The sequence below is a fragment of the Wyeomyia smithii genome, chromosome 1 (genome assembly GCF_029784165.1).
Source record: "Wyeomyia smithii strain HCP4-BCI-WySm-NY-G18 chromosome 1, ASM2978416v1, whole genome shotgun sequence".
NCBI classification, from domain to species: Eukaryota; Metazoa; Arthropoda; class Insecta; order Diptera; family Culicidae; genus Wyeomyia; species Wyeomyia smithii.
The window spans coordinates 134,842,868-134,914,956 of NC_073694.1; the positions used below are offsets into that span (position 1 = coordinate 134,842,868).

The 72,089-nt window shown below is 41.9% G+C and overlaps 4 protein-coding genes across 4 annotated transcripts in view; 2 read left to right on the plus strand and 2 right to left on the minus strand.

The window, feature by feature from the left end:
• Positions 1-437: 437 nt before the first annotated feature.
• Positions 438-1,775, minus strand: LOC129717209 (uncharacterized). Its single transcript, XM_055667062.1, has one exon. It carries the CDS (start codon positions 1,773-1,775, stop codon positions 438-440), a length of 1,338 nt encoding a protein of 445 aa, XP_055523037.1.
• Positions 1,776-30,195: 28,420 nt separating this feature from the next.
• Positions 30,196-60,466, minus strand: LOC129723246 (ras-related protein Rab-11B). The gene is made up of 5 exons (XM_055677342.1): positions 60,082-60,466; positions 59,584-59,698; positions 58,455-58,576; positions 58,052-58,400; positions 30,196-32,094 (listed from the first exon to the last, which is right to left on the minus strand). The coding sequence occupies exons 2-5, from the start codon at positions 59,621-59,623 to the stop codon at positions 31,958-31,960; spliced, it is 648 nt and encodes a 215-aa protein (XP_055533317.1). The 5' UTR covers positions 59,624-59,698; positions 60,082-60,466; the 3' UTR covers positions 30,196-31,957.
• A 7,518-nt stretch (positions 60,467-67,984) lies between these two features.
• LOC129717210 (uncharacterized) lies at positions 67,985-69,091 on the plus strand. The gene has a single exon (XM_055667063.1). The coding sequence runs from the start codon at positions 67,985-67,987 to the stop codon at positions 69,089-69,091; it is 1,107 nt and encodes a 368-aa protein (XP_055523038.1).
• A 2,960-nt stretch (positions 69,092-72,051) lies between these two features.
• The window catches only part of LOC129717211 (uncharacterized), a 1,311-nt gene continuing 1,273 nt past the window's right edge, over positions 72,052-72,089 (plus strand). The window contains exon 1 of the mRNA XM_055667064.1: positions 72,052-72,089. This exon is cut by the window's right edge and continues 1,273 nt beyond it. Within this exon, the coding sequence (XP_055523039.1) occupies positions 72,052-72,089 (38 nt within the window).

Genomic DNA, 72,089 nt, shown 5'->3' on the forward strand with positions numbered 1-72,089 from the left:
TTTACGTGGTTTATAGACAGTCCCTTGTCAGTACAAGACTTTTCTTATATGTCATAATTATCTGCAGTGGAAAACCAACAATTTGGCACAAAAAAATGAATTTTGGCCGGAAATTTCAATTTTCCGACCATTGTGGCTTGGTCAAAGAGTGTAATACAGGCTTTACAGTAGCTGAAAATCGGTTCCATCACGACCAACTCCACCCAACAATAGTTTCGAGACTGCACACAGAGCGGAGATGCCCCGGTAACTGTCGATGTTCCTCTTGTCCCCTTTCTTGTGAACCGGAAACATGAACGCGAACTTCCATAAAGATGGAAAGTTACCAGTCGAGAGTGAAAGGCGGAATAAATGACGAAGCGGGGTTAATACGCCAGTAGCACATCGCTTTAGTAGAACGGCGGGTATGCCGTCAGGGCCGGCCGAGGAAGAAAGCTTCAGGTTAGATAGTGCCGACCGTCGAAAACATTCAAAGACTGTCCATGCAGTGATACGTTGCTTGCGGCAGAAGATACTTCACTCAACGATAGTGGTTCATTGCAGAAAACACTGGAAAATTTTTGAGCAAATAGGTCACATATGTTCTGGAAGTCCGATTCCGTACGTTCATCGTAAAACATCGTTGAAGGTAGTCCCCGCTCTTTACGCTGCTCGTTGACATATTTCCAAAAACCCTTTGGATCCGATTTCAGTTTACTCTGTACGCTGCGTAGATGGTTGGAATGACATTCTCGGCTCATCCGTTTGTAGGTGTAGTTAACCTTTAGGTACTCGTCGCGCAGCGATAATCCTCCAAACTTAGAGTATCTTTTCAAAGCTGCTCGCTGTAAGCGTTTTAGGCGCTGCAATTCACTAGTCTGCCAAGGTAGACGTTTAGATTTAGATACAACTCGCTTGGGTACGTGGCGATCAATAACATAGCTCATGATGTTCGAAAATACTTGAACTGCTGTGTCGATATTGTCGTTGTCAAGTTCCTCATTCCAATTGATTTTCAACAGAATGTTGAGGATACTATCATAGTCCGCTTTATTAAAATCATAGCAGACAGTATCAACCGTGCAGCATAAATCCGAAAGAGTAGTCCTGGTCGTAAGATGTAGTGCGGGATGGTACGTCACGGTTTTTACTAGGGGAGATGCAGCAATGTTTATCCCCGGTGCGCAGTCAACATTGCTGACGAAACATAGATCCAAAATTCTGCCATTCTCGTTATTTATGTGATTGATCTTCCGTAACAGATTAGAGCTATAGCAGTCAAGCAAGTTATTGATCCCGTGGTGAAAAGACGACACCATTGGATCAGCAAATAGGAAACCATCCGGACTAGAGCGCCACTTCACACCAGAAAAATTAAAATCTCCAAACACAACTACCTCGTCATTGGGAAGAGCTTGCTCACAGATCGTATTTATCGAATTACAATGGGTGTTGGTAAGCGTCGCGTCACGTGCTCTGTCAGGTGGGATGTAGATGGGGCATAGAAAAAGCGAGTAACCAGAAAGCTTCAGTCGAATCCAAACTTGTTCAATACTCGCCCAAGACTTATTTTCGATTAATACTGCCTTGAATCGATGATTAACAGCAATAAGCACTCCTCCTCCAATGGGTTTTGTGCTGTTGAGGGGGCAACGATCTGTCCGAAAAACATCATAGTTGTCGCCGAAAATTTGACACGATAGTGTACGGTCGTTCAGCCATGTTTCGGTGAAAACAATAACGTCATAGCTTTCGTCCGAGCAAGCAAGCAAATATTCTTCGATGGAAGTGATCATGCCGCCCACGTTTTGGTAATAAATGTGGAGGTCAGAGGATCGAAATTTGTTAGAAGGAAGCTTTTTATCAGCGCGAGCAGACTGAGTTAAGCAGCGATACTTGCCTGCGGGCACGGTTTGCAAACCCTCTTCCAACACCCCGTCATCAGTTGAAGGTCGTGACCCTGTTGACGAGACTTGGCTGACGCGGGGGTGGAAGGGGCTTCCATAAGGCCATACATGGTGCGTTCCGGCGGTGATGAGACAGGAAGAATAGTGGAAGTTGCGGCGTATAAGCATTCACAAGCGACAGGAGTAGCGTCAGGTATGCTGAAACGTGTGATGAGCCGTTGGTTGTGATCAGGTACATTATATGGATGGTACTTAACTTGAGCGAGAATCCGATGACTCTCGCTGTCCAGTAACCGAGCATTCGATGTAGTTTCGCTAGTTAGCGCTCTAAGCGCACTTTCGTAAAAATGCTCGAAGAGACCGCTGCCACCAGACTGGTTTCCTCGAATCTTTTTGAGGTCTTGTCATCCGATGAGTCTGATTCTGACGATTCAGTTGGGGAACCTTCTTTTGTTGAACCCGGGAAATCTAGGAAGAGAAAAATATCCTTCCCTTAGGCTTCCTAGGTAGGGACAGAGAAGGTCTCCATCTGAAGTGGCTGATACTAAGAAACAAAAAAGTGCTGTAGAAAATCCGAAGCAAACTCCTCCGGGATTGGCTAAATTGAATTCAAGTAAGGAGTTTACGGCACTTCCAGGAACCTGGAAAAACTGTTCCTTCTTTTTCGTCCAAGATTAAGCCAGAATCTGGACTGCTGGAGTTTTCAGATATTGTGGACTGGATTTCTGAAAATTTCAACATAACTGATCCTCTTAAAAGTCTTCTGCTGACATTTCTACCAACAGTTAAAACGTTTTTGAAGCAGTTGACTGCTAAATGGCCCCTCCTTGCAGCGATCGTATTCATCGGCTGAGATGAAGGATTCTATCTCTATTTTACAGTGGAATTGTAGAAGTATCATCCCCAAAACTGATTCATTTAAAGTTTTGATTAATAAGCATAAATGTGATGCATTTTCCCTCTGTGAAACTTGGCTCACTTCAAATGTAGATCTTAACTTCCATGATTTTAATATAATTCGCCTTGACCGAAACACCCCTTACGGAGGAGTACTTCTAGGGATTAGGAAGTGCTATTCTTGCTATCGTATTAACCTTCCTTCGGTCCCAGGCGTCGAAGCTGTCGCATGTCAAATAACAATACAAGGTAAAGAGCTATGTATTGCCTCAATATATATTCTTCCCAGAGCACAGGTTGGGCAACGGCTGCTCTTTGATTTAATAGAACATCTCCCCTCCCACGTTTGATTTTGGGAGATTTTAACTCTCACGGCGTGGCTTGGGGTTCCCCTTCTAATGGTAACCGTTCCTCTTTGATCTATAACCTCTGTGACGTCAGTGCGTTTTGAACTGTCCTACAGATCAGACTGCCTATAGCTTCAAAGTTTGTGTTTTGTCAGTGTGTCTTTTAAAGACTACCTGAAAGTTATTTCCCATCAGTCTTTCTCAAGACTACCTACTTTTTAATTTAACATTTGTTATAACTTTCAATTTGTTTTAACTTTTTTCGTATCACCTGAAATGACAGGGCGAAAAAAGAAACCGCGCATCACTACGAGGATTCTCTCTCGGACAATTCGAGTGTCTGCAGCGATAACATGTTCGATATTTTGCCTGAGCAAGAAGCCGGTGAAATGGAAGTTATTAGTAATGATACTATGAAAAATGTAAATTCTTTAAAAAAGGAGAAAGTTCCACCTATTGTGGTAACTATTTATTCTGAATTTAATATTTTTTGAAAAGGAACTTTCAACGTTTGTTTCTGACGTTAAAGTTACCTATCAAATTGGCCGTAGAGGTCAATGCCGCTTATTAGCCGACTCAATAAAGGGTCGTGATCGTCTTGTTCAGTATTTAACTGACAAGATGTACAATTTTTTTACCTACGACACCAAGAACACCAAGCCATTCAAGGTTGTCTTGAAAGGTCTCACCAACGATCAAACCGTTGATGAGATCAAAATTACTCTGACAGAATTACTTGGCATAGCCCCGACCCAAGTAATTCTTTTGAAACAAAAATCACGAGGTGGAAACAGGTGGTGAAACAGACATTTTAACCGCAGTGAGGTTAACAACTTAAAATTTTTTCAAAAAGCACATGCTTTGTATAATGTGCGTGTAAAGTGGGGAATTTATAGCAAGTTTGGCGGAGGTGAAAAGCATATCACCCAATGCCGTACTTGCCAACGATATGGCCATGGATTTAAGTTCTGTATCATGGACCAAAAATGCTTTTATTGTGGAAACTCTCACAAAAAGGACACATGTCCTGTGAAAAAGAGTAAAAAATTTCAGTGCGCCAATTGTAACGGAAACCATATGTAGAATTTTTAAGAATGCCCTGTCCGTTTAGCCATTGTTGAGGCAAGGCAAGGTAAACAAAATTGAATTTCCCAATCAAAACAAACTTCAAAACATAATTCTCCAAGCACCGCTGTACCACACGCAAAACTTTTCCTTATTACTTTAGAAGCAATAGCGCAAAAGTCAAGTAACAACACATACTGTCATATATTTAACACGTGTTACGGGATTAAGACTACACGGAAAACGAAAAGTACCCAAATTTATGTCGATTTCACTCAACGGAGTCGTTCGGTGCAGGAAGCCAATTTTGATTTTAATTTAAGGGGTTATATACCTTTTTGGTCGAGAAAAATGAGGGAAGTTTGAATCTATTTTTAAGTGCATAGCACCATTTTCATTGCATCAAAAGGGTATTTTTCTGAAAGTAGAGTTTATCAACAACAACAAAATACGTTTGATTTTGAGATATACCAATTATTACTGGAGTAATGGCCGTTTCCTCGAAACGCTATTTTTTGCAGAGGCTTGCGGTGATCCTGATAGAGACTCAGCGGGTCAACCGAAATCGAAAAACTCATATTATTTTATTAGTTTAGGAGTGTGCCGGGTCCTTGAACGATCGCTTTTATGAGTATTTTGTTTTCAGTGCTAACGGGAACGTTTTTCCCAAAAAATGCACGTTTTTAGCGCTAAAAATTGCATTAAAAAATTTTTTGCGGCAAAATGTAACTGTATGTTTCAAAAAGCGATCGTTCAAGGACCGGCGAATTTAATAACGAAAATTTAAAAAAAAAGATGAAGGAAATCGATTCAGTAGCTTTTCCGCAATCAGGATCACGGCAAAGTCATTTTTCGAAAATCACTATTCCGAGATAATCGCGTGTAAAGTTTCAATTTAGTTTATGCGGCCGTGGCGAGGCGCGCTGCAAATCGCTCTAACTTTCTTCCTATTGCTCAGATCTTTATGAAAATTTGTGAAAATGTTCTCAAGATGTTGTATTTGAAGATAATACAATAAAAAAATTTTTGGTTTTTCGAAAACTAAAAAGGTATATAACCCCTTAATAGTAGGTGTATGTATAGCACTAAGTGTTATAATACGTCAAAAATGCTCAACGTTGAGTTCACTCTTTTAAACTTTATCTTGGGTGGTTTGATTCGATTGATTTATTATTATTTCAGTTAGCGTTCAACTTCTGAGCCGATCAGTCGATATTTTTGTGCGATCAGTTATCGGAAGTCGATCACGGGCTTTTTCTTATATACGTTTCCTATTGCCAGAGCAATCATTGCGTTCGCCTCTGCCGCGGCGTCAGACGTGATTTCTCGTGATGCCGCGTCGCGAAAATACGTTCCGTCTGGACTATTCCCAGTTTCCGAAGCAGCTTTCTCATGATGAGATTCATTAGTTTGTCGTAAAAAAAACTCGGTCTTACACGCGAAAATGTGCTCCAACTTCAACCCAGTAGACGGCTGGGATGTGCCTTTGTGAAGGTGAACAACCTCGAGCTCGCCGAGAAGATCGTGGAGCAACACGATGGTAAGCACGAGTTCATGTTTGACGGAAAGTCGTACAAGCTACGCATTAAGATGGAGGACGGGGCGGTAGAAGTGAGGTTCTTCGACCTTTCCGAAGGTATCTCCAACAATCAAATCGCCACTTTCCTCGCCGAATACGGCGAAGTCTTCTACGTTCGTGACTTGATCTGGGATGACGCATATGGTGAGCTAGGTGGCATCACAACCGGTGTTCGTGTTGCTCGGGTAGCGGTAACGAAAAACATACCTTCTCTCGTTAAGATTGAGGACGAAGAAACCACGGTAGCCTACAAGGGCCAAAGGCAAACCTGTTTGCACTGCCACGAATTTGCTCATATTGGTATTCCTTGTGTGCAAAACAGAAAATTACTGGTGCAAAAAGCCACTGCAGACCAATCGTATGCGAAAGTAGCGATGGGAAAACCGTCCGAACCTACAACGACTAAAACTTCCTCAAACCCGGTAGGTACACGAATACTAACACGGGCTATGGCCAGTAGTTCGGGGAAAATCGGTAGACCAAGCACTTCGGGTGGAGCCCTGAATCTCCAAGGAGTACACTCTGCTAACAAGCAAGTCAAAATCTCGATGCCGCCTCCTGCGGCCCCGATTTCAGCAAGACTATCCAGGCAAACGATCGCCAAACTCTCTCCGCTACCGATCTCACTCGGTACAGTTCCTACCAACCACCTCAACAAGGATGACTACGAAACCGACAGCAAACTCATATTATTTTATTAGTTTAGGAGTGTGCCGGGTCCTTGAACGATCGCTTTTATGAGTATTTTGTTTTCAGTGCTAACGGGAACGTTTTTCCCAAAAAATGCACGTTTTTAGCGCTAAAAATTGCATTAAAAAATTTTTTGCGGCAAAATGTAACTGTATGTTTCAAAAAGCGATCGTTCAAGGACCGGCGAATTTAATAACGAAAATTTAAAAAAAAAGATGAAGGAAATCGATTCAGTAGCTTTTCCGCAATCAGGATCACGGCAAAGTCATTTTTCGAAAATCACTATTCCGAGATAATCGCGTGTAAAGTTTCAATTTAGTTTATGCGGCCGTGGCGAGGCGCGCTGCAAATCGCTCTAACTTTCTTCCTATTGCTCAGATCTTTATGAAAATTTGTGAAAATGTTCTCAAGATGTTGTATTTGAAGATAATACAATAAAAAAATTTTTGGTTTTTCGAAAACTAAAAAGGTATATAACCCCTTAATAGTAGGTGTTCGTGTTGCTCGGGTAGCGGTAACGAAAAACATACCTTCTCTCGTTAAGATTGAGGACGAAGAAACCACGGTAGCCTACAAGGGCCAAAGGCAAACCTGTTTGCACTGCCACGAATTTGCTCATATTGGTATTCCTTGTGTGCAAAACAGAAAATTACTGGTGCAAAAAGCCACTGCAGACCAATCGTATGCGAAAGTAGCGATGGGAAAACCGTCCGAACCTACAACGACTAAAACTTCCTCAAACCCGGTAGGTACACGAATACTAACACGGGCTATGGCCAGTAGTTCGGGGAAAATCGGTAGACCAAGCACTTCGGGTGGAGCCCTGAATCTCCAAGGAGTACACTCTGCTAACAAGCAAGTCAAAATCTCGATGCCGCCTCCTGCGGCCCCGATTTCAGCAAGACTATCCAGGCAAACGATCGCCAAACTCTCTCCGCTACCGATCTCACTCGGTACAGTTCCTACCAACCACCTCAACAAGGATGACTACGAAACCGACAGCTCCCAATACTCGCTAACCTCGAACGGTAGCCGAAGACACAAGAAACCGGTGGTCAAAAAGATAAAACCCACTGAAGGAGACAACGATACCCCCACCGCCGAGCACGAACACGAACTAATTTCCGATGAGGAGATGCAGCAGTAATGGACCACGTCAGCTGTAACATCGGAACTATCAACATCAACACAATCACCAACCAAACAAAACTAAACGCTCTACGCACATTTATCCGCACCCAGGAGCTAGATATCGTTTTCCTGCAGGAGGTTGAGAACGATTAGCTTACTTTGCCCGGCTATAATGTCATCTGCAACGTCGATCACTCTAGGAGATGAAACAGCTATCGCCCTGAAAGAGCATCTTAAATTCTCTCATATCGAGAAAAGTCTGGACGGGAGATTGCTTGCTCTGCGTATAAATAACACGACACTTTGTAACGTGTATGCTCCGTCAGGAACCGCTCTGCGTGCCGAACGAGAGCGTTTTTTCAACAACACGATCGCATATTATCTTCGCCATCGCACTGACCACACCGTCCTAGGGGGCGATTTCAATTGTGTGCTACGGCAATGCGATGCGACGGGAAACAACTCGAGTCCTGCTCTGTTAGCCACCGTACAGCAACTGCGTCTGCTTGATGTCTGGCAACAACTACGTCCACGAGATACTGCATATACGTATATCACTCATAACTCCTCGTCCAGGCTCGATCGATTCTACGTGAGTGCTGGTCTCCGAGAGCAGCTAAGATCCGTCACTACCCATGTATGTTGTTTCTCTGACCACAAAGCCGTCACCGCTAGGGTATGTCTCCCTCTTCCTAACCAAGCACATGGGAACGGTTTTTGGTGTCTCCGCCCCCACCTCCTCACTACCGAACACATCGAAGAGTTCCAAACACAGTGGCAGTACTGGACTCGTCAACGCCGCAATCTCCAGTCATGGATGGAATGGTGGCTAGCAGTGGCGAAGCCGAAAATTAAATTGTTCTTTCGATGGAAGTCCAAAATAATGTACGATTGCTTTTATCGGGAACAACAACGTCTCTACGTACTACTCCGGCAAGCATATGACGACTACTACAACAACCGTGCCATACTCACCACCATCAACCGGATAAAAGCCGAAATGCTGCTACATCAACGCCGCTTCTCCGAAATGTTCGTGCAAATAAACGAAATGTTCGTCGCCGGAGAACCACTGTCTAGCTACCAACTAGGAGAACGAGCACGAAAGAGAACCACCATCGAACTATTGCAGACCGAAACGGACGAAATAATAGACAACGCTGATAATATACGTGATCATATGGTTCAATATTTTTCTGGTCTGTATGCACGAGAGAATGTGGAGGAAGTGGATGAAATATTCCAATGCGAGAGAGTCATCCCAGAAGAGGATGCGGCGAACGAAGGCTGTATGAATGAAATCACGACAGACGAAATACTATCTGCTATTCGATCCAGCTCATCAAAAAAATCTCCTGGCCCCGACGGCCTTCCAAAAGAGTTTTACTTAAAAACTTTCAATGTGACCGAGAACTAAACTTAATTTTGAATGAAGCCATCGGATCAAACATTCCAAACGAGTTCATGAACGGAGTGATCGTTCTGGTAAAAAAACGCGGTGCGGGAAAGCTTATTTCCTTTGATCTGGATCATGCGTTTGATCGCGTCGATCAACAATTTTTATTCAATACAATGCGATCCCTGGGCTTTAACACGGCATTAGTGAATTTACTCTCTCGTATATCGACTGCTTCCTCCTCCAGACTGCTCATCAACGGACACCTCTCCGCACCCTTTTCAATTCAGAGATCGGTTCGTCAGGGGGACCCACTTTCAATGCATTTGTTCGTGATATATCTGCACCCTCTCCTACGACAATAAGAACGCGTGTGTGGGACTGATTTGGTAGTTGCTTATGCAGATGACATTAGTGCCATCGTCACCAGTGTGGAGCAGCTCAATACAATGCGAGATCTGATCAGGCGGTTTGGAAATGCTTCCGGAGCCCGCTTGAATGAAGCAAAAACAACGGCAATCGACGTCGGTGAAACTAATCACCCTATGACAGTACCATGGCTGCGGACGGAGGAAACTATCAAAATACTTGGCGTAGTTTTTACAAACTCAGTACAGGAGATGGTTTCGTTCAACTGGAACACTCTGGTAACCAATTTCAGACGACAAATTTGGCATCATTCGTTGCGCAGTTTGACGCTACATCAGAAAGTTACGCTGTTAAACGTTTTCTTGACATCGAAAATCTGGTACATGGCAGCCAACTTAGCACCGACTCCAGCACACATAGCGAAACTAACGGCCACCATGCGTAGCTATCTCTTCCGTGGGTGTTATGCTACTATACCTATGCAGCAAATGTCACGCAACAGAGAGGATGGTGGCCTCAAACTGCATTTACCGGCGCTTAAATGTAAGGCTTTATTGATTAACCGACATATACACGAATTAGACTCCCTTCCTTTTTATAATTCCTTACTACAACAAGCAATTCCTCCCAACTCAAATTCCATCCGCGATCTTCCTTGTTTTAAAATCATCCTAAGCAATATTACACATCTTCTCCTTCAAATCCGTCTTCACCCCTCCGCCTGTTCGATCCATCGTTATTTCATCGAACAAACAGACAAACCAAAAGTGGAGATCAAAAATCCAAATACCAATTGGGTCCGTGTTTGGAAAAATATTTCTGGTCGAAGTCTGCTGTCTGCGGAAAAAAGTACTCTATACATGTACCTCAACAATAAGTTGCCACATCGTCAACTGCTGTTTAAAATGAGACGAACTGATGAGCCAGTGTGTATACACTGTAGAGCTGGTGAGGAGACCATCCAGCACAAATTTTTTGGCTGCACAAGAGTGCGCGCAGCGCACCAACTACTCCAACAAAAGCTGCTTGCTTGGACTGGCTATCAACGAACACTGACGATTGATGAATTCTTGCGGCCCTCGCTTGAAGGTATATCAGCGACACCAAGAAGGGAAATTTTGAAACTCTTGTTTAGATACATTACCTTCATTGATAATTGTAATGGTAGGATAAATGTAGAAGAATTGAACTTCAATTTAGAAGTCGGTGTTTGATACAATTATATAGATAATTTTAAATTAAACAATATAGCGATAAATAAACTTATACTTTTATTGAAAAAAAAAAAAAATATTTGAAAATGGAATTCAATTGAAAACCAATCTATAAAATCTATTTTAATATTTGTTCAAGTACCTTCCAATTTGGGATCACTGGCTTCATCAATTTTCCCTTTTAGTGCCTCCGCTCCAGCTCCATTCTCACGAATCATTATTAATCTTGTTTTTAATTGACGGCTTTTATTAACAAACAGATGCACATAAACCGTTCGTCACTTAAAATCACCAACTCAGTGCCAAAACTATCAATATTCACAAATCTTTGCCACTTTCACGAAATCAAGTTCATCACTCGGGTTGTTAATTTTTAAACCAGTTTGATTTTTTATCCAATGTTGGGTTCAAACTACTCAACGTTGGCTTTATATCAAAACACCGCCATTGAGTGAGAGCATGTTCAAAATCTATTGAGTTGAAATGACTCAGCGTTCGCATTGCAAAATTACCCAACACGTAAGTTGTATAATGTTTACATCATTTCAGGTAGTTTGTAACCACCGGTTGGGTAGATTTTGTTTTCCGTATATCTAATAATGGTTGTTTCAACCACATGCAAAAATTTCCATCTCAAGTCAAAAAAAAAAAAACAGGAAGGTTGTATGCAAAGCCACGACCGCAGGTTTAAAGTAGAATACTTTTACAAGAAAGATAACCCGGCTGCTTGCGTGTCAGTCATTTTGACGTAGAACTACGTTTTTCTTTAGCCTACCACATAGGGATGTAAATGGGAAAACTATTAACATGGGGACGAAATATGTCCCTTTCTAAATGCTTATAAATCGGTTTGTTTTCAACCGATTTCCTTCATTTTTGCAGCAATTGTTTGGAAAATTATACACGCATCCACCCAAATGTAGAAAATTGTTGATTGATTATGCAAACTATTGTACTATTGATAATTGTCAAGCCTTGTTTAAACGAAAATAACGTCCTCTGTTTGGTCGTTATATGATTGCTTCCCAAGCATGGTCGACAGAATCATATACCTTGCAATTGAAAATATGCTATTTGGCCTATATAAGAGCCTGTTTCAGCCGAAGCCGCTCATAATAGTTCTGGACAGCGACAAGTTGTCAACAGCAGTCGTACTTCCTTAGCAGCACTAGCCCTGCGGTTGGTCACCACGACTCAGGAGCAGCGCGGTTCTTCTCAGCGTGTGTCGCCAGACTGCCATTATTCTCCCGTGTTAGGGCAGCATGAAGATCGTCATCACCAAATCCAATTTTGAATAGCAAAATGCCTTTTTCCAAGGCAAATAAACAAGTCATTGAAAGTTAATAATTTTTGACAACGTAAGCAAGCATTCTGTGCGGATTCTAGCAGTTACATCTTTCGCGGCCGTCTAATTTACAGAAGGTGAAATAGCTTCCACAGTGCATGTTGTCCGTGTATCTTAACTCCCCCACTGTTGGGGCAGCACAAAGGTTGCGATCAGCAACCGATTTTGAACAGTAAAATGCCTTTTTTCAAGGCAAATAAACAAGTAATTGAAGGGTGCAAATTTCCTAGCATCAACACAAGCAAACATTCTTCGCGGGATCCTAGATATCAAATTCTGTTGTAGTTTATTTAGTTAATACCCCCACTGTTGGGACAGCACGAAGGCTGCGATCAACATAACGGATTTTGAATAACAAACTGCCCTGGTAGAACGCATTCACAGAGGCAGTTAATTCAAATATGCAGAGCTAATATGAAGTCGATTCAATCAATCAGCATTAACAGAATTGCGTCGTCTCTCAACTGCTCAGTTGCAACATGATGCAACACGCGAAAGCGACAAACGAAATCGCTTGCTTGATATTTTTTTTTTTTTTTTCTTCACATAACATTTATTTGACACGGCACAAATACAATTTAATGTTTAACGGCGCCAATTATATCTGATGACTTAAAAACTAAAGCAAATTTTTTATCCTCGCTGCCGACTACGAGCTGAAATTAAGTCTAACTTAAAACTAGCATGGGATTTCCAATCAGTGTTTTGTTGTTCAATGGTCGTCTGATAATCGTCGAATGGCATGTATGGATTCGTTCTGCTGAGCCACGATGTCGTGAGTTGGGACAGAGGCTCGTAGTCCTTGGGTCCTGGTTCTGTTGTGCGGGGTCTGGTTGCTGGTTTTGTGCTTAAGGTTCAAACGTGTTCTTGTCGTTTTGTTGGGTGTAGACGGAGGGGAACGGGACTAGACTGGGGCGTGGATGGATTTCAGGAAAACGTATATAAGGGACATGTAGGATAGGTCACGGCTCGCCAAGACATCACGAACAGGAACAGCCGGCTGTCTACCCTCGGCCTGCAGGGAAGCTATTAATTTAGACCTGGCGTCACGGTGTACAGGGCATGACCAAACCACATGCTCTATGTCGTGATAACCTTCACCACAGGCACAGATACCACTTTCTCCGAGCCCAACACGACGGAGGAGCGCGTCAAATCTATAGTGATTGGACATAAGCCGGGACATCACGCAAATGAAATCCCGACCTACATCCAACCCCTTGAACCACGGGTTCGTCGATACTTTGGGGATTATGTAATGTAACCACCTTCCCAATTCCCCTCTGGTCCAAGCATTTTGCCAACTGATGATCGTATTCTGACGTACAAGTGCGAAAAATTCATTAAAGGCAATTGGTCTTTCATAAATATCACCGTTTGTTGCGCCCACCTTAGCCAAAGAGTCCGCTTTCTCATTACCCGGTATCGAGCAGTGAGAAGGGACCCACGCTAAGGTAATCTGAGTAGATTTTTCGGATAAAGCACTCAGATGTTCCCGTATTTTCCCCAGGAAATACGGAGAGTGCTTAACATCTTTCATCGATCGGAGAGCCTCAATGGAACTGAGACTGTCCGTAAAGATGAAATAATGGTCCGTGGGCATTTTTTCGATAATCCCTAGGGTGTACTGAATTGCAGCTAATTCTGCGACGTAAACAGAAGCAGGATTATCGAGCTTATGGGAGACGGTTAAATTGTTATTGAAGATACCGAAGCCAGTGGACCCATCAAGAAGTGATCCGTCAGTGTAGTACATATTGTCGCAGTTGATGTTTCGATATTTATTGGAAAAAATTTTAGGGATCTGCTGCACGCGTAACTGATCCGGGATTCCACGAGTTTCTTCTATCATGGATGTATCGAAAAACACAGTAGAATCAGAAGTATTTGATAAGTCGACACGATTTGGAATATTCGAAGAAGGGTTAATATTTTGGGACATGTGATTGAAATACAATGTCATAAAACGGGTTTGAGAATTAAGTTCGATTAACCTTTCAAAATTTTCAATCACGGGACGGTTCAAGACCTCACATTTGATTAGAATACGAGAAGACAGGCTCCAGAAGCGGTTTTTCAATGGTAGTACTCCAGCTAAAACCTCCAAACTCATCGTATGGGTCGACTGCATGCAACCTAAGGCGATACGCAAACAACGATATTGTATTCGCTCCAGTTTGATCAAATGTGTGTTTGCTGCGGAGCGGAAGCAGAAACACCCGTATTCAATAACAGACAATATCGTTGTTTGGTAAAGCCTTATAAGGTCTCCTGGATGGGCTCCCCACCATTGTCCGGTTATTGTACGAAGAAAATTCACTCTTTGTTGACATTTTTTCATCAGATACCTCACGTGACAACCCCAGGTGCCTTTAGAGTCGAACCAGACACCAAGATATTTGTGTACCAAAACCTGAGAAATCGTTTTACCCATTAATTGTGTTTGAAGCTGAGCAGGTTCATGCTTCCTAGAAAAAACTACTATCTCAGTCTTCTCCGGAGAGAATTCGATACCTAGCTGTAAAGCCCAAGCAGACAAATTGTCCAAGGTATCTTGCAATGGTCCTTGCAAATCGGCAGCTTTGGCTCCTGTAACAGAGATTACACTGTCGTCTGCAAGTTGTCTTTTTTTTTTTTTCTTCACATAACATTTATTTGACACGGCACAAATACAATTTAATGTTTAACGGCGCCAATTATATCTGATGACTTAAAAACTAAAGCAAATTTTTTATCCTCGCTGCCGACTACGAGCTGAAATTAAGTCTAACTTAAAACTAGCATGGGATTTCCAATCAGTGTTTTGTTGTTCAATGGTCGTCTGATAATCGTCGAATGGCATGTATGGATTCGTTCTGCTGAGCCACGATGTCTTGAGTTGGGACAGAGGCTCGTAGTCCTTGGGTCCTGGTTCTGTTGTGCGGGGTCTGGTTGCTGGTTTTGTGCTTAAGGTTCAAACGTGTTCTTGTCGTTTTGTTGGGTGTAGACGGAGGGGAACGGGACTAGACTGGGGCGTGGATGGATTTCAGGAAAACGTATATAAGGGACATGTAGGATAGGTCACGGCTCGCCAAGACATCACGAACAGGAACAGCCGGCTGTCTACCCTCGGCCTGCAGGGAAGCTATTAATTTAGACCTGGCGTCACGGTGTACAGGGCATGACCAAACCACATGCTCTATGTCGTGATAACCTTCACCACAGGCACAGATACCACTTTCCCCGAGCCCAACACGACGGAGGAGCGCGTCAAATCTATAGTGATTGGACATAAGCCGGGACATCACGCAAATGAAATCCCGACCTACATCCAACCCCTTGAACCACGGGTTCGTCGATACTTTGGGGATTATGGAATGTAACCACCTTCCCAATTCCCCTCTGGTCCAAGCATTTTGCCAACTGATGATCGTATTCTGACGTACAAGTGCGAAAAATTCATTAAAGGCAATTGGTCTTTCATATATATCACCGTTTGTTGCGCCCACCTTAGCCAAAGAGTCCGCTTTCTCATTACCCGGTATCGAGCAGTGAGAAGGGACCCACGCTAAGGTAATCTGAGTAGATTTTTCGGATAAAGCACTCAGATGTTCCCGTATTTTCCCCAGGAAATACGGAGAGTGCTTAACATCTTTCATCGATCGGAGAGCCTCAATGGAACTGAGACTGTCCGTAAAGATGAAATAATGGTCCGTGGGCATTTTTTCGATAATCCCTAGGGTGTACTGAATTGCAGCTAATTCTGCGACGTAAACAGAAGCAGGATTATCGAGCTTATGGGAGACGGTTAAATTGTTATTGAAGATACCGAAGCCAGTGGACCCATCAAGAAGTGATCCGTCAGTGTAGTACATATTGTCGCAGTTGATGTTTCGATATTTATTGGAAAAAATTTTAGGGATCTGCTGCACGCGTAAATGATCCGGGATTCCACGAGTTTCTTCTATCATGGATGTATCGAAAAACACAGTAGAATCAGAAGTATTTGATAAGTCGACACGATTTGGAATATTCGAAGAAGGGTTAATATTTTGGGACATGTGATTGAAATACAATGTCATAAAACGGGTTTGAGAATTAAGTTCGATTAACCTTTCAAAATTTTCAATCACGGGACGGTTCAAGACCTCACATTTGATTAGAATACGAGAAGACAGGCTCCAGAAGCGGTTTTTCAATGGTAGTACTCCAGCTAAAACCTCCAAACTCATCGTATGGGTCGACTGCATGCAACCTAAGGCGATACGCAAACAACGATATTGTATTCGCTCCAGTTTGATCAAATGTGTGTTTGCTGCGGAGCGGAAGCAGAAACACCCGTATTCAATAACAGACAATATCGTTGTTTGGTAAAGCCTTATAAGGTCTCCTGGATGGGCTCCCCACCATTGTCCGGTTATTGTACGAAGAAAATTCACTCTTTGTTGACATTTTTTCATCAGATACCTCACGTGACAACCCCAGGTGCCTTTAGAGTCGAACCAGACACCAAGATATTTGTGTACCAAAACCTGAGAAATCGTTTTACCCATTAATTGTGTTTGAAGCTGAGCAGGTTCATGCTTCCTAGAAAAAACTACTATCTCAGTCTTCTCCGGAGAGAATTCGATACCTAGCTGTAAAGCCCAAGCAGACAAATTGTCCAAGGTATCTTGCAATGGTCCTTGCAAATCGGCAGCTTTGGCTCCTGTAACAGAGATTACACTGTCGTCTGCAAGTTGTCTTATCGTGCATGAATTTGCCAGACATTCGTCGATGTCATTTACATAAAAGTTGTAAAGAAGGGGGCTTAAACATGAGCCCTGGGGAAGACCCATGTAGCTAATGCGAAAAGTTGCCAAATCGCCATGCGTAAAATGCATGTGCTTTTCGGACAACAAGTTGTGCAAAAAATTGTTCAAAATTGGAGAAAATCCTTGTCGGTGAAGTTTACCCGAAAGAATGTCAATAGAAACGGAATCAAAAGCCCCCTTAATGTCCAAGAACGCAGACGCCATTTGTTCTTTACGAGCATACGCCAGCTGAATATCTGTTGAAAGCAACGCAAGACAATCATTCGTCCCTTTGGCACGGCGGAAGCCAAATTGAGTTTCTGATAGTAGACCATTTGATTCGACCCAGTGGTCTAAACGACGGAGTATCATTTTTTCCATCAATTTCCGGATACAGGATAGCATTGCAATCGGCCTATAAGAGTTGTGATTAGAAGCTGGTTTCCCTGGTTTTTGGATGGCGATCACCTTCACTTGCCTCCAATCCTGCGGTACAATGTTTTGCTCCAGGAACTTATTGAACAAGTTCAACAAGCGCCTCTTGGCATTGCCGGGTAGATTCTTCAACAAGTTGAATTTGATTCTATCTAATCCAGGCGCGTTATTGTTACAGGACAGGAGGGCAACTGAAAATTCTGCCATCGTAAAAGGTGATTCTATCGCGTCGTGGCCCGGAGACGCATCGCGAACAATATTTTGCTCAGGAACAGAGTCCGGACATACTTTCCTGGCAAAATCAAATATCCACCTACTTGAAGACTCCTCGCTTTCGTTGACCGTTACGCGATTCCGCATTCTTCGGGCTGTGTTCCAAAGAGTGCTCATCGATGTCTCCCTCGACGTCTCGTTCACGAACCGACGCCAATATCCACGTTTCTTTGCTTTAGCCAAGCTTTTAAGCTTGGTATCAAGCTCCGAATACCGTAAATAGTCGCCAGGTATACCTCCCGTCTGGTAGGCCTTAAACGCGTCGGATCTTTGCGTGTAGACATCGGAGCACTCTTGGTCCCACCACGGAGTGGGAGGCCGTTCTTTGATCGTTACGCCGGGATATTTCTTCGTTTGGGCTTGCAACGCGGCGTCGAGAATCAAGCCCGCGAGGAGGTTGTATTCTTCAAGTGGTGAATGATGATGAATCGACTCGACCGCTTTTGAAATCATTTCCTCGTATAACTTCCAATCGACATTTCGTGTGAGGTCATACGGAATGTCAATTGGTCGCATGCGAGTTGACCCGTTAGTAATTGAAATAAGAATAGGCAGATGGTCGCTACCGTGAGGATCGAGGATTACCTTCCATGTGCAATCCAACCGTAGCGACGTCGAACATAAGGATAGATCCAAAGCGCTTGGGCGCGCTGGAGGTTTCGGGATACGTGTCATTTCACCGTTGTTTAAAATAGTCATGTCGAAGTCATCGCAAAGGTTATAGATTAAAGAGGAGCGGTTATCATTGTATGGGGAACCCCAAGCCACGCCATGAGAGTTGAAGTCTCCCAAAATCAAACGTGGCGAGGGAAGAAGTTCTATTAAATCAAAGAGCAGCCGTTGCCCAACCTGTGCTCTGGGGGGAATATATATTGAGGCAGTACAAAGCTCTTTACCTTGTATTGTCATTTGACATGCGACAACTTCGATGCCTGGAATCGAGGGGAGGTTAATACGATAGAAAGAATAGCACTTTTTAATCCCTAAAAGTACTCCTCCATATGGGGTGTCTCGATCAAGGCGAATAATATTAAAATCATGGAAGTTGAGATCAATATTTGAAGTAAGCCAAGTTTCACAAAGGGAAAATGCATCGCATTTGTTTTTATTTATCAAAACTTTAAACGAATCAATTTTTGGTAAAATACTTCTACAATTCCACTGTAAGACAGAGATAGAATCCTTCATATACGCAGTTGAATTAGGCATCGAAGGATACAATCGCTGCAAGGAGAGGCCATTGGGCAGTCAACTGCTTCAAAAATGATCTAACTGTTGGGAGGAATGCTGTAAGAAAAATTTTAATTGGATCGGGTACATTGAAAGTTTCAAAAATCCAGTCCACAATGTCAGAAAATTTCACTAATCCAGAGTTTGTTTCATCAACTGGGAGTGTAAAAGGAGCAACTGGGGTTTTAGATGTTCCTGGCAGTGCTGGGAACTCCTTCTGGGACTTTAAATTTGCCAGCCCAGGAGGAGTTTGCTTCGGTTTTTCCGCAGCACTGTTTGGTTTGTTTGTAACCTTCATTTCACTTTGAGAAATCTTAGGACCTTTTCTGGGAAGTTTAGGAGAGGAAACACTTTTCCTCTTTCTAGACTCCCCAGGATTGGCGTAAGATGCTCCCGCTGGTGAATCGTCAGAATCGGTTTCCTCAGAGGGCAACAGATCGAAGGGGTTCGAAGTAACGGGAGAAGTGGTAACGGTCTTCTTCAGCATGTCAGCGTAGGAACGCTTTGAACGCTCTTTGAGAGACCGTTTTATTTTATCCCTGCGCTGCATGTACACCGCACATGTCGAGAGCTCATGCAGATTTTCTCCGCAGTGAATACACTTTTCAGCGTTAACACTGCAAGAATCTTCCGCATGAGACTCCCCACACTTGCCACAACGTGCCTTATTGCAGCAGTAGGCAGCTGTATGGCCTAACTGCTTGCAATTCAGGCAGTTCATGACGCGGGGCACGTAGAGCCTCACAGGGAGACGAACCCGGTGGATCGAGACGTGGCTTGGTAGTGCAGACCCGGCGAACGTAACTCGAAACGAGTCTGACGGAGTGTATACTGTTTTGCCACCGATGATCGATGCTGACCGCAATTGCTTGCAGTCGAGCACCTTTACTTCGGGACACGTTTTGTTCTTAAAGCACCCTTTGGCACTTTGCAGTATACACTCGACGGACAGACTCGAATCGGTTATGACACCGTCGATCTCCACGTCTCGTGCGGGTATGTAAACGCGATACTCGCGTGTGAAGAGCTCAGAGCAAGCTATATCGTTGGCCTCTTTCAGGTTACCGACCACGACACGGAGCTTGTTAGGCCGGACCTTGGAAATTTCGGTCACGCCCTTGTACTCCTTCGTCAGGTCTTTAGAAATCTGCAAGAGGTTCAACTTTTTCGATTTCGGTCCTGCCTTTGGCCGAAAATAAACAGTATAGCTGCCCTGGGCTCCGTCTGGGTAAAGCCTGGGGCGAGGGGGGACTGAAGGATGAACAGGGGAGGGGGTAACAGAAGGGTCAGGGTCAGAGGGGTTCGGGGATGGTGGCGCGGGAGGCGAGGGATCTACATCCATCGCGCTATGTTTAGCGCACTAGCGCTGACAAGAACACGTACCTTTTTATTTCTCCCTTCCAGTAAGGTTGGTTGTCCGATCGTTCGAAGTAGCAGCCGTTACAGCCAGCAGCACCAATACAGCAGCACCAAACAGCCACCAGCAGCGAGCCAGGTGTGAGATCACTCCACACAGCGATACGACTTGCTGACACTGATGGCTTCTTCTTTTTCCTCGTTTGTGTCTCGTCCACTGCTGTAGCACAATCCAGCCAGCAGCCAAATCGGCTTACGCACCAGCTGGCAGTCACGATGCGAAACAGTTGCACAAAGGAACGACCTTGAACCCGGATTTATTTCACTCAACCAGGCAAACAATGCCAACACTTGTTCACACGTCTTTTGTTTTATACTCTATCGGACCGATCACCAAACACGTCCAGTACTGATGCGTGTTCGGCACAGAAATGGTGCAAGTTGTCTTATCGTGCATGAATTTGCCAGACATTCGTCGATGTCATTTACATAAAAGTTGTAAAGAAGGGGGCTTAAACATGAGCCCTGGGGAAGACCCATGTAGCTAATGCGAAAAGTTGCCAAATCGCCATGCGTAAAATGCATGTGCTTTTCGGACAACAAGTTGTGCAAAAAATTGTTCAAAATTGGAGAAAATCCTTGTCGGTGAAGTTTACCCGAAAGAATGTCAATAGAAACGGAATCAAAAGCCCCCTTAATGTCCAAGAACACAGACGCCATTTGTTCTTTACGAGCATACGCCAGCTGAATATCTGTTGAAAGCAACGCAAGACAATCATTCGTCCCTTTGGCACGGCGGAAGCCAAATTGAGTTTCTGATAGTAGACCATTTGATTCGACCCAGTGGTCTAAACGACGGAGTATCATTTTTTCCATCAATTTCCGGATACAGGATAGCATTGCAATCGGCCTATAAGAGTTGTGATTAGAAGCTGGTTTCCCTGGTTTTTGGATGGCGATCACCTTCACTTGCCTCCAATCCTGCGGTACAATGTTTTGCTCCAGGAACTTATTGAACAAGTTCAACAAGCGCCTCTTGGCATTGCCGGGTAGATTCTTCAACAAGTTGAATTTGATTCTATCTAATCCAGGCGGGTTATTGTTACAGGACAGGAGGGCAACTGAAAGTTCTGCCATCGTAAAAGGTGATTCTATCGCGTCGTGGCCCGGAGACGCATCGCGAACAATATTTTGCTCAGGAACAGAGTCCGGACATACTTTCCTGGCAAAATCAAATATCCACCTACTTGAAGACTCCTCGCTTTCGTTGACCGTTACGCGATTCCGCATTCTTCGGGCTGTGTTCCAAAGAGTGCTCATCGATGTCTCCCTCGACGTCTCGTTCACGAACCGACGCCAATATCCACGTTTCTTTGCTTTAGCCAAGCTTTTAAGCTTGGTATCAAGCTCCGAATACCGTAAATAGTCGCCAGGTATACCTCCCGTCTGGTAGGCCTTAAACGCGTCGGATCTTTGCGTGTAGACATCGGAGCACTCTTGGTCCCACCACGGAGTGGGAGGCCGTTCTTTGATCGTTACGCCGGGATATTTCTTCGTTTGGGCTTGCAACGCGGCGTCGAGAATCAAGCCCGCGAGGAGGTTGTATTCTTCAAGTGGTGAATGATGTTGAATCGACTCGACCGCTTTTGAAATCATTTCCTCGTATAACTTCCAATCGACATTTCGTGTGAGGTCATACGGAATGTCAATTGGTCGCATGCGAGTTGACCCGTTAGTAATTGAAATAAGAATAGGCAGATGGTCGCTACCGTGAGGATCGAGGATTACCTTCCATGTGCAATCCAACCGTAGCGACGTCGAACATAAGGATAGATCCAAAGCGCTTGGGCGCGCTGGAGGTTTCGGGATACGTGTCATTTCACCGTTGTTTAAAATAGTCATGTCGAAGTCATCGCAAAGGTTATAGATTAAAGAGGAGCGGTTATCATTGTATGGGGAACCCCAAGCCACGCCATGAGAGTTGAAGTCTCCCAAAATCAAACGTGGCGAGGGAAGAAGTTCTATTAAATCAAAGAGCAGCCGTTGCCCAACCTGTGCTCTGGGGGGAATATATATTGAGGCAATACAAAGCTCTTTACCTTGTATTGTCATTTGACATGCGACAACTTCGATGCCTGGAATCGAGGGGAGGTTAATACGATAGAAAGAATAGCACTTTTTAATCCCTAAAAGTACTCCTCCATATGGGGTGTCTCGATCAAGGCGAATAATATTAAAATCATGGAAGTTGAGATCAATATTTGAAGTAAGCCAAGTTTCACAAAGGGAAAATGCATCGCATTTGTTTTTATTTATCAAAACTTTAAACGAATCAATTTTTGGTAAAATACTTCTACAATTCCACTGTAAGACAGAGATAGAATCCTTCATATACGCAGTTGAATTAGGCATCGAAGGATACAATCGCTGCAAGGAGAGGCCATTGGGCAGTCAACTGCTTCAAAAATGATCTAACTGTTGGGAGGAATGCTGTAAGAAAAATTTTAATTGGATCGGGTACATTGAAAGTTTCAAAAATCCAGTCCACAATGTCAGAAAATTTCACTAATCCAGAGTTTGTTTCATCAACTGGGAGTGTAAAAGGAGCAACTGGGGTTTTAGATGTTCCTGGCAGTGCTGGGAACTCCTTCTGGGACTTTAAATTTGCCAGCCCAGGAGGAGTTTGCTTCGGTTTTTCCGCAGCACTGTTTGGTTTGTTTGTAACCTTCATTTCACTTTGAGAAATCTTAGGACCTTTTCTGGGAAGTTTAGGAGAGGAAACACTTTTCCTCTTTCTAGACTCCCCAGGATTGGCGTAAGATGCTCCCGCTGGTGAATCGTCAGAATCGGTTTCCTCAGAGGGCAACAGATCGAAGGGGTTCGAAGTAACGGGAGAAGTGGTAACGGTCTTCTTCAGCATGTCAGCGTAGGAACGCTTTGAACGCTCTTTGAGAGACCGTTTTATTTTATCCCTGCGCTGCATGTACACCGCACATGTCGAGAGCTCATGCAGATTTTCTCCGCAGTGAATACACTTTTCAGCGTTAACACTGCAAGAATCTTCCGCATGAGACTCCCCACACTTGCCACAACGTGCCTTATTGCAGCAGTAGGCGGCTGTATGGCCTAACTGCTTGCAATTCAGGCAGTTCATGACGCGGGGCACGTAGAGCCTCACAGGGAGACGAACCCGGTGGATCGAGACGTGGCTTGGTAGTGCAGACCCGGCGAACGTAACTCGAAACGAGTCTGACGGAGTGTATACTGTTTTGCCACCGATGATCGATGCTGACCGCAATTGCTTGCAGTCGAGCACCTTTACTTCGGGACACGTTTTGTTCTTAAAGCACCCTTTGGCACTTTGCAGTATACACTCGACGGACAGACTCGAATCGGTTATGACACCGTCGATCTCCACGTCTCGTGCGGGTATGTAAACGCGATACTCGCGTGTGAAGAGCTCAGAGCAAGCTATATCGTTGGCCTCTTTCAGGTTACCGACCACGACACGGAGCTTGTTAGGCCGGACCTTGGAAATTTCGGTCACGCCCTTGTACTCCTTCGTCAGGTCTTTAGAAATCTGCAAGAGGTTCAACTTTTTCGATTTCGGTCCTGCCTTTGGCCGAAAATAAACAGTATAGCTGCCCTGGGCTCCGTCTGGGTAAAGCCTGGGGCGAGGGGGGACTGAAGAATGAACAGGAGAGGGGGTAACAGAAGGGTCAGGGTCAGAGGGGTTCGGGGATGGTGGCGCGGGAGGCGAGGGATCTACATCCATCTTAAGTCTAGCGCACTAGCGCTGACAAGAACACGTACCTTTTTATTTCTCCCTTCCAGTAAGGTTGGTTGTCCGATCGTTCGAAGTAGCAGCCGTTACAGCCAGCAGCACCAATACAGCAGCACCAAACAGCCACCAGCAGCGAGCCAGGTGTGAGATCACTCCACACAGCGATACGACTCGCTGACACTGATGGCTTCTTCGTTTTCCTCGTTTGTGTCTCGTCCACTGCTGTAGCACAATCCAGCCAGCAGCCAAATCGGCTTACGCACCAGCTGGCAGTCACGATGCGAAACAGTTGCACAAAGGAACGACCTTGAACCCGGATTTATTTCACTCGACCAGGCAAACAATGCCAACACTTGTTCACACGTCTTTTGTTTTATACTCTATCGGACCGATCACCAAACACGTCCAGTACTGATGCGTGTTCGGCACAGAATGTCTCTTGCTTGATATTACAAGCCGTAATTCGATAGGGGTAATATCGTTGCGTGTGTGAGAGCACCATCGGTGTTTATTCGCTGGAAACAAATATCGAATGCGAATTGTGGAATAATTCGTCTAAAGAATATTAGAGAATTAGACAACTGAACAGAAGTGCGTGGCCTATTACGTAGTACCCTTCGGCTATAAGAGAGTGTTTCTGGGAAAACTAGCTACATTCATTAGTCGGAAGGTGAGCTGGATGGACCGTCCACAACGTTGACAGCAGTAAAAGCAGATACAGCACTCAGAAGTAGCAGCGGGTTGCGCCTGTGGCAGCCTTCAAATTAAATAAATCACTTGAGCTGTGGGTGGTCACCATGTCTCAGTAACAGCGCGGTTCTTCTCAGCGTGCCTCGCCAGACTGCCATTATTCCCCCACTGTTGGGGCAGCATAAAGATCGTCATCACCAAATCCAATTTTGAACAGCAAAATGCCTTTTGACGTAGAGCTACGTTTTACTTTAGCTTACCATACAGGGATGCAAACTGAAAAACTGGGACGAAATTTGTCCCTTTTCAAATGCTTATAGGTTTTCAACCGAGTTTCTTCATTCTTGCAGCAATCGATTGGAAAATATACACGCATCTGCCCAAATGCAGAAAAATGTTGTTTGAATCTACGAACTATTGCACTATTGAAAATTGTCAAGCCTTGTTGAAATAAAAATAACGTCCTCTGATTGGTCGCTTGCTTGCTGTGTGTGTATGATATGGTATCATGTGTGTATGTGTGTATGATATGGTATGATGTGTGTATGGTATAATGATATGGTATGATGTGTGTGTGTCTATGATATGGTATGATTTGTGTGTGTGTGCTGTGTATGGTTTTTAACTCGGCACGATCTGCCAACTGCTGAATCCGGTTCACGAAATACACAACCCTTCCTTAGTAGACATTATAACTCATTACCCAAGTAAAAATATTGGTTTTATCAAAGTTATATAGCGCTCAATACAGCCAAAAAAGCGCTATAAAACTTTGATAAAAACAGTTGTGTTACTAGGGTAATGAAACACTCAATGCATTTGTTAATAGTGTACGTAGTTCTACGTCATTTATGCGGTCGTGTCTTGGATACAACCTCCTACTTTTTCTAGTAAATAAACGTTGACCGGCTACAGGTCTGCAGAACGCGAATGACGGCGCGATGCGATTTACGGCGAAGTAGAGCTATACATTTCAACACATTTCGTCTTGCCGAATCGCATCGCGCCGTCATTTGCGTTCTGCATAACCGTAGCCAAATACCAAGCGACGCAAATACGTAATAATAGTCAGAGTATGCATGTAGATGAAGATAATTAACTTTGGATTATAGCGCAAAACGAGAAAATATTAACTCTTCAAATATACATTTGTGTTCTTCAAATTTCAGTTGTTCAATTTAATATCTGATGAAATGTCTGTTTAATATCTGATGAAGGCTCTTATATAGGCCAAATAATGCATCTACAATTTACTAGGTCCATAACTCTGTCGACCGTACTTGGGAAAGCAATCATATAACGACCAATCAGAGGACGAATTTTGTGTTTTGACAAGGCTTAAGAATGTTCAATAGTACAAGAGTTCGAATAATAAAATTGCAATTTCCTGCATTTGGTAGGAATCTTAGAAGATTTTCTAATCGATTACTGCAAAAACGAAGGAAATCCATCGAAAACTAACCGATTTATTAGCATTTGAAATTGGACATATTTCTCACTTTTTTCGGTTTCAGATTTTCATTTCACATCCCTATGTAGCCGAACTTCCTGAGAGAAGTATTCTACTTTAAAACACGCACCGTCGCATATGTTGCCATGATGGTATCTTCAATCTCCAATTCATCCGGTGTGCGTGTATTAGTTCGCTCGTTGTATACATACGGAGTAGCGAAAAAATATGACAAGAGCTGCCAAGCAGCATCTTCCTCGTCATAGAGTATGCAATCGTTGATGATTTCAAAGACTTGAAATGCGTCTTAAAACGACATCACGATCTGTTAACAGCGTTAGAGAAAAACAAAAACATTCGCTTTCTTGCAAGCTATGTACAGCACATAATCAATGGTTTATGGAAACTCATTTGGACCTGTTTGAAAATACAAAACTTGTGCCCATCCAGAACAATCTTCGCAACTTCGGCAACTCTGGTCAGACAGTATTACATATTCCCATTTCAAGTAAACACTGGGGGACGAAACGAAAGTGTTTCTAATTAGACATTTGAGGTTGACGGTTGAGATTCTGATTATGTGTGGATGAAGGGGACAAAAATGAACCAGATCGTTGTATCAATACAAATGCAGCGTGTGAAGTCTTGCTAACACATGCATTGCGGTGCTTGGCTTTATGTTCTCCTGCAGAAACACATAAAAGCGTGTGGCCGTCATAATTTTTATTACTTTTTGTGTATAATGCGCAGTCATGAGACGCAACAAGTTATAAAAAATTGCCCTAAAGTAATAAAATGTTTTCCGTTTGCGTTGGGTGTATGTTCTACACTGACGGATCACTTCTCGATGGGTCCACTGGCTCAGGTATCTTCAATAACAATTTAACCGTCTCCCATAAGCTCGATAATCCTGCTTCTGTTTACGTCGCAGAACTAGCTGCAATTCAATACACCCTAGGGATTATCGAAATAATGCCCACGGACCATTATTTCATCTTTACGGACAGTCTCAGTTTCATTGAGGCTCTTCGATCGATGAACGATTTTAAGCACTCTCCGTATTTCCTGGGGAAAATACGGGAACATCTGAGTTCTTTATCCGAAAAATCGTTTCAGATTAGCTTGGCGTGGGTCCCTTCTCACTGCTCGATACCGGGCAATGAAAAAGCGGACTCTTTGGCTAAGGTGGGCGCAACAAACGGTGTAATTTATGAAAGACCAATTGCCTTTAATGAATTTTTCGCATTTATACGTCATCAGTTGGCAAAATTCACGATCATCAGTTGGCAAAATTCATGGACTACAGGGGAACTGGGAAGATGGTTACATTACATAATCCCCAAGGTATCGACGAACCCGTGGTTCAAGGGGTTGGATGTAGGTCGGGATTTCATTTGCGTGACGCGCATCTCCGTCGTGTTGGGCTCGGGGAAAGTGGTCTCTGTGCCTGTAGTGAAGGTTATCACGACATAAAGCACGTTGTTTGGTCATGCCCTGTACACCATGACGCCAGGTCTAAATTAATAGCTTCCTTTTCTAAACCACGTGGTCATAAAGAGGGGGACGGGGGGGTTTGTCAAAAGACCACGGAATGGGGGGGGGGTTAACGAATTGACCACGTGGTCTTTTTTTTTTTGACTTAAAAATTTATTGTTGCAACCAAGTCAAGAATGAAGCTTTTGCATTTTAGAAATATAGAATGTACTGAAAGTTTAATAATAAAAATGTAAAAAATTCAAGCGAATTTTTGGCACTTGACCGTGGTTAAAGTCGCTGCTTTTCTGAAAAGCAGCTTTAAACTGCCAATTGAAATGTTTAATTATGCAAGAAAAATTAAATTTTCGTTTTTTGTGTGCTACCTTATTTATATACTAGTGTACAATAAGGTGCATGTATTTGAAAATTACCATTTTTATATTTGGGTTATTTGAGAATACTTTTAACATATTGGTTATATGAAGTACTCGTACTTGAATATCAGTTAAGTGTAATATCACTCAAAAAGACTTGCCTATTTATTTATTGATTGAACTATAGCGACAATAAATTGCATCACCATAAAAGTCGAAAAAAAAACTGAATGAGCTAAGCATAAATGCTTCGCATTATGACACTAGATTTAGGTTTTTGTTTTCAAAGCTTCTAACATAACAATTTAATTGACGAAAGCGCACCAGGAAAAACAAATTGTTGGAAATTTTAAAATACCTTTCTTGTTGTTTTCTGGGCCGTGAATGATGGTAAAAATAATTAAACTCTTTTTCAGCTCAGCATATCACTTACTAGTTTTGCATGTTCTTATTCTAGCATTATTCTTCAACATTTGTCTCGTAACCTGTTCCGTTTTGTCTCTAAGCTGTTTTGCTCCTAAAGTGAAAGTGTCTACCAGCTGGCTTTTAAATTGCCTATTTAATTACTGTATTCAGTACAATGATCGCAGTGCTACAAATAAATCAGTTCGCAACGTTTCAAACGAATTTGACTCTTTAAAAAATCCGAAAAAGTCTACGGATATAACATAGCTCAGATGTACATACGTGTAAATATTACTTATTGTTGTGTTCCTGTGCAATAACATGTTTTTTGCAGTTCATCAAAATGAAAATAACGTTAATGGCTCGTTTTCTAAATTAATAGCTTCCTTTTCTAAACCACGTGGTCATAAAGAGGGGGACGGGGGGGTTTGTCAAAAGACCACGGAATGGGGGGGGGGGGGGGGTTAACGAATTGACCACGTGGTCTTTTTTTTTTGACTTAAAAATTTATTGTTGCAACCAAGTCAAGAATGAAGCTTTTGCATTTTAGAAATATAGAATGTACTGAAAGTTTAATAATAAAAATGTAAAAAATTCAAGCGAATTTTTGGCACTTGACCGTGGTTAAAGTCGCAAGGGGGGTGGGGGCGGGGTTTGGTCAAAAGACCATGAAAGATCACGGGGGGGGGGGGGGTTACGGGGGGTAAAAAAAGTGATCAAAATATGACCACGTGGTTTAGGAACGGCCCCATACAACCAACGCACACTGTTTCCAAAGCTGCAAAAACGTGATCGAAATTATTTTGACCCAATAAATTGTCTTCAGTAAAGTTGTTTCATTAATTATTCTGAAGTTACAGTTTGGTGATCAATCCACTTAACAGTAGAAAGCGAGTTTTACTTTTTTCATTTTTGCATATAAAAATTCATCGTGTTCGACAAAGTTGTAGCACATTTAATGAGAAACAACTTTGTCAGAAACACCATACTTCTATCTGCCTATTTTAATGGACTTATGTGGAGTTTTCTACAGATTGCCACTAAAAATCAGTTCTTTCAATATAACTTTGATTAGTGATTTTCTACAATTATTTAATGTTCTATGATATTGTTTTTTTTTATAACAAAACAAACAATTTCTTCGAAGGAAGTTTATTTTTATCTCCGCGTCCGACACGGCGAATATGCAACCTTGCTCATAGGTGTAAAAATTCTCTCCATCTGTGAAAAATGCTCAGTTTACTAAGCCAAATACGTGTGCAAAGTTTCATTCAAATCAAAAATGGTCGATTAAATTTTCGCGTATTTCCAGATCATTTGGCGCGATTCTGCTCATATGAGAGTTCACGTAGGTGCGAACAGCTTTCAAAATGGGTCTACTACGAAAGGCTGAAATCCAAAAGGCTGGAATCACGAAAGGCTGAAAGCTACATTAGGCTGAAAAACACGAAAAGCTGAATCACGAAAAGCTGAAAAAGCGTGAGGTTGAATATTCACAAAGTTCATTTCTAAATAAAAAACACTCGCAGTCTACGGCCAACTCTATTGACTAAGATGTATGCTGTCCTTACTCGCTATCGCTCGTTCTGACTAAACTAGAGGATCACCCCTACGAGTCAGTAGACCTAGAAAAACAAACGAATAGGACAGAGGTGATTTCTGGGGGGAGGGTCTGCCCCTCGCGGCCTTCGGCCGTCTCACCCTGAATCATCTAGGAAACGTGTACAAGTGTCAAATGCGTATAGATTCAAATGTTGCCGAAAATTAATTTTATATTGCACAAACCAATTAATACTCAAACATTCAAATCTGTAACCTTATGAAAACTTGCTATTCAATTGTCCCAACTTTTCAACGATTATGATTCAAGTTACAAAAGTTTCAGCCTTTCATGTTTCAGTCTTTCGTTCATTCAGCCATTCGCATATGATACATACTTTTCAGCCTTTTGAGTTTCAGCCTTTCGTTACTAACCCCTTAAATTTAAGCTGTTTTTCGGAACATGTGATATATAAGAAGACAAATAAAAAGTATTTTATTCATAATAGAATATAGTACCTATACTGTTTAATAGAGTGTAATAGTTCTCTTAGTAAATGTCAAATCATTTTTTAACATAACCTGGTTGCAGACTTCCGTCAACTTTGAAAATCTACTTGATTGCTTTTCTTATTCTGTTTAATTTTAGGAATGATTTGTCAGAAAATGTATCCTGAATTCACCGAAAATAATTAGTGCACACAAACGTGTTATAGAGCGAAGACTGGTATAACACATTTGATTACTTTTCTGAAAAGCAGCTTTAAACTGCCAATTGAAATGTTTAATTATGCAAGAAAAATTAAATTTTCGTTTTTTGTGTGCTACCTTATTTATATACTAGTGTACAATAAGGTGCATGTATTTGAAAATTACCATTTTTATATTTGGGTTATTTGAGAATACTTTTAACATATTGGTTATATGAAGTACTCGTACTTGAATATCAGTTAAGTGTAATATCACTCAAAAAGACTTGCCTATTTATTTATTGATTGAACTATAGCGACAATAAATTGCATCACCATAAAAGTCGAAAAAAAAACTGAATGAGCTAAGCATAAATGCTTCGCATTATGACACTAGATTTAGGTTTTTGTTTTCAAAGCTTCTAACATAACAATTTAATTGACGAAAGCGCACCAGGAAAAACAAATTGTTGGAAATTTCAAAATACCTTTCTTGTTGTTTTCTGGGCCGTGAATGATGGTAAAAATAATTAAACTCTTTTTCAGCTCAGCATATCACTTACTAGTTTTGCATGTTCTTATTCTAGCATTATTCTTCAACATTTGTCTCGTAACCTGTTCCGTTTTGTCTCTAAGCTGTTTTGCTCCTAAAGTGAAAGTGTCTACCAGCTGGCTTTTAAATTGCCTATTTCATTACTGTATTCAGTACAATGATCGCAGTGCTACAAATAAATCAGTTCGCAACGTTTCAAACGAATTTGACTCTTTAAAAAATCCGAAAAAGTCTACGGATATAACATAGCTCAGATGTACATACGTGTAAATATTACTTATTGTTGTGTTCCTGTGCAATAACATGTTTTTTGCAGTTCATCAAAATGAAAATAACGTTAATGGCTCGTTTTAGTTCATACATAAGATCGATTGTGAAAAAAGACATACCGGCTTATTCTTAAAAATGATGTGTCGGGTTTTCGATCGATGATAGATCATATTTTTGAATACGCCAACAAAATTAAATGAGCGGTAAACCCGATCGAAAATGCGACGTATAGCATTTAATAATGACCGTTATAATCAAAACATTGCAAAGGAATATAGCACTCCGTGTTACTAAAACAACATGTAGGTTTGTTATTTTTTATTTGTCCAAAAGATTGACATTTAGAACCGCTTAAAGGGCTGTTTTTGAAAATGTAAGGAGAGATAATAGTAGTTTGCGTTATTCGATTAGCTGGTATTTATCTTATTTCCAATTTGACTACATTATTTTGTTTTATTTATCTTTCCTTTTTTTGGATAAAGGTGTTTGCTTAACATCTCATTTTAAGTATTTGTTTGTTCTATTTTCTGTTCCAAATCAAAAGCATATCACCGAAACTATTGTTACCGTAAAGGAATATCTTATTATTATTACTGATGTTTGCTACAACAGTGACAATAATAGTAGTATCAATAGTATTGGTTTTAGTAGATGAAGTTGTAATAGCAGTTCTAGTTTCTCTTTTTGCAGTTGTATCTATAGCAGAACTAATAACAGTTTGTATTGAATCTGCTTGTGGCGGTCACTGGCAACATTGTTTTCGCACTGAATCAGACGCGGGATTCGTCGGTTTCACGTCGATGTTTTCCAAATTTGGTCTAATCACGCTGCCATCTGGTGGATCTCGAATTTGTTTTTGCGAAACAATTCGATAAATTTCTGTGTGGGAAGATAAATGAGATTGATATATTTTTCTTTTTGTATTATCCATAAATGCTTATCTACTATTTATATACACATCATTAGACTATTAACGATAGTCATTAGTTAAGATATCTGTCAATAAAAATGTCAATAATTGATAACGTGGTACAATGGACGGTTTCTAAAAATATAGTTCCAGCGTCGATAATGGATTTCATACCAGGATAACATTTCTAAATATCGACAAATAGTGAATACTCGCGGATTCCGTGACTTATCAGTAAACATTAAAGTTTTTCAATAGTATTGGAACCATTTTCGGTATTTTATCACGCCGAGGATGTCAGCATTATTTCTTTCACCCAAATAGCCCTAGTTGTGCTAGTGGCCAACCAAATGTAAATAATAAACTATTCCTTTGATGTCAGATGTATACTTCCTGCGTAGAAATTTTCCGCAAGATTAATTGCGACGGTTTCCGATCCGAATATGGTTTTGAATACTAGTGTATCACGCAATGGTTGGCACCGCTAATCGAAAATTTAGCGACGCTGATCGCTAAGTCGCTAACCGGAAAATTTAGCTCGATAATCGCGAAACGCTAAACGCTAAACTCACATTAGCGGAACTTTCGCTAATCGCTAACTTTTTAATATATAAATAGTCATATCGCTATATTTATTGCTCGTGTTTTGTAAGATTTGGACCACTTTGATCTTTTTTGGTTAAACAAACGAAAACAATTACTTTTTAAAGCTATTTACAGTAAGAGGTTCACGAAACGGTATTCATATTTGATTTTGTAAAAACAAGAATAACAAAAGTTATTTAGCTTGCATTGAAAATAGATACTCTTAGGAATGTTTTCATAAAAATTCAATTATTATCTGAATCGAAAAAGTAGAACCAAAGTTGTCAGAATTTCAAGCGCATTGCAATTTACCAAAGTTCTTGGTGTGCCAAAAATTCAATCTAGACCTTGTGCTTGTTCTTCAAAATGCTCCTGTGGCTTGTACGATAACTGGAACTCCATTCTAGGGTAAAAAACTGACAAACGTGACTTTCGCATTAAAGTATGTTCATCTTTCGAAGCAATTTACGTACGCCATCAGCAATTTACAGTTTTTCTAAATATTTCTATTGTCGCTTCTCTACAAAATTTAGCGAAATAGCGATTAGCGAAATAGCGATTAGCGGCTGTAACTGACGAATAAATGCCCAAATGCAAGCTCGAACCATTTGTTTAACTCTGGCAGTAATATTTGTGTTTGGTGACAGAAGTTTGCGTGTGGTGTTTCATGGCCGTGTTTCCATAAAACAAACATTGGGAATCATTTTTAGGATAATAATTCATGTTTTTATTCGGTTTAGTATGATTTCACATGAATAATCGCTAAGTCTCAGCGATGTTGTAATAAGTTAACAAGATAAATTTCAGAAAAAAACTTTGGGTTGATAAAAATATCACAGGAGGGTTGTGTGCAAAGCCACGACCGCAAGGTTGAAGTAGAATACTTTTAGACAGCTCTACTTACGGCTGTACATTAACCTACGGCCGGGCGAATCGGTTCGCGCCGCTTTTCGCGTTTAGCCTGGCAGAGGCCTAATGCGCACGGCCAACACAATAGAAAGGTGTTTTCACATTGAAAATTAGACACGGATTTACTGGAGTAAGTGTTAGCAAATGCATCTACCGCTAATACCGCCGCTATCGTACGAAAGCGCGTCGTTTCATGTGGGGAATAATATCAACAACGAAAAATGACGCGCATCTAAGCACACCCGAACTGTTTCGCCGTGCCGCTTCCATTTACTTCCTTATAACATCGGCCTCAGGGAAGTACCGGCTGCACCTACCGCTGAGGCTGTTACAATACTGCTACTGGTACCCAAAGCTATTAACTTTTCAAATTAAGTGTTTTATTTGTCCTCAAAAGAACAATTGCTCAATTCCATATCGGATATAATGCAATCGCATCTCTGTAATTTAACCGACAGTAATATTCTTCTGAACAAAATGATCCAACTTTTCCATTAGAGGAAGTGCCGGCTGATGTACGGCAAAAATCTGACCCGATCGCTCGCGTTGGCGTTCAGCCTGGCAGAGACCTGAGACGTGGTGACCAATCACAGGGCAAGTGATTCGTTTAATTTGAAGGCAGCCACAGGCGCAACCCGCTGCTATCCTCTGTTACTGGTGAGTGCTGATATCTGCTGCTACTGCTGTCAACGTTGTGGACGGTCCATCCAGCTCACCTTCCGACTAATGAATGTAGCTAGTTTTCCCAGAAACACTCTTTTATAGCCGAAGGGTGCTACGAAATAGGCCACGCCTTTATGTTCAGTTTTACCATTTTCTAATATTCTTTAGACGAATTATTCCACAATTCGCATTTGATTCTCGTATCCAGCTAGTAAACACCGATAGTGCTCTCACACACGCAACGCGGTTTGTAACATCAAGCGATTTCGTTTGCTCGCTGTTGCGTGTTGCATCATGTTGCAACTTGGCAGCTGGAAGACGACGAAATTATGTTCATGCTGATTGATTGAGTCGACTTCATATTAGCTCTGCATAGTCGAACTAACTACTTCGGTTATGCTGATCGCAGCCTTTGCGCTGCCCCTACAGTGGGGGGTTTACTAAATAAAGTGAAAATTAGACAACTACAACAGAATTTGATTGCATCCCGCACAGAATGTCTGCTTGTGTTGATGCCAGAAAATTATTAACCTTCAATTATTTGTTTATTTGCCTTGAAAAAGGCATTTTGCGGTTCAAAGTCGGTTGCTGATCACAACCTTTGAGCTGCCCTAACAGTGGGGGAATTAAAATACACGGGCAACATGCACTGTGGAAGCTATTTCACATTCAGTAAATTAGACGGCTGCGACAGATTTAAATTGCTAGGATGCAACACAGAATGCTTGCTTGCGTTGTCAAAAATTATTAACTTTCAATGACTTGTTTATTTGACTTGAAAAAGGCATTTTGATGTTCAAAATTGGATTTCCTGATGGCAATCTTCATGCTACCCCAACACGGGGGGAATAAGGCAGTCTGGCGACACACGCTGAGAAGAACCGCGTTGCTCCCGAGACGTGGTGACCAACCACAGGGCTAGTGCTGCTGCTAAGGAAGGACGACTGCTGTTGTAGCTGTCTAGAATTATTATGAGCGGCTTCAGTGAAGTGAAAATATTTGTATTGTTATGCTTCTGTAGGGTATGATACATGTTTTTACAAGTTTAAGTGATTTACATTACTGTTTTCATCTTTGGTGTGCGAGTTTTGGTTTCTGTTTTACTAAGCTTTCTAATTTCTAGAAATTTTGGATTGTCCACTTTGGTGGCGCTTGATTGAAAGAAAAGAAAGGGAAACTACTTAAAACTACTATTTACAGCTTAGAACTAACTTAACCTACTATGTACAAACCGCTTACCAAAGCGTATTCTGATTGCCGGCATTTTTTGACAAATTTAGATTTATTTTCTGTGATTTTGGCATCTACTCTTAGAGTGGCTGCCTCTTGGTGGAGGTCTAAGATTCTGTTGTCATAGGGACAATCGAGGATCATCCGTAAGATTCGGTTTTGCGCAATCTGTATTTTGTTCCTGTGAGTTTGTGCACATGACTCCCACACCGCGTAAAAGACTGCGGGGGCAATTATTTGTTTGTAGACTGCCAGTTTGTTTGTTCTTGAGAGGCGAGATCTGCGACAAATAAGCGGGTATAGTGACCGAACCAAAGCTGAGCACTTAACCAGTGTCCTCTCCACATGCGATCGGAAAAGAAGCTTCTCGTCGAATAGCAGCCCAAGATAGGTAACTTCGGAAGACCACTCAACCCCGGTACCGTTCATGACCACAACGCATGATGGAGGGGGCTTCAGTTTAGGGGATTGTCGATAAGGAACCTTATTGTTTGGGGTTTGGAAGCGTTGATCTCAATTTTCCAGGTGTTAGCATATTCGACAAAGGCGTCTAAGCATCGCTGAAGTTTGTTGGTGATCTCACGAGGCATTCTTCCCTTGACGGCAATTGCAGTGTCATCTGCGAACAGAAAGAGCACGCAGCCATCTCCTAGGGAAGGAATGTCGGAGGTGTAAATGCTGTACAGCAAAGGGCCCAGCAGACTGCCCTGCGGGACCCCTGCTGGGATGGAAAAAGTATTTGATAAACAACCATTCAGCGATACCCTGAACGACCTCTGCCGAAGGTAGCTACAGATGATTTTTGTCAAATATGGTGGAAAGTTGAAGGCACAGAGCTTGTATACCAGACCGTCATGCCAGACATTGTCAAACGCCTTTTCGACGTCCAACAATGCCATGGCTGTGGACTTGGATACAGCCCTGTCCCTTCTGATGTTGTTCATCACCCGCACCAGCTGGTGCGTGGTGGAGTGACCCTTCCTAAACCCAAACTGTTCCGGGAGAAAGATGTTGTTTTCCTCAGCCACCTTCATTATGCGGTTGAGGATCAGTTTTTCAAACAGTTTGCCCAGCGATGAGAGTAGGCTGATCGGACGGTAGCTTGATGCTAACGTCGGATCTTTCCCGGGTTTGCGGATCGGTATGATCTTGGCTATCTTCCAAATGCTTGGATAGTAGTGCAATTCCAAGCATCTGTTGAAGATAGAGCTCAACAACAGGTGAACCCTGTTGCTGAGCTTTTTAAGACCATATTGAAGACCCCATCAAACCCAGGAGCCTTCATGTTCTTAGTACTCATCAGCGCTGAGCAAACCTGTTCTGTTGTGATTTTATGTTCTTGAGGAACGGTACAAGGGGAGTTATCGAGGTTTCGGACGCACTGTTCGACCTGGTCTTCCATTGGACTAGCCATGTTCGAGCCAAGCAAATGCGATGAGGCAATGTGATCGCCTACCGCATTCGCTCTCTCGACCGGCGCAACTAGAAGCCTCTCTCCGATCCTGAGGGGAGGAACCGGTTTGGGGTGCGATTTCAGTACTTTGGCTACTTTCCAGAATGGCCTGGAGCGGTCGTCCAAACTTTGGACATGAGCGGCTTCAGCTGAAACAGGCTCTTATATAGGCCAAATAGCATGTTTTCATTTGCAAGGTATATGATTTTGTCGACCGTGCTGGGGAAGCAATCATATAACGACCAATCAGGGGTCGAATTTTTCGTTTTGACAAGGCTTGACTATTTTCAATAGTACAATAGTGTGAATAATAAAACTACAATTATCTTCTTTTGGGAAGAATCTTAGAAGATTTTCCAATCTATTGCTGCAAGAACGAAGGAAATCCATCGAATACTAACCGATTTATTAGCATTTGAAATTGGACATATTTTTCATTTTTTTTCGGTTTTAGATTTTCATTTCACATCCCTATGTAGCCGAACTTCCTGAGAGAAGTATTCTACTTCAAAACATTGTTTGAAGATAATAAAGATACACGCGAAAATCAATTTATTGATAATATTAACCTTTTTTTTTAACTAAATGAAAAAAAAATTTTTTTACTAAATTGTGTACAACTGAATAATCATACTAATTTTCAAGTTTTTCCAGTATATTTTTGAACCTAATTGCTATGACATACGTTGATAAGTCTCCATAAAATTCCAAAAAATTACATAAAAAATTAAAAATTTTAAATTATCTTTTTCTACGAAAACGCAAATTTTACTCAAACTTTTAACATATGTTATAAACAACGTATATTCTAATAAACCAATCAATCTAATTATTTTACGTTTTTTCAGTGTGTTTTGAGCCAAATTGCTATAATATACGAAAAACTTTGTTGATGGATCACCCACAATTCCAAAATTGCAAAAAAATGGAAAATTTTTAATCACCTTTTTTACCAAAACGCAAATTTTCCGCGAACTTTTAACACATATTTTTGAAGGGCACAAGTAGGGCTCTCAGACACACTATCAGGTGCTGTGCTTACACGTGCTTACATTTAATGTTTTTGATTGTCAAAATTAGGAAAATTACGCATATTTTCAATGTGGCCTGCGACTGACTCTGTAGGGTTGAAATCTATTACCCATCCTGTTTTAGGAAACTGATTTAATAAGCTTTCAATCATATTTGAACATACCATGATAGCTTTAGTAGGTTTTTATATATTCCAAAATATTCAGAAAAACTATTTTTCTCCGTTTCTGAAATAGGTAACTTTGAGGGCATTTTTCAACATGAACCGTTTTTTGTATCAAGATTTCATTTAAAAAATATGGAAATATAGATAAAATACTACAAAATCATGTGCTTAAAACATCCTGAATATGAAATTCGCATTTTGGTAATTTTGGCCACTCTTTTATATAGGGACCGTCTTATGTGCAATGTACCGGTGTCAGCAGGATTCCCATCAGAAGTAACCTGTCGTAACGAGTTTATACACTCAGCCAGAGTTGCCAATGTTCCAGTTTAAACTGGATTCTTCCAGTTTTTTTCAAGTGATCCAGTCAAACAGTTTAATCCCAAAATCTTCCAGTTTTTCTGTATATCTGCCAGTTTTATCCAGATTTTTTGGACACTCAAGCTCCGACTGGTTTGGAAATATATTTAGAACGTAAATTTTGTGGTTTGATAAGCAGCATTTTCAGTGTTGTATCTTCTCGCACGAAACACGGCCAAACTCAGGATGTGTTGTGCATGGTTGAAATAGAAAGACAAGTAAGTTCAGCTTTATTCTAAAACTAACAAATAGGTGTTATCAGATCATGAAGAAAAAAAATAATTGCAATGATGGGTTAATGTTATATAAAAATAGAAACAATCTATCTCAAAGATATTATATATAGGCGGTGTTCGCACAGGAGGACGGCAATTGGGGAACTGAATTGACCGAGCGAAGCGGCAAGGCAAATTTTGGTGGAAAATTCATTAACTCAATTAGTCCTAAAAAGAACTGGGTGGGTTGCCTCAACTCTGGTCAGACGGTTGGAATAAAACTCCAATGCTCGCTATCGAACTCGTATTTTCCTGTTTCTCTCTGCTTCTATAATGATTTTCTACTTCTTCTGCTTCTTCTACGATGTGAACAACTGGGTAATCAAAACAAAACTGATGACTTGAACGATGCGTCTGCTGCTTTTATAGCGTCGCGCTGGGGGCGGGGTTTGGCGGTCCTCGATGATTGGCTGTTCTTTGTTAACTGCTGAAAACGGCTGACTTGTTGTTGCTTATTGTTGCTACTTTCGGCGTGAGACGGAACATCCTCCCCCGGTTGAGGAACTCGACACTTTCTAATCCTCACCACGGGTTTCACTCGTTGTCGTCGATGGGTAGAACGGATACCTTGTTGATCGGGCGTCGATAGTGAGTACTATTGGAGAAGACATCAACTGCTCGTACTAATCCATCATTCCCAGGATAAACTGCTTCAATACGACCAAGTTCCCAGTTGAGAGGCGGTTGATTTCGCTCATGGAGTAGAACGATCATACCAACTCTAACATTAGAGATCTCTCGTAGATTCTTCCTCCGTGGCTGCAGGGTGTTCAAATAATCACGACTCAAAGCACGCCAAAAATGTTCACGAAGGAGCTGTAGATGTTGCCATCGTGTCAAACGGGATACCTTAACGTTCTCTAAAGATGGTTCGACAGGAGCAGTAAGCGGACGACCGATGAGGTAATGTGCTGGCGTAATCACTTGTGGATCTGTGGGGTCATTAGAGATTGCAAAAAGGGGTCGATAGTTCATAACGGCCTCGATTTCAGTCAGAACAGTAGCCAGTTCTTCGAAGGTTAACTTCACGTTGCCTGCGACACGCTTCAGATGAGTTTTACACGTCTTAACGGCGGCCTCCCATAGGCCTCCAAATTCGGGTGCATCCGGTGGGATGAAATGCCACTCGATCTCACGACTACGACAAAACGATTTTATGGCCTCTTCAGTCTGCTGATTGCGAAACTGCTGGTACAACACGTGTAGTTCATGGTTGGCACCTCGGAAGTGAGTGGCGTTATCCGAGTGCAATTCGTGAATCATACCTCGTCGAGCTTTCAGTCGTCGAAGAGATGCTAAAAAGGCATCGGTGCTCAGGTCGGATACAGTTTCCAAGTGTACTGCTTTAGTTGACATACAAACAAAAACAGCCACGTATGATTTTACTATCGCAGGACGACGCGATCCTTGTCTAGTCCAAAAGGGACCGGCGAAGTCAACACCAGTTACAGAAAATGGAGGTGAAGGAACAACTCTTGATACCGGCAGGTTACCCATTAACTGACTGGTTGCTGTTGGATTGGTTCGGAAACATCTTACACAGCGACGTGTTATCAATCGAATGGTAGATCTAGCATTCAGAAGCCAATATCTTTGTCTCATGGCATTCATCAGACCAGTCTGGCCTACGTGGAGCATCTCGATGTGCATTTGTCGAACTAATAATCGCACTATCGGATCCTTATCTGGCAATATGACAGGATGACGATTCTCAAAGGGTAACTGCGAGTGATCCAATCGACCTCCTACTCGAAGAAGTCCATCGATATATACAGGGCGTAAATTCCCAAGTCTCCTGCAAGGTTTTTTGGCACGAACTCGCTTGATTTCGTCGGCGAAATGCTGCTGTTGTATGAGACGAACGATGATATCGGCTGAGTGACGAAGTTCACAGACGGTCAAATGTTTTTGAAGTTCCCTATGTTCTGGATTTCTTTTGCGACAATTTTTTACAAAGCGTAACATGTAGCCTGTGATTCGTTGAATTTTGCGAAAATTGCTATACCTGCTTAAAGATGACACTAAATCTACCCTCTCCTCCGGTGTTGTCACCATGGCCTTGAGTTCAGGCAGCTCATCATCTGGTATTTCTTCTGGAGCATCCATTTCATAATTTCCTATTTGTAGGAACTCCGGGCCGATCCACCAGAGACTGTTATTTCTGAGGAATTCGGGAAGTTGACCTCGGGACACAACGTCGGCTGGATTTTGCTGAGATCGGACGTGTTGCCACTGTGCTCGCCGGTTAGGTTCTGGATTACAGCAATTTTGTTTCGTACGAGGAGCTGTAGTCGGTTAAGTGGTTTTTTAATCCAAGCCAAGACGATTGTACTGTCACACCACAATACTGACCTTTGGATTGTTATTTGCAGAGCTGGTAGCACCTTTTGTACTAGTTTGGATAACAAATGCGCGGCGCATAATTCCTTCCTTGGAAAGGAAAGCTCGCTTAATGGAGCCAGCTTAGATTTGCTAGTGAGTAAACGAAGTTTTGCCGAGCCATCGACAAAAATGCTTCGTAAATATACGCATGCACCATATGCTGCGGTAGAAGCGTCTGAAAACCCATGGAGCTCGTAGGCAACCGTGTTGTCGAATATTATACATCTTGGAATCTGAATGTCCGTTAGGTACACAAGTGAGGCTTGCAATTCTTGCCACTGACGCGTTGTTTCATCGTCCACAATATCATCCCATCCAATTTTGAGTTTCCATAGTTTCTGTATTAGGAGTTTGGCTATAACTATAACCGGTGATACCATGCCGAGGGGGTCAAAAAATTTGGCAATTTCTGAGTATTTTACTCGTTTCGTAGATGGTTGCGAAGCTGGTTGATTTGGATGTGCAGCAATGCATAGAGTATCGGCAGATGGATCCCAAAGTAATCCCAACACTTTGATAGCTTCATTTACTCCACGCTCTTCCAAGGTTATTCTTTTCTCTTGCTCTTCCACTGGGATGCGTTCTAGGAACTTCTGGGAGTTGGAGCACCACTTGTGTATGGGAAATCCTCCTTGTGAAAGAAGCTGCTTCAGTTGTTGTTGTGCGTTAATGGCTTCCTCTACTGACCCGGCACCTGAGAGGATATCATCCATATATGTCTTTTCCTTAATGATGCGAGTGGCAATGGGAAACAACTCGCCATCCTCTTCGGCGAGTTGCACTAAGCATCTAGTTGCTTGATATGGGGCCGATGCGGTGCCATATGTAACGGTGCACAACTCCAACACGCGCAACGGTAACGATGGTTTTTCTCTCCAGAAAATTCTCAAGAATTGACGGTCCGACGGTGCAGCAAGTACTTGACGATACATTTTTGAAATGTCTGCGGTGAAAGCTACTTTGAATGTACGGAATCGTAGCACTCTATGATGCAGATCATTTTGTACTATAGGGCCCACTTGCAGCACCTCATTCAGAGAAAGTTCCGACGGTGTTGATTTTGCACTTGCGTCAAACACAACGCGACATTTCGTACTTGAGCTGGAGGGTCGCAGTACTGCATGATGTGGTAAATAATAAAGTTGCTGGTTTGGTTTATCTTGTGTTTCTGCTACCTCGCGACAATGTCCAAGAAACTCGTACTCACGGATAAAGTCCACATACTGTGCTTGTAATTCTGGGTTACGGATGAGTCGCTTCTCCAACATCAAAAACCGCTTCAAAGCAAGGGAACGGCATTTATCCAGCTGGGATAAATTACTTCTAAACGGAAGCTTAACTAAACGGAAGCTGACAAGAAAATGCGTTTCGCATTCTATCTCCTCTGCTGATAGTTTGGGAACATCTGGCACCTCCTCGACTTGCCAGAACTGCAACAATTTCCGTTCAATATCTTCTAGTGCAACGTGCGAATACTGGAGCGACGCGTTACACAAGGGCGGTTCGACAATAACACCAGCCACAATCCACCCGACATGAGTGTCTCGTAACTGTGGTAGTCCATCGGCTAGTTGAATCAGACTCGGTTTCAGGATGTCGAAGAATAGTTCTCCACCTATCAGCAAATCTATCTTTTTCGGTGTGTGGAACATGGGATCAGCGAGAACTACTCCATTCGGTATTGTCCACTGTGAAACGTCAATCTTGGAAGTTGGAATTATACCTGTTACCTTGGGAATTACTAGACACTCTAGGCTGGCGTTAAAGGAAGACACACGGGAGCGGAACTTGATCGTCACTTTATCTCGGGCGAGAGTGCGTAAGACATTAACACCAACGATGGGAACATTGGCTGGTTTTTTGAGAAGACCTAAGCGGTTGGCCATTTCTTCTGTTATGAAGTTCACCTGGGAGCCGCTGTCCGAAAGTACACGGCATGGATGGGGTTGCTTCTTTTGGTCAAATACATGTACTATTGCGGTTTGCAACAGTACAGTCCTTCTAGATTGTACTTGGTATGATGAGCAGGTGTTGGAAACAGACGACTCTACCACGGTGGGTATCTGCTCAGCATCAGCTTGCTTTGGAATTTCTGGAATCGAAGGCGGATTTGCCACCGTCTTGAAGGGAAGCGAAACATTGGGTTTAGTCTCTTTGTTGAACATTCCATCCGAATGCAGCAATGTGTGGTGACGTCGTTGGCATTTGTGGCAGGTTTTATCAGAAGGACAATTTTTTGATCTATGTCCCTTACGCAGACAGTTAAAACACACTCCAGCAGCTCGAATTTTTTCGTTCTTTTGTGCAGGTGAAAGATCGGTAAGTGTTGGGCATAGGACATTCCGATGGGAACCACCACAAATTTCACATATGGGTTGCGAAGTGCTAGTGGATGACATGTAACATTTCTGCGTCTGAGCCTTCGATGGTAGTGGAACTTGCTTCATCTTTGCTAAGGTGGTTGCTTGGATTTCAGATTCACAGTTATCCAAGATTTGACACCGTGTTTTCAGGAACTCGATAGTTTCTTTGTACTTTGGAAGTTCTCCCTTCTTCATTGTGGATTCCCAAGCTTGTCGAGTAGCGTTGTCGAGCGCCGAAATAATCAAAAATACGAAGAAATGTTCCGCTGTGCCATTAATTTCTTGCTTGAGATATCGCAGGCTTTCAATGTGATTGGTGGCTCCATTCACAAGTGCACGTAATTCTTTATGTGATGCTGACGACATTTTCTTCAGAGATAACAACTCTCGGTAGTGGCCTTCCACGATAGCCCGCTTGTTATCGTATCGATCCATAAGGACATCCCAAGCTAGCTCGTAATTCCCTTCACTGAGAGTTTTAGTATCAAGGGTTCCAGCGGCATTCCCGACTAGCGCTTTTTCGAGATGATACAGCTTGACGGCATCTGTATCTCCCGAATTGGCCATTTTATCATTAAAATGGCCTTAAACTTTGGCCATGCGGCATAATTTCCGTCGAATGTAGGAATCGGCATCTTAAGGGGTTGTTGCTGGATAATTACTTGTTGATTTTGCGGGTTCGATGAAGCATTTGGCGATGTCTGGTTGCTTGCTTCCAACCGTAACTCCTCCACTGCATTACACACGGCGGTATAAGTATTTGCAAAATCAGCATATTCCTGTTCTTGTTGATCCAATGCTTCATCCGATACCAAAGACAAAATCTTACTGTGAAACGCACTATATTCCGTGTACACTGCAGATAGGTTTTTTGACAACACATTCAGCTGTGCCAATCCGATTGATGATGATTGATGATGATGATGATTTTCTACTTCTTCTGCGTCTTCTACGATGTGAACAACTGGGTAATCAAAACAAAACTGATGACTTGAACGATGCGTCTGCTGCTTTTATAGCGTCGCGCTGGGGGCGGGGTTTGGCGGTCCTCGATGATTGGCTGTTCTTTGTTAACTGCTGAAAACGGCTAACTTGTTGTTGCTTATTGTTGCTACTTTCGGCGTGAGACGGAACAGGCGGTATTCTTCAAATTAATTTCAGTTGCGTAGCAGTTTAAAATTGATCGAATTCACAGATGTGACATAAGAAAATGTTGCATCAATTAAAAAAGCTTCATTTTCTTGATTTTGCGATAAACTGGTTGCGCAATTTAAAATTTTGCTCCTGTAAATGAAAATTTTCAGTTTACAATTTCAACAAAATGTAGGCTCGAAGTTGCTGTATTTAAAACTTATATTGGATTCAATAACCATCACAGAGAAGCACTCTCACAATTTATTTTTTCGGTATTTTGTAAATTTATTCGGAATCCAGTTTTTTCTTCAGCAATCTTCCAGTTCAATTGAAAATTTTGTTGGCAACTCTGCACTCAGCTGGATCAAGCGAACAAATTTAGGTCAACATTCTAGGTGTAGGTAGAATCTACAACGTGTTTCTGAGGTCACTTCTGATGAAAACCTGATTAACGCCGGTAAATTTCGACATACTCAACTTTGAACAGCTCTAGTATTTTTTTGGGACACCCTAGCTCTTTAGTGTCTTCGGCCAAGTTGTTAGGCATCAAAAAACCTACCATTTGAAGTCATGAAACCTTTGGTTTGAGCCATTTTGAGCTCTTTAGAATGGAAAATGCAAAAAAGTTGGTTTTTCCATGCAAATCTCCATATAAATTTGAAATGCAATGCGCCAAGCGGAGACAAAACCAATCGACTTCCGATAAATTTAGGATTGTTAGGGGCCCCAAAAAGAACAAAAAAACTCGGTTCTGGCCTTTTGCTATCAAGTTTCGTTTTTTCCATATAACGATTCCCCACCCTAATGCTTATTTGCATGGCTTTTCTCGCTATCAGCAACATTTGTAAAAAAGAAAATTCAACTAACCACTTCAATTACAACACTTTGGGTCACCAAAGGGTTCCAATTGCCGATGATTCCTGTTCTTTGGTTATTCCGGGCAAAATTCCAGCCATTCTGATACCTTCGCAGTAACCATGTATACTACTTAACAGCCGCCAGATAGAAGGGTGAAACCAGGCACGAGATGACCCGTACTATTTTGCCTTTCCTCCTTTTAACGATTTGCACTCAGCGTTCGTATGAAACCGGTACAGTTTTGAAATGAAAACGATGGATTCGGATGGTACCTTTTATATCAAGGTTTCGTCAGTTTTTTTAGGAAGAGAGTGGAGCGTAGAAGAAAAGGAAATGGCTAGGAAAGTAAAAAAAAACATCAGGAACAGAAAGCGACCTCGAGTAAAACAACAACAAATTGTTTGCGAAGTCAGATCGGTTGTATCAGTCAGTGTCGGCTGTGCTTGGGAAGAGAGGTAGTGATTGGTTGCTCGGTATGATTCAGACAATTGATGTTATTGACCAATTTTTCAATAGAATATTTCAAACAACAGGTTGTTTTTGTTACATAAACTTAACCGTAAAAGAATTTCTGATATGTTGATGCCAAAACCTCGATATTCTGGAAAGAAATGACTGATATATAAGTGCTCAAAACCTGACCACTTTTCCATAGTTGACTTACTGGATTATCAAATTCAGGCACCTATCTTCGATAGTCCAATGTCAAAAAAAAACTTCCACAAGGCAGTGTATGTAGTTGATCGAGGCGTTCCTTCCCAGTAGTTTGATTGAATTAAACACAACGACGAAGACACCAGAGGTTCGAGTCCCGTCTGGATGAGAATTATTTTTCCTAAGTCATAATCACACCTTCACTGCCCATAAACGCATAAGAGTCACACTGACAAAAACGTGTAACTGAGTAAAACGCAGTAGACGCAGGTGAACCACTGCATTTTGAAGTAGAATACTTCTCTCAGGAAGTTCGGCTACATAGGGATGTGAAATGAAAATCTTAAACCAAAAAAAGTGAAAAATATGTCCAATTTCAAATGCTAATAAATCGGTTAGAATTCGATGGATTTCCTTCGTTCTTGTAGCAATAGATTGGAAAATCTTCTAAGATTCTTCCCAAATGAAGATAATTGTAATTTTGTTATTCGCACTATTGTACTATTGAAAATAGTCAAGCCTTGTCAAAACGAAAAATTCGACCTCTGATTGGTCGTTATATGATTGCTTCCCAAGCACGGTCGACAGAATCATATACCTTGCAATTGAAAACATGCTATTTGGCCTATATTAGAGCTTGTTTCAGCCGGAGCCGCTCATAATAGTTCTAGACAGCGACAACAGCAGTCGTTCTTCCTTAGCAGCAGCACTAGCCCTGTGGTTGGTCACCACGTCTCAGGAGCAGTTAATTCCCCCACTGTTGAGGCAGCTCAAAGGTTGTGATCAACAACCGATTTTGACCCGCAAAATGCCTTTTTCAAGGCAAATAAAAAAATAATTGAAGGTTAATAATTTTCTGGCATCAACACAAGCAGACATTCTGTGCGAGATGCAATCAAATTCTCTTGTAGTTGTCTAATTTTTACTTTATTCAATAAACCCCCCACTGTAGGGGCAGCGCAAAGGCTGCGATCAGCATAACCGACTTTGAATAATAAACTGCCCTGTTAGAACGCATTCACAAAAGCAGTTAGTTTGACTATGCAGAGCTAATATGAAGTCGATTTAATCAATCAGCATAAACAGAATTTCGTCGTCTCCCATCTGCCAAGTTGCAACATGATGCAACACGCAACAGCGAGCAAACGAAATCGCTTGATGTTACAAACCGCAATAAGATACGGGTTAAAACCGTTGCGTGTATGAGAGCACCATCGGTGTTTATTCGCTGGATACAAAAATCATATGCGAATTGTGGAATAATTTGTCTGAAGAACATTAGGGAATGGAACAACTGAACTGAAAGGTGTGGCCTATTACGTAGCACCCTTCGGCTATAGAAGAGTGTTTCTGGGAAAACTAGCTACATTCATTAGTCGGAAGGTGAGCTGGATAGACCTCCACAACGTTGACAGCAGTAGCAGCAGATATCAGCACTCAGCAGTAACAGAATATAGCAGCGGGTCGCGCCTGTGGCTGCCTTCAAATTAAACAAAGCACTTGCCCTGTGGTTGGTCACCACGTCTCAGGCCTCTGCCTGAGTACGAACGCCAACGCGAGCGATCGGGCGAGATTTTTGCCGTACATCAGCCGGCACTTCCTCTAATGGAAAAGTAGGATCATTATGTTCAGAAGAATATGACTGTCGGTAATATTACAGAGATGCGATTGCATTATATCCGATATGGAATTGAAAAATTGTTCTTTTGAGGACAAATAAAACACTTAATTTGAAGAATTAATAGTTTTGGGTACCAGTAGCAGTATGGTAACAGCCTCAGCGGTAGGTGCAGCCGGTACTTCCATGAGGCGGATGTTATAAGCAAGTAAATGGAAGCGGCACGGCGAAACAGTTCGGGTGTGCTTAAGCCTGTAGTACACTTTTTGTCTAATGGTCAAATATTTGACCTTCTGACATAATGGTCAAATTTATTTGACATCATGGTTGTTGTTTGCCCGTGTTTGCATCATGTTAAAATTGGCGAGTGACAAACAATTATCTTTGACCAAATTTTTATCTGTCAAAAAGTGACAAATATTTGACGCTTGGTCAAAGAGTGTAATACAGGCTTTAGACGCGCGTCATTTTTCGTTGTTGATATTATTCCCCACATGAAACGACGCGCTTTCGTACGATTGCGGCGGTATTAGCGGTAGATGCATTTGCCAACACTTACTCCAGTAAAGCCGTGTTTAATTTTCAATGTGAAAACACCTTTCTATTGTGTTGGCCGTGCGCATAAGGCCTCTGCCAGGCTAAACGCGAAAAGCGGCCGGAACCGATTCGCCCGGCCGTAGGTTAATGTACAGCCGTAAGTAGAGCTGTGTAAAAGTATTCTACTTCAACCTTGCGGTCGTGGCTTTGCACACAACCCTCCTGTGATTTTTTTTTCTTCCTATTGATTCAAACAACAAACAAAATTAAAAACATGCATTCATTCGATGTAACTAAATATTATAAGGTTATTGTTGTTCCAATTAGTACACTTCAATTGGGCTTTTAATGAAAGTTACTATGATTTTCTACTACTTATTTCCAGCTCTGAGCCTGTTTTGCGTTTATTTGTAACATGGGACTGACCAAAATTAATATTTTTGAAGTAAAATACTTCTCTCAGGAAGTTCGGCTACATAGGGATGTGAAATGAAAATCTAAAACCGAAATAAGGGAAAAATATGTCCAATTTCAAATGCTAATAAATCGGTTAGTATTCGATGGATTTCCTTCGTTCTTGCAGCAATAGATTGGAAAATCTTCTAAGATTCTTCCCAAAATAAGATAATTGTAATTTTATTATTCACACTATTGTACTATTGAAAATAGTCAAGCCTTGTCAAAACGAAAAATTCGACCTCTGATTGGTCGTTATATGCTTGCTTCCCAAGCACGGTCGACAGGATTATATACCTTGCAAATGAAAACATGCTATTTGGCCTATATTTCAGCCGGAGCCGCTCATAAAAGTTCTAGACAGCGACAACAGCAGTCGTCCTTCCTTAGCAGCAGCACTAGCCCTGTGGTTGGTCACCACGTCTCAGAAGCAGCGCGGTTTTCCTCAGCGTGTGTCGCCAGACAGCCATTATTCCCCCCGTGTTGGGGCAGCATGAAGATTGCCATCAGGAAATCCAATTTTGGAAATCAAAATGCCTTTTTTAAGGCAAATAAACAAGTCATTGAAAGTTAATAATTTTTGTCAACGCAAGCAAGCATTCTGTGTTGCATCCTAGCAATTCAAATTTGTCGCACCCGTCTAATTTACTGAATGTGAAATAGCTTCCACAGTGCATGTTGTCCGTGTATCTTAATTCCACCAATGTTAGGGCAGCTCAAAGGTTGTAATTAGCAACCGATTTTGAACCGCAACATGCTTTTTTCAAGGCAAATAAAAAAATAATTGAAGGTTAATAATTTTCTGGCATCAACACAAGCAGACATTCTGCGCGGGATGCAATCAAATTCTGTTGTAGTTGTCTAATTTTTACTTTATTTAGTAAACTCCCCACTGTAGGGGCAGCGCAAAGGCTGCGATCGGCATAACCGACATTGAATAATAAACTGCCCTGTTAGAACGCATTCACAAAAGCAGTTAGTTCGACTATGCAGAGCTAATATGAAGTCGATTCAATCAATCAGCACAAACAGAATTTCGTCGTCTCCCAGCTGCCAAGTTGCAACATGATGCAACACGCAACAGCGAGCAAACGAAATCGCTTGATGTTACAAACCGCAATAAGATACGGGTTAAAACCGTTGCGTGTGTGAGAGCACCATCGGTGTTTATTCGCTGGATACACTATCTACTGTCTACTGAACGCAATAATCTGCTTACATGCGACACGGGGACGGGAAAATTTTCTTTAACGAAGCTGCGCAACACGACACAAAACATGTTATTTTGTTGCTTCAATGAGAGTGCTATCGGTCCGGCTCAAAAAGAAATCATTTTTGTGCATCCGTGCTACGAAACTGAGGAAAAACTTTTGAAACTGAAAAAAGAGGTGGAGCTTATCAAATGATCGCTCTGAGCCGGAATGAAGTCACACATATTTTTCAAGTTATGTCATTCCACCACCTACGAAAAATAATTCATTCCTATTTTCATCCCTATATAAGAGCCTGTTTCAGCCTGAGCCGCTCATAATAGTTCTAGACAGCGACAACAGCAGTCGTCCTTCCTTAGCAGCAGCACTAGCCCTGTGGTTGGTCACCACGTCTCAGGAGCAGCGCGGTTTTTCTCAGCGTGTGTCGCCAGACAGCCATTATTCCCCCCGTGTTGGGGCAGCTTGAAGATTGCCATCAGGAAATCCAATTTTGGAAATCAAAATGCCTTTTTGAAGGCAAATAAACAAGTCATTGAAAGTTAATAATTTTTGTCAACGCAAGCAAGTATTCTGTGTTGCATCCTAGCAATTTAAATTTATCGCACCCGTCTAATTTACTGAATGTGTAATAGCTTCCACAGTGCATGTTGTCCGTGTATTTTAATTCCCCCAATGTTAGGGCAGCTCAAAGGTTATAATTAGCAACCGATTTTGAACCGCAACATGCTTTTTTCAAGGCAAATAAAAAAATAATTGAAGGTTAATAATTTTCTGGCATCAACACAAGCAGACACTCTGTGCGGGATGCAATCAAATTCTGTTGTAGTTGTCCAATTTTTACTTTATTTAGTAATCCCCCCACTGTAGGGGCAGCGCAAAGGCTGCGATCAGCATGACCAACTTTGAATAACAAACGGTTAACGTTTATTCACTAAAAATTCATTCAATTCAAAACAGGTTTTTGTCTGAGTACAATAATTTGCACAAAAAGACATTAAAAATTTTACCGCATTATTAGACGCGTTTCTCCAGTCATGCCTCGTGAACGTGAAGGTTCCCTATCACAGACATAGATTTCGTGCTCCAGCACGTTACAACACGTGGAAATTGTCTCTTTACTAGTCCTGCCCATAATTCAAAAATTGGCTAATATGCCATTTTTACCAAAATCGAGAAAACAGTTTCTCGTGATGGTACACACCCTAAAAAAGGTCCCTACGGAAGCCGATTTTAAAAAAATGCATTTGGGAAGGCAGCGAACGTGAAACAATTTTGGCTAATATCCAGAATAATTGAGAATTTGGCTAATATCCAATATCCAATTTGAACCTGTGGCATGTTCACGAACCAGTGTATTATTATTGAACTGTGTTTCTTCTAACTTTCGAAAGTGTGTTGTAGCTTGGTGGTTACTGGCGACAGGTGAGCGATCGTAAGGCCATTGCATCAAATTTGACTTTTCCACGAAGAATATTTGATGCAACAAGAATTTATTTGTTGTACTGCGAAACCCAATGATCAAAACGTGTGACTGTTTCCTTCTGTCATAAACCTTTACATTTAAGAAAATGATATTTAGCTCTTTGATTAGGAGTATTATTAATAAAGAAGATAAGATTCAGATTTCATTTTGGATTTGATGAGAAAAAATAGGAAAGTGGATTGTGAGATTACCATGAATAATAATATTTTCGTTATATTATTATATTGCCGCACGTAACAATTGTCTCGTCGTCCTTTTCATCCTCACTTGTGCTTCCGTGTTGTTTTATCGAATTTAAAACCATTTGCATCACCAACGAGTACGATATAATTCACATCGTATGGATATTAGCCGAATTGCACACCGTTTTGTCAACTGACCTTTCGTTTATAATTAAAAAAAACGGCTACTGTGTTAAAAATACGTGGCGGATGGAATTTTTCTACAGATTTCTCTGTTTCAACTCAACGGCAAGGGTCCAGCATATATGAAGTTGCTTGTTCTTGTTTGCGCCGCAAACTTTTACTTTTCCTGTTCAGTGAGGTCGTATTTATATGTGCAAACTGAAATTGAGTAGTACTTCAACTTCGTTTGCACAGAATTTTCAATACTGCCAATGAGCGGTCAACATTTATTTACTAGAAAAATTGACTGACACGCAAGCAGCCGGGTTATCTTTCTTGTAAAAGTTTTCTACTTCAACCTTGCGGTCGTGGCTTTGCACACAACCTTCCTGTGATTTTTTTCATCATTTTAGTAATAAACATAACTTTTTCTTGTTTTTCTTGAGAGCAAACGTAATGTAAAGAAGTTTCTGAGATTTATCTCGAAAGTGATGAAAATTCACATGGGACTGTTATGCATTTATATGCAGTTCAGTTCTCGCTCATTTTTTCGCATTAGGGAACATTCATAAATGACGTAGCATTTTAGGGAGGAGGTGGGGGTTTGCAGTTTTGTGACGAAAGGTGACGAGGGGAAGGATGGGGTTTGCAGTTTTGTGACAAAAGGTGACGAGGGGGAGGGTGGGGGGTCAAGCCAAGCTGTTTTGTATGTTTTGGGTTACTTTTATTACTTCCTTGTCTTTTGTTGTTCATTTATGACACAAAGTATGTTTTTGATAATAAAATTTGCAGAAAAAAATCATCATGTGGGGAGGGGGGGGTTGTTATAAAGCTACGTAATTGTCTAGAGGGGGGTCTGATTTTGTGACGAAATGCTACGATGCGGGAGGGGGGTATCAAAAAAACCCTTAAAAACTACGTCATTTATGGATGTTCCCTTATCGCATTATTATAATAAAACCGCGTTCATTCAAAATTCTGCGTAAAAATCCGAGATAATTCAAAAATCCGCGTAAAGTAACAACAACAGAGGTTTTAGAAAAAAAATAAACCCGAGACGCTCTACGACCAGTACCGTCTGCCGGGGTGAGATTAAGCCACGGGGGTGAGATTGAGCCAAAACGGGAAATGTTTGTATGTTAAATTACTTGAGATTTCCAGAACCTAATGCCTCAAACTCAATATTATATGAAACATGACATATTTATTCACAACTTGAAATAGAATATAGAGAATATTAGTGAACTGTTTTACTTAAATAATGTTCCAAAGTACAGGCTGGAAAACACGCGCAAATAACGTTACCAAAAAAATGTCCCATGCAAACCAACCCGATCAAGAAATTACATCAACTTACTGCTCAGATGGTACGTTAGGATGTCGTCTCCAATGAGTTGAGGAAATATCATGCATTGAACCTGTGATGGCTCAAAAAAAAAATGTTTTTCCAAACTGTACACTTTTCGAGCCCTTTTGGGGTGAGATTGTGCCAAGCTATAATGAACGGTACAGTGTGCGGAATTCACATTCACGACAAAATTATATCAGTATACACCAAAACACTTGCACTGTTTACATAGGATATGTTGTATAGCTATGGTATTATTTGAAATAATGACTAAATGCTTGAGAACAGTAAGCTAACAACTGTTAGATTGAAATTTACAATGACTGAAATTACTTATGGAATGTAACAAAATTTCGTACACCTATTCTATATAAACTGATGACTTTTAAAGCAAGGAAGGAGGGTTGTGGGTACGTTCCCAGCAGTTGTGAGATCTCCAATGGAATATACAGTGGTCAATGACACATAATAATTGAAACGAAAAGTCTTCTCAGGCTTTATGTCCTAACGTTTTCCCTTTCTAAGCTACCTGGAGACGCCATTATGTGTTTAGAGACTGTCCATGAGCCACGTTCTCATAACTGGTTACTCAAGATATTGATTTGATCCAGTCATACATTTTTCTATAATTCATATGAAACGTAATTTCTGGTCAACCCCCTACAGCCCCTTAATAGTCCATGTTGTTTATGGTCGTCCCTATACTTACTGTTTTATTATGTTATTCATGTGAATTATTCGTAGATACACTACTGTTCATTAAACAGGTATTAAATTCAATTTTTTGTTTTTGGCACAATCTCACCCCATACAAGGGGTGAGATTAGGTCAAAGTTCATTCAATTTTAGCAAAATTATAGTTTATTGTAACTTGACCATATTTGCGGCAGTCGTTTACTTAACATTTAAGTGTGCATTGACGTGATTTGGATCAAACTCATTGCCTAAATGTGCGCATTACAAGCTAAGGAACAAAAACGTGTCCTTTTTTGGCACAACCTCACCCCGGCTGACGGTATTCAAAATTATCCACTTGGTCGGTCATTCCGGATCTTTCGGAGGGCGGAGGGTTTTTTTTTGATTAAGTCTTTTATTCAATAAAAAAAAATCGAATTAGCACGGTTTGTGTAAAAAAAACTGCGTTGATTAAAAAATCCACGTGAAAAAATCCGTGTAAAAGAACTGACTGTATCTATTGTTTCGGTGATTTTCGGTTACAGGGTTCTATTGCATCGGAAATCGTGGTAAGAACCTGCAGAAAGCATACCGGAAGTCGCGCTTACGAAAATCTCACAAAAAATACTTTGTTATAAGGAAACTGATTCACCAGCATCACAACCATCTGTTTTTGGGTGACATTGTGCATCTCGTTTCGAGTAACTCGAACAAACATGAATGATCGCTAATCTGGGGTGGCATAAAAACGTGACGTAATTGGGGTGGCATAAAAACGTGACGTAATTAAGTGGTGGGTCAAGGACGTTGTGACAGTTTGTGACAAGGGGGAGGGGGGGGAGTTATTTTTTCCAAATTTTGCGTGACATCATTAATGAATGGTCCCAGAAAGGTAACACATTGAGAGGTATTGCAATAAGGTTTAATGAAGAACATATTTATTTTTACACGTTTTTCATGTTCTATTGCTAAACAATGAATTGAGAATGCTCTAAAGATGCTTCATCACAGTGACCCTTTGTATTTTTTTTGTCTGTATTTTTGAGGTTTTCAGCCTGCGGCTGGTTCGCCTCATACCCTTTGTATGGTCTATGAAACAATGATGGATTGGAATTCAAAACTTCCCATTCTCATCGACCCTTTTTAGTCTATTAATATCAGGATTTTTGAAGGCACATAACAGGTTAACCACGAGTCATATAATAAGTAGATTAAAATCAAACTTCAATACATGCAAAAAAATAATATCCTTATCTGGATAAAACTGAGTTCTACCACTGTCCGTAATGTTTTGTCGAGTGGCAGAAAAATTTCACCTGCTGCACCCACAATCAAATGATTTTGGGCTGCTAAGAAACTAAATTCTCTTCATTGCAGATTGCCATTTGCATGACATGTGGAATGTCATCTCAGTAGCATTTTCTACCATTTTCAGAACTCTATCTGCTGCTAGGTTGTCCATGAAGCTAACAGATAGACAACAGAATATAAAATTATGCGCGAATGGCAGCAAAATCTTAACTACTTCACAATCAATTGATTTCACAATGTTTACCACATTTTTCTCATCTTTCTTTCAACAGCGTCAACATAATAGGGGTCTTCACATCGAGCTCGTATACGAATACCGAGCCATAAACTGCGTATCTTCCATTACTCGTCAATGGAGGTGAGTATTTTTACGGCTGGGTATTTGTTTACGAGCTCGACATGAATCCCCCTAATAACATATCGCTCGTATTCTCAAAACTATTGCAAGAAATACATTGACATAAGACAAGCTGTAGTAATTCTAATTAACTTAGCAATCGTGTCTTATAAACGACCTCTTCAACTATTATTGAAAAAAGTAAGAAAGAATAGTTTTTGTTTGTAATATTGTAGTAGGACCTACGGCGCCCTAATTCTGAGCGGCTCTTAATTCTTCGCACTTCCTATCAAAATGTTTATTCCGTTTAGCAAAAAAGGAAACATAAGCAGAAAGCTGACAGTTAATGGTACTTTTGTATCATGTGACCAGAGCTAGATTTAGGGTTGTGGGTGCCAGTAACATGAGGAAGCCCATTTCCTGTTGTCAAAAATTCAATAACTACATGCGTACAATTACATACATTGCCCACTTTATTAAACTAAAATTGTAGCCATAAGACAGAAAAAAAGTTCGTAAAATAAAATTGATCGATTTTGATGAAATCATCAATAGCTTGCTTCAATAAAGGGCTGAAAAGTAAATCAACTTTTTAAATTTCAATCGCACAGTATATCAGCACATTTCAAAATTTGAAGTTTTTGAATAAAATCGAATTTTCGGTCCGTATCTGAAATTTCACCATAAAGAAAATTTCGGCGGGAAAGAGTGCAACTAGACACTTCTGCAACCGGGTGTAAAATCTCCACTCGATGTGACTGTCTACGCCGAAAATAACATGGGGTTTTCGATGACATCCCTGATTTCAATGTTAAACCACTTTATACATGTTACATTAGATCATTTCGTTTCATGGAATTTGAACAGAATTTTACACACCAAATTCTCGAATCCAAATTCAGTAATCAAAACTGAAACTCAACTATAAAAATCATGTACTGAAATTTAAGCAATCTTAATGTTTACTGAGTATTCAGCATTTAGTTTTGATTTACCGACATTCAGTATTTTTCACTTCGGTTGCTGATATTCGACATACTTCGTTGACTGACGTGCACCGCAGCTGTCAAAAAAGTCGTTATCAATGTGCTTAATGCGCGTTAAAGTTTGTGATGCAGGGAGAATTTTGTTTAAAAAAAATCAGAGCCGGGAGAACTGCAGCAGTACCAGAAAGCCGATCGTAGGGACGTGCTAAAACTATTTGGTTAGTGAAAAAGTTGATTTTTCTTGTTTTTTTCAGTTCGATGTGCGGTAGAGGGAGCTGGCGGATATTTAGAAATGCCATCGGATGGACATCGGCGGCATATTATTCGGGGATTTAACTAATTTTTGTAAAATAAAGGTAAAAATCGAATAAATTATAGGCAAAATCAACTCCAAACGAGTTTTAAGACCCATACAAAGAATTCCAGCCTAACAGATATTTCAGTAATCCTTTGCTAAATTCTCAGTAAAATGCTGTCAAAATACATTATATCCGATATTGCTGAGTTTTCAGCAATGCTTTGAATAATGCTGAAAATTCCGTAAAAGTCTGTCACACATGGATGACATTTCTTAATGCTGAAAATTCAGTAAAGTATCGTCAAACAGAATGACATTTCACATTACTGAGATGTTCAGTAATCTTCCATTGCTGAAAGGATAACTGAATTTCAGTAAAAAAAGTTTGGTGTATGCAGGTTTTTTGCTGCTTCTGAAAAATCCCAGATAGCACACAGACCACTCTGTTCCGCAACGACTCAATTGATAGTGGCCATTAACGAAGAATGACCATGAATTTCTTTAAACATAGTACATAAACAAACATTTAAACATAGTAAATCTAAACAGAAATTATTTCCCAGTTTCAGATTAACATAAGTTCTCTGATACCTGATACCTGTAAATCAGAGATGGTCGGGTTTGGCATTTTTCAAACCCGTACCTGACCCGTACCCGAATTTTTTTTTTCGGTTGAAACCCGAACCCGACCCGAACCCGAAACTTTTTTTTTCGATCAAACCCGAACCCGACCCGAACCCGAAAATTTTATTTTTGTGAAACCCGAACCCGAAACTGTGAAACCCGGACCCGACCCGAACCCGAGATTTTTTTTGAGGGGTAGATTTTTTGTACCAATTTGAGGCTGCCCTAAAGCCTTGGGCCTCGAATGGTATTGAAATGCTAGTTTTTTTGCAGTTGCATGAAATTAGACATCATCATCTTACAAAAATGCTTATTTGATATAGTCGGGTTTAGGGTTTTCAGACCTAAACCCGAACTTTTTAAAACCCGAACCCGAAAATTTTTTTCCCACCAAACCCAAACCCGACTCGTACCCGACACCTTCAAAAATTTTCGAACCCGAACCCGACACTTTCAAACATTTACAAACCCGAACCCGACGGGTACGGGTCGGGTTCGGGTTTCGGGTTTTCAAACCCGAAACCCGACCATCTCTACTGTAAGTCTCGATTGATTCAATTGCAATACTTCCTTATTTCATAATTCGTTTTCCATACTTGCGGAGATAATTGATATAAGTAATTAACTGCCCTACCTGTGAGTATGTTTTGGAATGCAGTTTCGACATTAGTTGAATCAAGCGCCGACGTTTCAATGAAACTGAGGCCATTCCTTTCCGCAAAACCTTTCGCCTCGTCCGTGGGTACTGCACGCAGATGTCGCAGGTCACTTTTGTTGCCGACCAACATAATTACGATATTCTGATCAGCGTGATCACGCAGTTCACGCAACCATCGTTCTACGTTCTCATAGGTTAGATGCTTAGCTATGTCATAAACCAACAGTGCTCCAACGGCTCCGCGGTAATAGGCCGACGTTATAGCCCGATAGCGTTCTTGACCAGCGGTGTCCCATATTTGGGCTTTGATTGTTTTCCCATCGACCTTGAATTTATACATCATTAAAACCTAACAGAAGTGCATTGTTTTTATAATTACCTCTATACTTCTAGTGGCAAATTCAACGCCTATGGTGGATTTTGACTCCAAATTAAACTCGTTTCTAGTAAATCTTGAAAGTAGATTACTTTTACCAACGCCTGAATCACCGATAAGAACAACTGAAAGAGCGGAATAAATTTTACATACAAGCATAGTTTTTAGTTGGGTGATGTTTGAACTAAAACGTCATTGTTCGATGAATACGCCCACTCATGAATATATATATATATATATATATACACATATATTTGAAATTTTAATTGTCTCCCAGACTCCAGTGCATACATTATTTTGAAGCTCTTAGTGTAATAGTATTTGATACGCTCCAACATATTTGTTATCAACTCCAATTCTATCGAGCCAATTACTAATAAGGTTTTGAGCTATAATGAAAGATTGTCTCTGAGATTTCATGTTAAAGGAATATTCATAGAAACATTCATATTCATATAATAATATCAACCCGTTTGGGTGTTACATTAAAATTTTAAAAATAGAATTATTTTCTGAATATGTGACAAACTTCTAACCGTTTGCTGAATCTGTATTAACATTTCAAAATAAACTTTTTTTCACAATCAATTTTAAATATATTAATATGAAAACTCGCATGAATAATGAAAAAACAGCAGACCCAACAAACAGTTTTGTCGATTTACAGCTATTAGACTATTATCGAACGGATTTTAGCTGAACTGTAGCCTAATAAGCCGTTATTCAACAAAAGTGCTCGTTGGGCAGTTCTTTCGTATAAAATACACTGAACAATATTTTAAGAATAGGTATATATTCTTTGCAGATTAAGTTAAAAAATAAAAATAGAATAAACAATATTCTGATAGTAGGAAATTCCTATAATATTCTTTTGATTCTTACGTTTTTTACTGACCAAAAATATAGTAGCTTTGTTGCTAACATTCCGCTGTTTAAACGTTATTGAGCACAAACCTTATACAGTCAACTATTATTAGGCAATTGCGGGGCGAGCGCTTCCAATTTAGGTTTGAACATACGACGACTGCCTTTGTAAAACCAGCATCGATTTTGTCAGTTTAAAATGTTCATGAGGCTACTAAAAACTACATAACATGCTATTCATGTTATTGCTACCTATTCTATGACTTACCTTTAAATAAATAGTCGTATTCATCATCGCGGGTACCCATTGCTATTTTCGCTTGTTTAAGTCTGCCGTGCAAATGTTCAACTTAGGCCGCTCACTACTTCGATAAATGCTGAACCTATTTGATTGTACCAAACAAGTTAACAATTTAATGATATAATACGGTTTCGAGTCCCGACTTTAATCATAATATATTTTAAAACTTGTATCAAGAATTTTTTTTACAACCTGGTAGAATATTCAATTCATTCAAACATCATGTTACTTGATATACTATTTATTGGAAAGCCTTTCGAATTTTGGAAACTCGAGAAAATGTACAGCCCTATGAATATCACCTCATTAACTAATATTGTATCATGCACTCATACTTTGAGACCAGTTCAAAAGACAAGGAGTGACTGATGGTGGTCTATTATCTGTTCAATTTAAGATTGTAGATATAAAATCAGGAAAAGTGTAAAATGGTGCGCAAATTCCTGTAGATTTATGTGTACTCACTTTTTTACTTTTAGAAAATTTTCTGCGTTGTTACCGGGCCACTACCCTTGCATTTAAGTATTACTAACAATTCCTACTTCTTCCAACGCAGCACGAAAAAATGACTGCTATCGGAAAGAACTGGACAATGGGAACTAATTCGCCTGTATTTTTCCTGGATTACGACACGTACACATAAAATTAGAAGAGCGTTGATAATTCTATCGGAAAACCGGACACAATTGACCGACTACTTCCACACAGGAGGGTTACGCGAAAATACTCCACTCCTGAATGAAAACAGTCAGTATTAATCGAGAATTTGTTCGCAAAGGTAGTCGTTGCACTAGGATGTGACTAAGTTGTGATGGGAAACAAAATGTCGGCTAAACAGACAGCTCATTCTTTTTTGACAGTTTGCAATGAAAAGATGTTCATATAAAAAGAGAACTTGAGATACAAGATACACTGAAAGAATTTTTGTTGCTAAACATAATAGGGGTCTTCACATCGAGCTCGTATACGAATACCGAGCCGTAAACTGCGAATCTTCCATTACTCGTCAATGGAGGTGAGTATTTTTACGGCTGGGTATTTGTTTACGAGCTCGACATGAATCCCCCTAATATATCTCGCCAAACATGTGAAGAGCCTAAGGAACCATTCAAATATTACATAACGCCAGTGGTGGGCACCATTCCGCTAATTAGCGACGCTAATACTCAGTTAGCGATTTCGCTAATTTTTAACCTGATTAGCGAAACTGTTAGCGTCGCTAAAATTTTGGCCTTCGCAACGCTAATCGCTTATTCGCTAAATATTGTAGCGAAGCGAGAATAGGACTATTTAGAAAAACTGTGAATTGCTGATGGCGTACGTAAATTGCTTCGAAAGATGAACTTTACTGCCAAAGTTACTTATGTCAGTTTTTTTACCCTAGAATGGAGTTCCAGTTATCGTACAAGCCACAGGAGCATTTTGAAGAACAAACCCAAGGTCTAGATTGAATTTTCGGCACACCAAGAACTTTTGTAAATTGCAATGCGCTTGAAAATATGACAAATTTGGTTCTACTTTTTCGATTCAGATAATAATTGAATTTTTATGAAAACTTTCCTAAAAGTATCTATTTTTAATGCAAGATGGATAACTTTTGTTACTCCTTGTTTTTACAAAGTCAAGCTTGAACACCGTTTCGTGAACCTCTTACTGTAAATAGCTCTAAGAAGTAATTGTTTTCATTTTTTAACCACAAAAGATCAAAGTGGTCCAAATCTTACAAAACACGAGCAATAAGTAAGCGATATGACTATTTATATATTAATAAGTTAGCGATTAGCGGTTAGCGAAAATTCCGCTAATGTGGGTTTAGCGTTTAGCGGTTATCGAGCTAAATTTTCCGGTTAGCGGCTTAGCGATTAGCGTCGCTAAACTTTCAGTTAGCGGTGCCAACCACTGTTAACTACAGACGGTGTTATGAACAGATACGCAAAGAGTGAGGTCGAAAACTCCAAGTGAACCGTCAAATCGAGGCTCCAAGTGTGCAAAGCAAACAAACTCAGGGGTGTTACTTTTCGTACAGAATGTGTATTGTAATCAGTATAATTGTTGTGAACCACGTGCAATTATGGTTTGAACGGAAAATGTGTTTGTTATGCTTATATTATGAGTGATGCATTGAAAATTAAAAAAATGTATAAACAAGCTTTGAAACTCAGTTTTATATCCTTACAAAGTTTCGGAATTTCATTACACTTTCTAGTGCGTATGAAAAGTCATGCGAAATTAAATGTGGTTGCCAGAATTATTTGGAATAGAATATTAGCAAAGGGTTGTCATATTTATTGCTTTTCTCTTTGCGTATCTCTATATAACACAGTCTCTACTGTTAACCATCAAACTTTATTTCACTTTCCCGGCTTTGAAGTATCACACATCAATAGTTTTAAAGCATAAGGGTCTTATAATTAATAAGTACCCAGATATAAAAGCTGGCGCCGAAGGAAAAAAGTGAAATTAGTGATAAAATTCCGTGGTATATCCAATTGGAATTTTAAAATTTTCTATGCATCAAGAAAAAAGGGGAAAATAGTGATAAATTCCTTTTTGGAGTACAGCAGGTGTAACGGGGTAACGAAACAATTGTAAGACCCCGCGGTCAGCTGACAGAAATTATAACACGGTTCAATTACAGCTATCTATTGGAAGGAAATTATACGGTGTATAGGTGGCAGAAGAGTAAGGAAAAACTAAATGTAAGTAAAGGAAATAATAAAAAAAAACAAAAGAATAATTGAAAATTATAGCTTTTAGCGCTCGTCGATAAAACATTTATTGGACTTTTTCGCACGCTCAAAAGATAGCCCTTTTTCTCTTCAACAATCTAAAAGATTTAGATGGTCCTTTGAACCGGATCTATGATGAGTTCTCGTGTTGCTAAGAAATCCCTCTGTCAGGCATGTTCTGAGAGGGATACTGAAAGGATGGTCAGTTGCTGCTATTGTGAATCGTGGTGGCATTTGTGTAGGAGTCAACGACAGCATCGCAGAGCCGGATCGCACGTTCATTTGTCCCAACTGCCAGAGACCGTTGGCAACACGGCCAGTAAATGCTTCACCCTCGTCTGCAGTTGCTAGTGAACGCAACAGTTATGCAGGAAGTGTGTCTGGATGCTCCGGTACTTCTAGTTTGAAAACGAGATGGGCTCGTCTGCACTTAGAAAAACTCGAGGCCCATAAGGCTCTAGCATTAAGAAAGCTGGAGCTGGTACATCGGGAGCAAGAGCAGCAGCACGAGCAGTTCAAATTACAAATGGAGAATGAAACACTGAAGGAAACTTTTCGGCTGCGTGAAGTAATTGAGCTGGACGACGATGAAGATGCTGACGGCGGTGAATCGCAACAGAGTTCATTCAGCAAGGTTAATCAGTGGCAGAATCGACAACGGGAACAGAAGGCTTTGGTTGAAAGCGGCGATGCTGAGCAGAACGTCGTGAATACGATGGCTATATCTGCCGAAACTCCCACTGGGCAGGATGGCGAAACGCAACCACCCAGCAATTGGCAAAATGTTTTGAGAAGGGTGATAGCAGGTATTTTATTAGATGAGGCCGGCTCAGGGCCGTCTTTAGGAGGTTTTCTCGATAGAACTTCGAGCACACTAGTGCAAACAGGGAACAAGCAGCAGATAGATTATACCGTTTTTAACCCAATACCGGGTGATAAATTAGTTGGTCCGACGCGTCCGTCTTTAGGTGCACAAATACCAAATAAGTCGATACCTTTTGCAAATAATAAGCAGCAGAGTGCGGTCACCCCGTTGGTTCCCTCGGTTCCCCCACCGTTCGATAATGCAACACCTTTCGCGACCGCGAATCAAGCAAGCAGTTTACCCACAATGGATAATGTACTGCATAATATCATTCCGCATGACCCAATGCATTCGCGTCAATCCGTACATACACGTAATCAGATTCAGTCAATAAATCCAGTGAATTTGTTACATCCAGTGAATTCAATACAACCATTGCATCATTTTAATTCTGTGCCGAATCCGGCGTTACCGGATAATCAGAGAGGATCGTTCAACAGGGAATAATCATCAAATGCGCATCCAGGTGGGACAGTTTCAAGGCAGATTAGGAACAGCCAGTCGTCACTAGGGCTTCACACAAACGAATCGTTGGAATACGGTCCTACACCGAGACAGTTTGCTGCCAGACATGTGGTGGCAAAGGATTTGCCTGTTTTTTCCGGCAATCCAGAAGATTGGCCGTTGTATATCAGCGCATACGAAAATACTACTCAGGCATGCGGGTATTCGGACGTGGAGAATCTAGCCAGGCTACAAAGAGCTCTGAAGGAACACGCACTAGAATCGGTGAGGAGTAGATTACTATTACCTGCTAGTGTACCTCATGTTCTCGCTTCGTTGGAAACGTTGTACGGGAGGCAGGAATTGTTGATACACATGCTGTTGCAAAAAGTACGCGGAGTTCCAGCGCCGAAGCAGGATAAGTTGGATACAGTGATCAAGTTCGGAATGGCGGTATAAAATCTCTGTGATCATTTAGTCGCAGGGGGACATGAAACGCATCTGAACAATCCGATGATGTTGTTCGAGTTGGTGGAAAAGCTACCAGCGAGTATGAAACTGGATTGGTCGCTTTATAAACAGCAAGCAACGACTGCGAATATCGAATCTATTGCGCAATATATGAGCACCTTGGTGCGTGCAGCGACGGACGTTACGATGAACTACGATCCGGTGGCGCAGCAGCAACCAGCTCGTATGGTAAAGGCGGAAAGGTACAATAGAGACAGAAACTTTTGCGGAACACATTCGACGGAAGCAGAAATACGCGTTCCGGCGAAGGGAGGTGAATTACATACCCCAGTGAAGGAGGAAATAGTACGTTCTTTCGAGCCAGCGTGTCTCATTTGTTAAGACCCGAAGCATCGGGTAAAGGAGTGTCCCAAATTCGCAGAAAAAGATCCGGATGAACGTTGGAGAACAATTCAACATTTTGGTTTGTGTCGTACATGCCTGGGAGCGCATGGCAAACGCACTTGTAAGGTTCGGCGACGTTGTGAAGTCGATGGGTGTCAATTTCGCCATCATCCACTTTTACACAGTAAACGGGAAACCAAAGGAGACGACAAAAGGACTTCATCTAAAGTTGTTACGGAAGTGAGAGGAGATCACGCTGCTAGCCAGCCGGGCGGATCCAGTTATCATTCCAATTATCATTTTACCGAAAAGATTACGCTATTCCGAATCGTGCCAGTGACGCTACATGCCAATAATCGATCAGTGGAGGTGTACGCCTTTCTCGATGACGGTTCATCCAGGACACTAGTCGACGAAGAAATAGTACGAGAACTGGGTATAAAGGGTGAAACGCAGCCCTTGTGTCTTCAGTGGACAGCGAGTGTGAAACGCATGGAGGCAGATTCTCAACGGGTTGCGATGGAGATAACTGGAGGTTCCGGTGTTACTAAGCACGCGCTCTCGGATCTACGTACAGTGGAACAGTTGGACTTACTGCGGCAATCTTTACGATATGCGGAACTAGCCAAGGCTTATCCGCATTTAAGAGGTATTCTAATTGCCGATTATGATGATGCAGTGCCACGTATACTCATCGGAAACGATAACGCACATGTTACCGCCATTTGAGGATTCGCGAAGGGCGACCGGGTGAACCGATTGCAGCTAAATCACGCTTGGAATGGACTGTTTACGGAACAAATCCTGATAAAACCGGAAACCATGCACACAGCTTTCATATTTGTGATTGTCAGAATGATCGATCGGTGGAACAGTTTTTCTCTTTGGAGAGTCTTGGTATCGTGGCGAAATGTACTCCAGAATCGAAAGAAACACAGCGGGCTAATCAAATTCTAGCGGGCACCACTAGAAGAGTCGGACATCGCTTCGAGACGGGACTTCTTTGGAAGTATGACTACTTCGAGTTTCCGGATAGCTATGCGATGGCGGTTAGGCGTTTACAGTATTTGGAGCGGCGTATGCAGAAAAACCCAGTGATAGGCGAAAGTGTGCGGAGACAGATGTCTGAGTATGAAGTGAAAGGATATATCCACAAAGCCTCACCGGAGGAATTGTAGGAAGCGGATCCGCGACGTGTATGGTACTTACCTTTGGGTGTGGTGCTGAATCCGAAGTAGCCATCTAAGATACGGATTTTCTGCGACGCGGCGGCCAAGGTGGACGGAGTCTGCCTGAATACGATGTTGCTGAAAAGGCTCGACTTGCTCAATACCTTGTTGGGAGTGCTTTTCAAATTCCGGCAGAAGCGAATCGATTTTTGCGCGGTTTCGAAGGAGATGTTCCACCAGGTACAGATTCGACGTGAAGATCGGCATGCTCAACGGCTTCTCTGGCGGCAAGTGACGACACAAGACCCTGACATCTACCTGATGGATGTAGCAACTTTTGGGGCTACGTGCTCGCCATGCTCGGCACAACACGTTAAAAACGTCAATGCCGAAGAGCATGCCCAGGAGTATCCAGCAGCGGCGGAAGCAATTGTTCACCGACATTATATGGACGACTATCTGGACAGTGCGGATAGCGTGGATGAAGCGGTGAAGTTGGCTCTCGAAGTTAAACATGTACATTCTCTGGGTGGGTTCCATTTGCGGAACTGGTTATCAAACTGCGATCGTGTTTTGAAACGGGTCGGGGAATCCGATGCTGGATACAAGAAGAGTCTGCAATTGGACAATAGTAACACGACCGAACAAGTACTTGGGATGTATTGGAGAACAGAGCCAGATGTTTTTACATTTTCCACGGCATATGCGACGGACGTGCAGCGACCCACAAAGCGGCAGGCATTACGGGTGGTGATGAGCCCGTTTGATCCGATAGGCGTTCTATGCTTCTTTCTTATCCACGGTAAAATATTCATTCAAGAATTGTGGAGAGCAGAAACGGATTGGGACGAGCTGATTCCCGAAGCGTTGTGCGAAAGATGGGTGTGATGGACGGAGAAGTTTCAGTTTCTGGACCAGATAAAAATTCCGAGATGCTATTCCGGAAACCGGACAACGCAGGAAATCGAGACCACACAGTTGCGTATTTTCGTAGACGCGAGTGAAGATGCTTACGCTTGTGTAGCGTACACTCGGGCTGTTGTACCGAATGAAATCGAAATAGCACTGGTGGGAGGCAAAGCAAAAGTTGCACCCAGAGCTCCGAAATCTCACATTCAATGCTGGGAATACACCTGAAATGAAGCTAACTGTGCACTCACTCTCACCCTTTGCAGTGATAGTGAATTGAATCTAGTAACCCTTACCCCAAATTTAACGTATTACGGATTCGGCTGGTGTTACTTTTTGTCATGCTTTACCATTCATTCGTTCAAGAAAGTAATGAATGATATCAAACTTATAGCGCCTATTTAGTTTCGTCAGGCTACAGCAAGCATTGGGTGCTCTTTAGGATGAAGCATGATTCTTTAAATTAGTGTTACTATAGAACCATTTTACCAGAAACCAATGGCTAATAGTTATTTCAGCACCAGAAGTTGGAAAATCACTATCAATCCAGCGAATTGATAGAATTTTGAACAGAGACTTCAGTCAAGCAAGCGCAAAGTACGCGAACGAGAGACTCACACCGCTATCGGCACGGTATAAAGTTTTTGTCAGAGCACGATGTATGAGGGATAGAATAGAATGAAATAGGTGGAAATATTGTACTCTGAATGCTATTATTATTCGCCTTCACACAGTTCTGTCACTTTTTCCGAACTCTGGTTGCACCACTGAAAGTACAGTCGATTCCGAGGTTGGAGCTGATGGCTGCGATGATTGGTGTGCGACTGGCTAAAACGATAGTCAAGTAACACACGCTGCGATTCGACGAGGTGATTTTCTGGAGCGACTCGAAGACGGTGATGGCGTGGATCCACTCGGACCATCGGAAATATCGGCAGTTTGTCGCTTGCCGTGTAGGAGAAATATTCACGAAATCGGAGGCCATACAATGGCGGTGGATTCCGACTAAGGAAAACGTAGCGGACGATGCTACCAAGTGGGGGAAAGGTCCATGTCTATTATCGAACAATCGGTGGTTCTAAGGCCCTAGTTTCCTGCGCCAAACGGAGAAACAGTGGCCATCATGGTCAGAACCAGCTGCGAAATCCACCACAGAGGAGCTAAGAGCGTGCATGGTCCATCACGTAACAACAGCATCACAGGCAGTCGACTGGAAAAGATTGTCCTCGTGGATGCACTTATTGAGGTCGGTGGCTTATGGGTATAGATTCAACCGAAACCTAAAACAAAAAGCCGCGAAGCAAAAAGTGCAGTGTAGACTGCTAACGCAGGATGAGCTGGTGACAGCGGAACAGCTTATATTTAGTTGGGTCCAATGGGAACAATATCCCGATTAAATGACCGTTCTAAGTGGTGACCAGAAAGTGCCAACGCGACTACGGACAAAATTAGAAAAGACCAGCAGAATTCGTACCCTGTCACCTTATGTTGATGAATTTGGCGTGCTCCGCTCGAGCAGTCGAATTGCTGCGGCTACGTATGCAGCTTATGACACTAGATACCCCGTTAATCTACCGAAGGAACATCTAGTGACTCGCTTACTGGTGAGTTGGTATCATCAAGAGTATTTGCACGCGAATGGAGAGACCGTGGTTAATGAGCTGAGGCAACGCTTTCATGTATCGAAGCTGAGATCACTAGTCCGCGAGGTAGGAAAGGGATGTATGAAATGTAAAATTCAGAAGGCGGTTCCAATGGTTCCTCGTATGGCACCACTCCCGGCAGGAAGGCTACAGGCATTTACCCGCCCGTTTTCATACGTGGGGGTAGATTTTTTCGGGCCTATTGCGGTACGTATCAATCGCAGCATTCACAAGCGTTGGATAGCACTATTTACGTGCATGACAACCCGTGCCGTACACCTCGAAGTGGTACATACTCTATCAACTGAGTCCTGTAAAATGGCCATCCGACGTTTCATAGGACGCCGAGGTGCACCGGTAGAGATACGAAGCGACAGAGGTACGAACTTTGTAGGATCAAGCAATGAGCTACTAAAGGGGATGAACGAGATTAATTCACAACTTGCGGAGACGTTCACAAACGTGGGCACAAGATGGGTGTTTAATCCACCGGGAGCGCCACACATGGGTGGCGCATGGGAGAGACTGGTTAGGTCGGTTAAGACGTTGGTGGTGGAGGCTGAGAGTGTGGTAAACTCGCGTCCACTGACGTATATTCCACTCGAGACAGAGCTGCAAGAGGCTTTAACACCGAACCATTTCCTTTTACTAAACTCAAGTGGTGTGGTTCAAACCCCAAAGAATCTTTCGGATCCCAAATTGGCGGGCAGAGCGGAGTGGAATTTGTGTCAGGTAATGCTGGACGCTTTCTGGCGTCGTTGGGTCCGTGAATACCTCCCAACAATCGTACGGCGTACGAAGTGGACTGAGGAAGTGCCACCGATTGGAGTTGGCGATATAGTAGTCGTGGTAGAGGAGTAAGTGAGAAACGGATGGATTCGTGGAAGAGTTGTCGAGACTAAACCTGGAAGGGACGGAAGGGTTCGCTCGGCGGTAGTACAGACGGGCAACGGACTCGTACATCGACCAGTGTCAAAGCTGGCGCGCTTGGACTTAGAAACTGACTCCGGGGAGAGGAGAGCGGTCTCGGAAAAGGAACCAGCTTTACGGGTCGGGGAACTGTAACGGGGTAACGAAACAATTGTAAGACCCCGCGGTCAGCTGACAGCATGGAGACAGATTCTCAACGGGTCGCGATGGAGATAACTGGAGGTTCCGGTGTTACTAAGCACGCGCTCTCGGATGTACGTACAGTGGAACAGTTGGACTTACAGCGGCAATCTTTACGATATGCGGAACTAGCCAAGGCTTATCCGCATTTAAGAGGTATTCTAATTGCCGATTATGATGATGCAGTGCCACGTATACTCATAGGAAACGATAACGCACATGTTACCGCCACTCTGAGGATTCGCGAAGGGCGACCGGGTGAACCGATTGCAGCTAAATCACGCTTGGAATGGACTGTTTACGGAACAAATCCTGATAAAACCGGAAACCGTGCACACAGCTTTCATATTTGTGATTGTCAGAATGATCGATCGGTGGAACAGTTCTTCTCTTTGGAGAGTCTTGGTATCGTGGCGAAATGTACTCCAGAATCGAAAGAAACACAGCGGGCTAATCAAATTCTAGCGGGCACCACTAGAAGAGTCGGACATCGCTTCGAGACGGGACTTCTTTGGAAGTATGACTACTTCGAGTTTCCGGATAGCTATGCGATGGCGGTTAGGCGTTTACAGTATTTGGAGCGGCGTATGCAGAAAAACCCAGTGATAGGCGAAAGTGTGCGGAGACAGATGTCTGAGTATGAAGTGAAAGGATATATCCACAAAGCCTCACCGGAGGAATTGTAGGAAGCGGATCCGCGACGTGTATGGTACCTACCTTTGGGTGTGGTGCTGAATCCGAAGTAGCCATCTAAGATACGGATTTTCTGCGACGCGGCGGCCAAGGTGGACGGAGTCTGCCTGAATACGATGTTGCTGAAAGGGCTCGACTTGCTCAATACCTTGTTGGGAGTGCTTTTCAAATTCCGGCAGAAGCGAACCGATTTTTGCGCGGTTTCGAAGGAGATGTTCCACCAGGTACAGATTTGACGTGAAGATCGGCATGCTCAACGGCTTCTCTGGCGGCAAGTGACGACACAAGACCCTGACATCTACCTGATGGATGTAGCAACTTTTGAAGCTACGTGCTCGCCATGCTCGGCACAACACGTTAAAAACGTCAATGCCGAAGAGCATGCCCTGGAGTATCCAGCAGCGGCGGAAGCAATTGTTCACCGACATTATATGGACGACTATCAGTGGACAGTGCGGATAGCGTGGATGAAGCGGTGAAGTTGGCTCTCGAAGTTAAACATGTACATTCTCTGGGTGGGTTCCATTTGCGGAACTAGTTATCAAACTGCGATCGTGTTTTGAAACGGGTCGGGGAATCCGATGCTGGATACAAGAAGAGTCTGCAATTGGACAATAGTAACACGACCGAACAAGTACTTGGGATGTATTGGAGAACAGAGCCAGATGTTTTTACATTTTCCACGGCATATGCGACGGACGTGCAGCGACCCACAAAGCGGCAGGCATTACGGGTGGTGATGAGCCCGTTTGATCCGATAGGCGTTCTATGCTTCTTTCTTATCCACGGTAAAATATTCATTCAAGAATTGTGGAGAGCAGAAACGGATTGGGACGAGCTGATTCCCGAAGCGTTGTGCGAAAGATGGGTGTGATGGACGGAGAAGTTTCAGTTTCTGGACCAGATAAAAATTCCGAGATGCTATTCCGGAAACCGGACAACGCAGGAAATCGAGACCACACAGTTGTGTATTTTCGTAGACGCGAGTGAAGATGCTTACGCTTGTGTAGCGTACATTCGGGCTGTTGTACCGAATGAAATCGAAATAGCACTGGTGGGAGGCAAAGCAAAAGTTGCACCCAGAGCTCCGAAATCTCACATTCAATGCTGGGAATACACCTGAAATGAAGCTATCCAGCGAATTGATAGAATTTTATCTTATGAATCCAGCGAATTGATAGAATTTTGAACAGAGACTTCAGTCAAGCAAGCGCAAAGTACGCGAACGAGAGACTCACACCGCTATCGGCACGGTATAAAGTTTTTGTCAGAGCATGCTGTATGAGGGATAGAATAGAATGAAATAGGTGGAAATATTGTACTCTGAATGCTATTATTATTCGCCTTCACACAGTTCTGTCACTTTTTCCGAACTCTGGTTGCACCACTGAAAGTACAGTCGATTCCGAGGTTGGAGCTGATGGCTGCGGTGATTGGTGTGCGACTGGCTAAAACGATAGTCAAGTAACACACGCTGCGATTCGACGAGGTGATTTTCTGGAGCGACTCGAAGACGGTGATGGCGTGGATCCACTCGGACCATCGGAAATATCGGCAGTTTGTCGCTTGCCGTGTAGGAGAAATATTCACGAAATCGGAGGCCATACAATGGCGGTGGATTCCGACTAAGGAAAACGTAGCGGACGATGCTACCAAGTGGGGGAAAGGTCCATGTCTATTATCGAACAATCGGTGGTTCCAAGGCCCTAGTTTCCTGCGCCAAACGGAGAAACAGTGGCCATCATGGTCAGAACAGCTGCGCGAAATCCACCACAGAGGAGCTAAGAGCGTGCATGGTCCATCACGTAACAACAGCATCACAGGCAGTCGACTGGAAAAGATTTTTCTCGTGGATGCACTTATTGAGGTCGGTGGCTTATGGGTATAGATTCAACCGAAACCTAAAACAAAAAGCCGCAAAGCAAAAAGTGCAGTGTAGACTGCTAACGCAGGATGAGCTGGTGAAAGCGGAACAGCTTATATTTAGTTGGGTTCAATGGGAACAATATCCCGATTAAATGACCGTTCTAAGTGGTGACCAGAAAGTGCCAACGCG

Bases quoted from the DNA above. Each gene is read 5' to 3' on its own strand.
- LOC129717210 (XM_055667063.1), top strand. From the start codon at position 67,985: ATGACCGTTCTAAGTGGTGACCAGAAAGTGCCAACGCGACTACGGACA.
- LOC129723246 (XM_055677342.1), bottom strand. From the start codon at position 59,623: ATGGGTACCCGCGATGATGAATACGACTATTTATTTAAAG. The intron at 58,577-59,583 runs GTAAGTCATAGA...CCGCTCTTTCAG, and splicing joins ATACGACTATTTATTTAAAG to TTGTTCTTATCGGTGATTCA. The intron at 58,401-58,454 runs GTAATTATAAAA...TATAAATTCAAG, and splicing joins TTGCCACTAGAAGTATAGAG to GTCGATGGGAAAACAATCAA.
- LOC129717209 (XM_055667062.1), bottom strand. From the start codon at position 1,775: ATGATCACTTCCATCGAAGAATATTTGCTTGCTTGCTCGGACGAAAGC.